Genomic DNA, 64336 nt, shown 5'->3' with positions numbered 1-64336 from the left:
TTCTGAAGTAGAGATAAATGTAGATGGTATTTTGGGATATCAGAACAATTTTAATATGACATGAAAATATCTTCATAGCTATTGGCGACAAAGTTAGAAATATACATTCAACATGGAAAAAACTGCTAAATGTCAGGTGATGGATAGTAATAGTAAGAACCATTTTCCTCATTCAACTTCCTGGTCCCCCGGAATTCTATCCATGAATCCCTCAGAGTTTCCTGGACCTTGGGCTATGAATCTCTTCACTAGAAGGTCTCAGCTGTTCTCATGGCTTCAGAACCATTTTCATTTTGAGGTTACTCGTATTTATATTTTCAACCCAGTCTCTCCTCTGAGTTCATTCAGACTGGTACATTCAACCTCCTATTGACATTTCTGCTTGAACATCTTATATGCATCCCAAGTTTAACAAGTCAAAAAGTTAAGAAACCAACAATCTAGGGGCATTACCACTGAACTACATCTCTGTTTTATTTATAAATCTATTTTATTTTTAAATACTATTTATATATTTCAGACACAGTGTCTCAGCAAGTTGTCCTGCCTGCCCTTAAATTTACAATCCTTCTGCCTCAGTCTCCTGAGTAGCTAGGATGACAAGTGACTCAAACCCTTTGTGACACATACTCAGGAAATAGACTACCGTGTTGCTCAAGGCAAAATCCTGAGTTCAACCATGATAGCCTCTTTTTCCCAGACTATAAGTAAATCCTCTGGACTCCACCTCCATTCACAAATCCATCTGCCTCTCCCATGCTGCTATGCTTCACTACTACAAACTATTAGCCTTCTGCTGAGTTGCTGAAAGAGTTTCCTAGCTGATTTTCCTGCCTTCTCTGAGCAACCCTCCACCATTTACCACAGAACAGCCAACACTCATATTTTGAAAATACAAGTTTAGGTCACACCCTCAATTTACTTTTCAATGGATTTCTCTTGCTCTCAAGATAAAATGCAAACGCCTTACCATGGCCAAAAGTCAGCAGGATCCAGTCCCAGCTTTTTTTTTTTTTTCCCTTAAGAATATTACTCTTTTTTGCATTCCTTCATTTGCATTAAAAATATTTATCAGTTTCTATAGAGTTTTGGGCAGAACACAAAGACATTATCTGTATTGAAAAGGAGAATAAGTGATATACTGTGTGCTGCTTCTTAGGAAGAGGCCACATGCAAACAGATTGGGGATCCAGGACTCAAGTCACCAGGGATCACAGAATTTCACAATATAATTCACTGTTACAATAGTCACAAAATGAGCCAGAGATGGAGACCCCAAACAGAAGTATCCAGAGAGCAAGATTTGGAGATAATCTGCCTTCCACCATGGGGACAGAGGAGAGAGCCATACCCAAGTGCCACTGTGGCAACAGACTGGTGGTGGCTTCTGACCACCTGTCCTCATTTTTAAACAGCAGTTAGATACAAACTTCAAGAATCAGCGAAAAGCCCTATTCAGGAATGGAGTCATAGTTCTGATGGACACACTTTCCTGGTGCAAAATAAGCCACTGAACAAAGATAAGGATTGGGATTATATAAGGTTTTTTTTTGAGGGGTTCTCTAGTGAGCATAACAGTTTTCTTGGCCACTCAGGAATTTCACCTTTTTTGGGCCAGGGATCTGTAGGCAGCTTCTGGAGAGGATTTACCTGGAAGGAGATTAACGCCTCCTAGGCATTAGGAGTGATAAAAAAATACCTCCTCCATGTCTGCAGCTAGCACCTGGAAACATTTGCGTTGCGAGATGCAGGCTTTCAGTGTTTGCATTGCAATGCTACAACAGCCTATCTAGAACATTGCTAAGGATTGGGGGTGCTCTGAAAGCAGGAATGGGATGTATACTGAAGAGAAATTGTTCACACTGGTAAAATGTTTGCTGTGAACCCATTGGGAGTATGAAAATGACAGAATTTGAAAAGTAAATACTTGGAAAGAAAAAGATGGGATGAACTTGTTCTAATATAGGCCAATGTCTCAAATGCATTGGAATCTTTTAAGCTTGTACATTATTATTGGATGCAAATGATGTTCTTTTTCACTTGTAGTTGGAATTACCTGGTGAAGTTGACCCTTCAGAAGAAGGCTACAGTAAAACCATAACATTTCATTGTTAAAATCTTATGAAAGATATGTATGGAAAAATGTACACCCTAAACATTCTGAAAAGAATCATTAAAATAAATTTACAAACCTCTCAGCACTAATTATTGTCCAAATCCAAATGGGTCCATTCCTTTGGATAGTATTAATGGGTTATTATTATCACCACTTTTCTCTTTTCCTTCACCTAATTCCTTAGAATTTATCCTTCCTTTATTTTAAATTATCTGTACTATCTATCATGCAAATAAACACTATTATTCAGAGACATGAGCCCTGTCCTTACCCTCTCCCTCAGCCCTTGAACACCCATACTGATCCATTCCCTCACCTGTAAAACTTTCAAAGGGAAGGAGAACACCTTGAGTCCTTTTGAGGTGACTTTCTTACCACTGAGGTGGAAGGAATTTAATTAGGTTATCACATATGGTGATGAGACATACTGAGCATGCCCCTTCCCCCACTGCTGCTTAAAATACCAGGACTTGTGGTCAGAGGCCACGACCAGACAGTCTGTTGCCACAGTGGCACTTGGGTGAGGCTCTGTCATCTGTCCCCACCGTGGAAGGCAGATCATCTCCAAATCTTGCTCTCTGGATACTTTTGTTTGGGGTCTTCCTTGCTGGCTCATTTTGTGACTTTTACAACAGTGGATTATATTGTGGAAATCTGTGATCCCTTGTGGCTTGTGTCCTGGATCTCCAGTCTGTTTGCCATCTGAACCTTTCCTGAGAAGCAGTGCACATTGTATTAACTTAGTCTCTTTTTCAATAAGGATAATGTCTTTGTGTTCTGCCCAAAATTGTACAGAAATTGATGAATACTATATTGTTTAATGCAAATGAAGGAATGCAATAAAGAGTAATATACTTAAAAACAGAAATGGAGATTAATCTTGGTTTGGAACATCACCTATAGTTTCTTTAAAGACTGGTCTCTCCTTCAGCAGTAAAAATGACAAGTTTCCATAACAAATTCTTATGCATGTTTGGAGAGACCTTTAATATGTGTGTTTGCTAAAAGTGATGATTAAATGTATACATGAGGAATTTTAGTCCTATTATGTTTAATTTTAGACCTATTATGTTTGTTTCCAGCCAGTTAGCTATAAGTTATATAAATTATTTCCTAATAATTAAAAACATTTTTGGTAAAAAGTTAAAATCTCCAAGGTTGAGAATTACAAAAAGAGTTAAATGACATAAGAAATTTTAGGGTTATTTGGTGCACTTTCGGTGAGGGATTTTTATCATGTTCTGTTTTGTTTACACATTTATTTTATGTATTCGCTTAAAGCACATGCTGTAACTTTTTGTATTTCTAATTTTTAAAAATAAAAAAGCTATGTTTTTTGTTATACATGATTATAGAATGTATTTTGTCATATTGTGTACATGGAGTACAACATCCCTTCCCTAAGGTTGTACATGGTTTGAAGTTAAACTGGTGATGTATTCATATAAAAACTGTGGGATATCAATGCAATATAATCATAGGCAATCTGAAAAAGGGATGAAGGACTCAACACTTTACAACACGGATAATCCTTGAAAACAGTCTTCTAATTCAAAGAAGTCAACTATAAAAGGTCACATATTGTATGATTCCTTTTATATGAACTGTCCCGAAAAGACAAAACCAAAGATTAATGGTTGCCTGGTGGCAGGACGAGGAAGGAATGGGAATGACCTCTCACACACAGAAGGTTTTTTTTTTTTTGGATCATGAAAATGTTATGATGGTGGCGATGGTTGCACAACCTCAAGAAATTACTAAATGCCACAGAATTGTACACTTTTCAATGATGAAGTTTATATGAATTTGTATCTAGAGAAATAATTTTAAAATGTACATTAGTAATCTTTGCATGGTGATGATTTAGTGCCTCCGTCATTTTCTGCCGCTACTCCATTCCTTTCCTATTCTCCCACACTGTCGGTCACCCTCTCCCAGAGCAGCTGTGCCGGAGGACTCTGGCCTCTGGAAGAGCCTACACAGCTTTGGGCTTCTGGGTCCTGCAGCTGTTGGCTGGCTATCCCCTGCCCATGGGTATAGTCTGCTCGCATAGGGTGGAGATGGACGCCAAGAACTGATGTTTCTCATGAGCATCGGTTGATGGCAGTGGTCTCTGAGGGTGGCACGTTCCGGAATCAGTGGAAGAGGACTGACAGGCCCCTCAGTTTAGTTATTTATCCTTGTTTTGAGGTGTGATCTCCGCTACCAGTAATGTCCAGATGCTATGCTCTGAAAGCCAGGCTGCCTGCCAGAGGGCACTTGGGATCACGAAGGACTTGAGGCCATAGGCCTCAGATTGAGGCCTTGTTTCTCTGCTTACAATTTGATCCTACAGCACTAGATCATTAGTAAAGTGGCTCAGTACACTGGCCTTATGTGTTTGAAGGCTAATTGAAGTAGTGCATCTCTGCTGCCCTGGTGCACGGGTGTTGAGTAAATGATGATTTATTCCTGGCTGTGTTCTGGGTGGGACTCATACTTCTGCAGTTCACTTGGCTAGGTCCCAGGTTATCAGCTGACCTCAGGATATTTGTGAACCCTTGCCACACCCCTGTTAGGTTCCCATGTGTTTTGTATTTCCCACCCCAGCCATGAATAAGCTGGACTTGTGCCCTGAATATAATTTACCGAAAAGCCTTTCTGGTAGGTCATATAACCTAGGTTATTCTCCATGAGGGTTTTTTGTTTGATTTTTGCATTTCTCCTGGTTAAACTGAACTGATTCTTCTGCTATTTTCCTTTGTTTCAGATTTTATGCTTTTAACCCTAACCTCAAACTTTGTGTCATACTTCAACCATTTTACCCATTCCTGATTCTTCTAATAAACCCTTTAGCTTTCCTAGTGCTAGATCATATCCCTTCCTCTTTCCTCAATTCCTGTCCTTTTACTCTGTTATCCCGTCCCACGTTCAGTTCCTTTCTTCTCATGCAGGCTTTGATCCCCACCTCTACCAAAGAAAACCACAGTTCACAGCAATTCAAAACTCAAAAGTTCTCTTTATTACTTATCTATTAATTAGTTGTTTATTCAATTTTATTAACTTAGAAAAGTATATCAGAATGATGAATTCTAACCCTAAGTTATATATATTTACCTCTTTGTGGAAAAGTATATGGTGCTCCAGTGGTACCAGAAGACCTCTTTATTGCTTAACTATTAAGCAATTCTATTATATTTCTTTATTAAATTTTATTAACCTTTAAAAATATATCAATTAATTTGTACCTATCAAAATATATAAATGTAGAAAACAATTTGGTATCAAATAGTACCAAAAATTCTCTTATTATTTATCTATGAATCATTTCCATTACATTACTTTATTTAATTTTATTAAATTTTGAAACTATATACAAATGAATGAATTTGCATCTATTTATCTGTGTTTTATTTATCTGTGTTTTATATGTGGAACACTAACTGTTACCCAAGCTCTACCAAAAGGCCTCTTCATTATCCATGAATTCTCAGTGGTACCAAAAGGTCTCTTTATTACTTCAGTATTAATCAACTTTATTACATTTCTTTATTGAGTTGTAATTATATTTGGAAACATATGAGAATAAATAAATTTGTATCTATCTATATACATGTGGAAACTAACTGGCAGCCACGTGGCACCATCAGTCTTAGCAGCTCTTATATCGTATAGCCATAGTAGTGAGCAATTTCCATCTCTCTTTCCCTCTCAATGAAAAACTGCACTCTCCCCAAAGAAGTGTATTTGGCAGCATTCTCACGCTCTTGTTGAGCCTTCTTTTTCATGGCTTCCCGCTCTGGCCTCTGCTCTTCCGTGATGGGAGTTGACATTACTGGCTCAGGAACATTGGGTTTCCTCCATGGAATTGGTTGTAAGGCAAAGTCTTGGAGCAGATATCGGTTTTGAGGCTTGGGCGGTTGGGACTGGAGCTTGTTCACAAGGGTGGAAACAGGGCCCCGCTGTACAGAAGTGCAAGATGATGTTGTGTAGGCTGCAGGCCTAGAGGCAGCAGACTGAGGGACACTAGGCTGGGTAGAAGTGGTGAAGCCTGAATGGATTGAGTGGGATACAGCTGGCTGAGCTGGCTTGGCAGGACGCATGAAAGATGTGTTGGCAGGAGCTGGTCGGCATTGGTTGACTGCCCTGGGTTGAGCTGAGCTGGTAGAAGCAGGCTGGGCAGGGTAAGCCACAGTGGGTCTACGTGAGGCCAGAGACTGTGGCCTGCGATATACAGGTCGAGGTTGAGGTTTCTCTGGGGACAGAAAAGGCAAAGGCACCAATTTAACCTTCCCAGGAGGTGGAAGCTCATGCTGGGATGGAGATGGACACTCTTTGTCAGCACTGATATCTGGTTTCTGGGCGCTGACTTGAGTTTTCTCAGGACCTTTATCATGGAACCAGGGTTCCCTATCTGGACAAGGACGGGGATCTTTGTTACTGCTTGAGTTTCCCAGGGCCCTGGAGGAAGAAAGCCCATTTTTCCTATCGTTCTTCTTCCCCAGTGCATGAAAAACCTGCACCGACTCCAGCATGTGCATGCCTAGATAACTTCGAGGCTTTTTAAAGGTCTCTTGGCTAAGCTCAGGTTGATTTCTCTTGCGCTTTGCCTTAGGAACCATTGGCTTCTCTTCTGTCTTGGCCTTGTTGCCTCCCTGCTTACAATCCTCAGCTTTCTTGGAGTTGTTTTCTCTGCTCCTTTTGGTCTTTTCCTGCCCATGATCCTTAGCTTTCCTGTTCCTGCTGGATGCGACTTTCTTAGCTTTGCTGTTAGAATGCTTGGCTGTGTTCCCAGGAGACCTAAGACTGTCTGCATCACTGCAAGCAACTTCTCCCTCTAATGGGCACTGTGGGTGCTTCGGCTGCATTTTGGCCTTAGGAGTCCCATCAGGAGGCTCCGAGGCTTTATGTTTGTTCTTCCTACCTTGATTAGCATGCCCCTTTATGTCACTTGAGTTTACCTGCTCCTGATTCACCATGATGTCTCTGGTATCATTGACTTTTATGATTTGAGGACTTCCAGGTTGATCTAGGTCTTTGAAGGAACTGAAAAGATCAGGAGGGTGAATATCCCCCACCAGTGCAGTGAGGTCTGCAAAACCACTGCTACATTCAATCCCATTTACAAGTGTGCCTTGGTCCTCAAGACTCAGGCAACTCTTTCCCAGATTGATATGTTCAGAATGAGGCATCTCCTCTTGGTCCAGAGGACCAATGGAGGCCAGGAGCTGGTGGATATCAGAGATTTCTAAAGGGAGTAGTGGAGGATCCTGGTTTTCTACTGCAAACATATAGGCATCCAGAGGGTTTGAAAGCATGGCTTTAATCTCATCCAAACTGTTACTGTGAGTTTCTTCCTGGCATTGAGTTGGAGGCAATGCCATGAAATTAGTAGAGCTCTGGCCTGGAGTTATTATTGAAATGTCCTCAAGTTCAGTTGGTGGGTTACTCTCCAGTATTTGGAGATTGTGGATACTTCTGCTACTGCAGGATTTAGGGAATTCTGGAGATTGTGGCAGACAAAATGTCTGACTTGGATGTCGCAATCCCACGGAAGCCTCCATCCCTAGGGAAGTTTCCATCACTACAAAGGAATCAAGGAGGATGGTAAGTAGGATGCTCCCCCTACATAGCAACACAATAATCAGGGAACCTGTCAACTGTTGAGAAGGCATTTCTAGTAGCTCTTCTGAGGACCATGGACAGGCCTCGGTTAGGAACTAGGTGCCAACCCTTAGTTACAGATGATCACTGGATGTCCTACATTTGGGTTGGCAACATCATGGCAGCATGACTCAGTGGCAGCACTTTTGCCTCTTATGTGTGAAAGCCTCAAAAAATGTTTAATGAAGCCTATCATTCTAATGTAGCATCCTGTGAATTTTCTCTACTCTCCCGAGAATATATATACACTGAACACCATGAACTAGGAGAGGTTGGAGCTTTCTCATAAAATATTTGTCAACAGACCAATTTTGAGATGCCCACTTCACACAGGATCTCTGAATAAAAAGTTTAAATCCTGGATTTAATGAAGGATAAAGTAAACTGTCACTACCTTGGTCAGTTTTGAAGTATCTTCCTTAGACAGCAAAGCAAAATCAGGGAAATAGATTCATAATGTGTTGGTGTAGGGGGACTGATCTACCAAGGCATTGAAAATTAATCGCCTCCAGTGTGCTCTTGGAGGTCTCTTAAATGCATGGTGAATGGCCATTAGAGTACCTGCATTTTCTTCTTGTAGAGCCTGAAAATGCAAACTGTTGAATAAGAATAGGGGTTAAATTCTATATATCTGTAGACCCACAGCTCCTTGCTGCCTATATGACCCTCCTTTTGAATGCTGATCTTATTCCTTCACTGTGTTCCTCTTTGTACTCACCTTGAAAACTTGTTTGTGTGATAGGTTGAGTGGACACAGAGTAGTAGATGCCAGGGGTAGAGACTGATGGTAGGACATTTGTGGGCTGAACCTCTTTCAGCACCATCACCATTTCTGGTTGAGGGACAGCGGCCCTACTTACTGCATATGACACAGAGCCATAGGATTGCAGGTAGGGGCCAAGTTCTCCAGAGAGCAGAGGCTCCAGAGTGTTTTGATCATTGTAGTTGACCTGGCTTCCTTCTTGGTAGGGAAGTGATAGGGTATGTGCCTGATTTGGAATCTGAGATGCTGTCACCTGGACAAGCCTGGCCGTCAGTGATGGATACTCAGGGATTATGACATTGGCATCTGAAGGTGTATCATATTGGGCTGTCATAGACATGGAAGGAGCTGCTGTGTCCTGATCAGTGACAGTCAGAGTAAAGTCCCCTAATGAAGATGACTTCTTTTCAGCACCTCCTGTGATATCCCACTCAAAAATACTTGGATAGGAGGCAGGTGCCATGGGGATCTGGTGTTGGCTAGTAACCCCAGACAACATGTCTGTGCTAGAATGTTGATAAAGGTAGGCACTGCCCATGAGTGGCTGGAAGGAGGTGCCTGAGTTTGAAGGCAGTAGCCATGCTGAACTGACAGCTGGAGCAGAGACTCTGGAGAAGTTACATGCACTTCCTGTTAGGGAAGCTGCATTGCTCACCACAGGAAGAGAGATAGGCAGAGAATTTGCAGTTCCAAATACAGAAGAATTCTGGAAATTTTCTGTAGAAATAAAGGGTAATGTAAATATTGATGAGACTCACATATTCTTAAGATACTTGAGAAATGGTATTATCTTAATGTTGTGGCAGTCAGGAAGCCTCTAATACCAATAATCCTTGAGATCCCCCAAATCAAACCATTTAGCATGGCTGCAAGTGTTGGAGCAGTTTGGTACTCTGCTGATGAACTGCTGTTTCTCTCCAATTGGTTACGGAAGACCCAAGTGGTCTGAACCACACATTGTTTTCTACTCACGTCCTTCTCTCTGACCTAGCTTTCCCTTGAGCCTTCACTAATTTTGGCCCATGAAAATGCCTTTCAACAGAAGCATTTAGAAGTTAGAGAATGTCTAACAGTATCAGTTTTTCAAGTGAGTAAACCAAGGGTCAGGTAAGTATTATGACTTGTTCAATATCAACACCTATTTATGGAAACTTACTCCCTTGCCAGTACTCTATACTGTAGACAAATACCAGAAATCAGGAGAAATACGGTTTTGTTTTTTTCTCTGTTCAAAGAAAACAGTACTGATATCACCACTGTTTTCTTCAGCATCTCATTTTGTTTGTGCAGGTCATATGCCGTTTTCTAGAGTTTGCTTGTACCATCCAGGTGGTAATTTACAGGGCTATGGTTTTTGATATTCAAACCTGATTTCTAATCCAACATCTACATGACTAACTCAGAGTAGGTTTCTCTAGAAATTCTTCATATAATAAAATGTAATTTAAACTTTTTGAGCTTCAGGTTAGTCATGTTTAAGTGTTTACAATAACACATACAGTCATAATTCATCCATGAATAAAAGTGGCATGTTACATAAGATTTATATAGACTAAGATGTAGTAAGTTCTGGAAAGATAGAAAGGAAAAATGAAAAAAGCACAGAACTACAAAGAATACCTAGATACTAATGAAAATTGGGATATGAGGAAGTGTACCAACATAGCAAATTTACTAAGAAATGAAATTCCGTTATCATGCATACAATATAATGGAAGTCAGTGTTTCTCCTTTATTGTAGTGAATAGTGTTAATCAAAACACTGCCCAAAAGAAAAGGTAGTTTTGAATGAATTTCTAACCAGTACCTATAGACAGAGAAACTGTATCAATAAAAATTGTGTAATAAGCAGCCAATTTAAGTAACTGTAAACATTTAGGTGTCCACAATGTATGTATATAAATATTTCAAGAAAAATGTTTTTAATCTGGTTGCAGTGGCACACACCTGCAATCTCAGATTCTCAGAACGCAGGGGCAGGATGATCACAAGTTAGAGGACAGCCTTGGAACTTCAGTGATACTCATCAAAATAAAATTGAAAAAGGGCTCAGGATGTAGGTTAAAGGTAATGTGTCCCTAGGTTCAATCCCTGGTACTGCAAAACAAATGAAACCTAAACCATCTATCTTCTTCTCTGCTATATGCACAAACTGAAGCAAAATACCACTATGAATCTAGTCATGGTGGGTTGGACCTGTGGTCCCAGCACTGGATGCTGAGGCATTGGGATTGCTGGAGGCCAAGAATTCAAAGACAGTGTGCAAAATTTAGCAAGATCCTGTCTCAGAGAGAAACAAGATGTGCTGGGGATATAGCTTGTGGACGTATGCTTGCTTAGCATGTATGAGACCCTGTGTTCAGTCTCCAGTACTGAGGAAGAAAAAGGAAGGAAGGAAGGAAAGAAGAAAAACAAAGGAAGGAAGGAAGGAAGGAAGGAAAGAAGTGGGGAAGGAAATTTTCTACAAAGTAGATAATAAAACAAGAAATGTAATTTCATCTCTGATTGTTCATCTTCTTCTAAATATTACCCATACCATGTAAAAGTTATTAATCCCACTATGTAGATATTTCAATTAATATAAAACATTTTATGATAAACATTTGTTTTAAAAAAGCGGAATAATAATATGAGTGATTATTAAAGTTATATTTATCATCAAAATCTAGTTTATAATTATCTTTAACAAGAAAATGTTGTCCCTAAATTCTGAAAAAATTATTTCCACCAGAATATACTCATACAATTAAAACAAATTTCTATGATGTTCTATTTCTAGAACAGAAAATTCAAACTTAGGGCTTCCCACATGCTAAGCATGTACTCTACCACTGATCTATACCCACACTCAAAAACAATTCTTTGGACGTGGCTGCCCCCATTTTGAGACAACAGCCAGGCCCTGTAGGACCCCTGCCCGGACTGACTGAGCCCATCTCCAGGATCCCTCAGCCAGACCAATCACTCCCTGCCTCTGGGGCCTTCACATCAACCGACTGCTCCCTGCCGCCAGGACCCCCAGACCAACTGACTGCACCCTATCACCGGGACCTCAGACTGACGGATTGCACCCGGCCTCCAGGATCCTGCAACCACACCAAACACACCCGAACTCCAGGACCCCTGCCTGACCAACCACATCCCGTCTCCAGGACCTCCAGCTGACCACGTCCACACCCTGAGCTGTCCCCACTAGCCAACACATTTCAAAGCCAGAGCGGCCAACTTGGATAATCCTGGAAGCCTTAGCTCTGATCTTTAGATGGGGCAAATCCCATCCTGAGACGCCTGCTGGAGGCTTGAAGATCATTGTCAGGAACCTCTCATGCATCAGGCTGCTGAAGACTGAGAGGTTTCATTACTATATGACTGTTATACTGTAGATTTTCTTTTTTCTCCTTATTGAAAAATTTTAAGTTTTTATTTCTTTATTTTTCTTGCTCTCTTTTCCTTTTGTTTACCTGTTCCCTCAGTCTCTTTCTCCCTTTTTTGCATGCTAACATCCAATTTCTTTTGATTACACTCTCACCCTTTTATTATCTAGAACTTCTGTATATTCTTTCTTATCCCATTGACAGCCACATTCTACATCCCTCTGCATCCTCTTTGTCCTCCATTAGAAACTGCAGACCTTATTACAAATCTGTTTGTTTTACTGAAGATAATATTTGAACTCATTCGGTTAATTATGACAATTTTGTTATTGTCCTCATAGGGGCTATTTGATCTAGGATTGCATAGTGTCTGAATTGGGCACTGCTAATATTGATCTCCCCGTAAAGAAAAGGTTTGGAAACCTATAGGTCCACTATAAGCTTTTAGGGGGAAATCTGCAATACCCCAGATCTGCACTGCTAGAGGGGAAGATACATGAACAACATGAAAAAACAAGGGATGTAAATGATCCAAACAAATCTAGATTCCATAGTAATAGAATCCAATGACAGTATGTTAGAAGAAATGTCAGAAAAGGACTTCAGATTATACATGATTAAGATGATTCACGAAGCAAAGGAAGAGATAAGAGAGCAAATGCAGGCAATGAATGATAATACCAATAAGCTGACAGAGCACCTGCAGGAAGCAAAAGATCATTTCAACAAAGAGATATTGATTCTAAAAAAAAAAAACAAAACAAAACAAAAAAACAGAAATCCTTGAAATGAAGGAAAAAATAAACCAAATAAAAAACTCAATGGAAAGCATCACCAAAAGACTAGAACACTAGGAAGACAGAACCTCAGACAATGAAGACAAAATATTTAATCTTGAAAATAAAGTTGCCCAAACAGAGAACATGGTAAGAAATCATGAACAGAATCTCCAAGAACTATGGGACATCATGAAAAGACCAAATTTAAGAATTATTGGGATTGAGGAAGGCACAGAGATACAAACCAAAGGAATGAAAAACCTATTCAATGAAATAATATCAGAAAATTTCCCAGACCTGAAGAATGAAATGAAAAATAAGATACAAGAGGCATACAGAACACCAAATGCAAAAAATCACAACAGGTCCACACAAAGGCATATTATAATGAAAATGCCTAACATTCAAAATAAAGAGAATGTGAAGGCCGTGAGAGAAAAGCATCAGATTACGTATAGGAGGAGACCAATACAGATAGCAGCCAACTTCTCAACCCAGACTCTAAAAGCTAGAAGGGCCTGGAACAACATATTTCAAGCTCTGAAAGAACATGGTTGCCAACCAAGAATCCTATACCAGCAAAACTAAACTTCAGATTTGAAGATGAAATAAAATCCTTCCATGATAAACAAAAGTTAAAAGAATTTACAAATAGAAAGCCTGCACTACAGAATGTTCTCAACAAAATATTCCATGAGGAGGAAATGAAAAACAACAATGTAGGTCAGCAAAGGGAGGAACTACCTTAGAGAAAAACACTCAAAGGAGAAACCAAGCCAACTTAAAAACCAAAAATAAGTCAGATGACTGGGAATACAAATCATATCCCAATAATAACCCTGAATGTTAATGGCCTAAACTCATCAATCAAAAGACATAGACTGACAGAATGGATTAAGAAGAAAGATCCAACAATAGGCTGCCTGCAAGAGACTCATCTCATAGAAAAAGACATCCACAGACTAAAGGTGAAAGGATGGGAAAAACCCTATCACGCACATGGACTAGGTAAAAAAGCGGGGGTTTCCATCCTTATATCAGATAAAGGACTTCAAGCCAAAGTTAGTCACAAGGGATAAAAAAGGACATTTCATACTGCTTGAGGGAACCATAAATCAGGAAGACATAACAATAGTAAATATTTATGCCCCAAACAATGGTGCATCCCTGTGCATCAAACAAATCCTTCTCAATTTCAGGAATCACATAGACCACAACACAATAATTCTGGGTGAACACACCGCTGTCACCACTAGATAGATCTTCCAAACAAAAACTAACCAAAGAAACCATAGAACTCAATAACACATTCAATAACCTAGACTTAATAGACATATATAGAATATTCCATCCATCAACAAGCGGATTCACTTTCTTCTCAGCAGCACATGGAACCTTCTCAAAAATAGACCATATGTTATGCCACAAAGCAGCCCTTAGGAAATGCAAAAAAATAGAGATACTGCCTTGTGTTCTATCAGATCACAATGGACTGAAAGTAGAAATCAATGACAAAATAAAAAACAAATTACTCCAACACCTGGAGACTAAATAATATGCTATTGAATGAAACATGGATAACAGAAAACATCAGGGAGGAGATTAAAAAATTCTTAGAGGTCAATGAGAATGATGATACAACATATCAAAATCTCTGGGACGCTGTGAAAGCAGTACTAAGAGGAAAATTCATTGCATGGAGTGCATTCCAGAAAAGAATGAAAAGTCAACAACTAAATGACCTAACATTACAGCTCAAAGCCCTAGAAAAAGAAGAACAGAATAACAGCAAAAGTAGTAGAAGACAGGAAATCATTAAAATCAGAGCTGAAATCAATGAAATTGAAACAAAAGAAACAATTCAAAAAATTGACAAAACAAAAAGTTGGTTCTTTGCAAAGGATGAATGATATCGCTAATAAGTGAATGATGACACATAATGGGAGGTGGGAGGGGTTAGTGTTAGGGTTAGAGTTAGGGTTAGGGAGGGGGGCAAGAATGGAGGAAGGACTGAATAGAGGGAAAAGAGGGGTGGGAGGGGTGGGGGGGAAGGGAAAAAATAACAGAATGAATCAAACAACATTACCCTATGTAAATTTATGATTACACAAATGGTATGCCTTTACACCATGTACAAACAGAGAAACAACATGTATCCCATTTGTTTACATAAAAAAAAGTTGGTTCTTTGAAAGAGTAAACAAAATAGACAAACCCTTAGCCACACTAACAAAGAGAAGGAGAGAGAAAACTCAAATTAATAAAATTCGTGATGAAAAAGGAAATATCATGACAGACACCACTGAGATACAGAACATAATGAGAAGCTACTTCGAAAATCTGTATTCCAACAAAATAGAAACTACCGAAGACATTGACAAATTTCTAGAGACATATGCTCCTCCCAAACTGAACCAGGAGGACATGCACAATTTAAACAGATCAATATCAAGCAATGAAATAGAAGAAGCCATTAAAAATTTACCATCCAAGAAAAGCCCAGGACCAGATGGAATCTCAGCCGAGTTCTGCAGGACCTTCCATGAAGAGCTCATTTCAATACTTCTCAAAGTATTCGGGGAAATAGAAAAGGAGGGTACCCTACCAAACTCATTCTATGAAACTAATATCACCCTCATACCCAAACCAGGAAAAGACACATCACGGAAAGAAAATTTTTGACCAATATCCTTGATGAATATAGATGCAAAGATCCTTAACAAAATATTGGCAAACCATATCCAAAAACATACTAAAAAAATCGTGCACCACGATCAAGTGGGGTTCATCCCTGGAATGCAAGGATGGTTCAACATCCATAAATCAATAAACATAATCCATCATGTCAGTAGACTTAAGGATAAGAATCATATGGTTATTTCAATTGATGCAGAAAAAGCGTTCAACAAAATATAACACCCCTTCATGCTCAAAACACTAGAAAAAATAGGGATAGTAGGAACATACCTGGAACATTGTAAAGGCTATTTATGCTAAGCCCATGGCCAACATCATTCTTAATAGAGAAAACCTGAAACCCTTCCCTTTAAAAAACGGGAACAAGACAGGGATGTCCTCTTTCACCACTTCTATTCAACATTGTCCTTGAATCTCTAGTCAGAGTAATTAGGCAGACTAAAGAAATTAAAGGGATACGAATAGGAAAAGAGGAACTTAAACTGTCACTATTTGCGGATGACATGATTCTATATTTAGAGCATCCAAAAACCTCCTCCCGAAAACTTCTAGACCTCATCAATGAATTCAGCAAAATAGCAGGCTATAAAATCAACACACATAAATCTAAAGCATTTTTATATACAAGCGATGACACAGCTGAAAAGGAAATGAGGAAAACAACTCCATTTGCAATAGCCTCAAAAAAAATAAAATACTTGGGAATCAATCTCACAAAAGAGATGAACGACCTCTACAATGAGAACTACAGAACACTAAAGAAAGAAATTAAAGAAAACCTTAGAAGATGGAAAGATCTCCATGTTCTTGGATAGGCAGAATTAATATTGTCAAAATGGCCATGCTACCAAAAGTGCTATACAGATTCAATGGAATTCCAATTAAAATCCCAATGATGTACCTTACAGAAATAGAGCAAGAAATCATGAAATTCATCTGGAAGAATAAGAAACCCAGAATAGCTAAAATAGTCCTTAGCAGGAAGAATGAAACGGGGTATCACAATACCAGAACTTCAACTATACTACAAGGCAATAGTAACAAAATGGCATGGTATTGGCACCAAAATAGACAGGAAGATGAATGGTACAGAATAGAGGACACAGACACAAACCCAAAAAAATACAATTTTCTCATACTAGACAAAGGGTCCAAAAATATGCAATGGAGAAAAGATAACCTCTTCAACAAATGGTGCTGGGAAAACTGGAAATCCATATGCAACAGAATGAAACTAAACCCCTATCTCTCACCCTGCACAAAACTCAACTCACAATGCATCAAGGACCTTGAAATCAGACCAGAGACCCTGCATCTTATAGAAGAAAAAGTAGGTCCAAATCTTCAACTTGTTGGCTTAGGATCAGACTTCCTTAACAGGACTCCCACAGCACAAGAAATAAAAGCAAGAATTAATAACTGGGACAGATTCAAACTAAATAGCTTTCTCTCAGCAAAGGAAACTATCAGCAATGTGAAGAAAGAGCCTACAGAGTGGGAAAAAATCTTTGCCATGCATACTTCAGATAGAGCACTAATTTCCAGAATCTATAAAGAACTCAAAAAACTCTACACCAAGAATACAAAAAACCCAGTCAACAAATGGGCTAAGGATATGAACAGATGCTTCACAGAAGAAGATCTACAAGCAATTAACAAACATATGAAAAAATGTTCACCATCTTTAGTAATAAGAGAAATGCAAATCAAAACTACACTAAGATTCCATCTCACCCCAATTAGAATGCTAATTGTCAAGAATAGAAGCAACAATATGTGTTGGAGAGAATGTGGGAAAAAAGGTACACTCATACATTGCTGGTGGGGCTGCAAATTAGTGCAGCCACTCTGGAAAGCAGTGTGGAGATTCCTTAGCAAACTAGGAATGGACCCACTATTTGACCCAGCTATCCCACTCCTTGGCATACCTAAATGACTTAAAATCAGCATATTACAGAGATACAGCCACATCAATTTCATAGCTGCTCAATTCACAATAGCCAGACTGTGGAACCAACCTAGATGTCCTTCAACTGATGAAAGGATAAAGAAGCTGTGGTATATATATACAATGGAATATTACTCAGCTATAAAGAATAATAAAATTATGGCATTTGCAGGCAAATGGATGAAGTTGGAGAATATCATGCTAAGTGAGATAAGCCAATCTCAAAAACCCAAAGGACGAATGATCTCACTGATAAGCAGATGATGACACATAATGGAAGGTGGGAGGGGGCAAGAATGGAGGAAGGAGGGACTGTATAGAGGGAAAAGAGAGGTGGGGGGGTGGGGGCAAGGGAAAAATAACAGAATGAATCAAACAACATTACCCTATGTAAATGTATAATTACACAAATGGTATGCTGTTACTCCATGTACAAACAGAAACATGTATCCTATTTGTTTACAATTAAAATAAATTAATATTAAAAAAATTCTTTGTATTGTAGATAAACCAAAAATTACTTTAGATAAATGTGAAGTTAGAGATATGGAGCTTGAATTTCATTCTTACATAGGTCTTTCTTTTGATTCTTAGGTTTAAAAAAAGTTTAATGAATATTTGTATATACTCTTTTTTTTGTATATACTCTCTTGAAGAAATAAAACTATTGTACAAATGTACAACAGCTTCCGCTTGAAAACTATCACCACAAGAATGCGTCCTTTTGATGCAGGGTAGGGCACATCATTTTAAAAAAATCATGTAGTTTAAAAAGCAGAGTAATATAGGACATGGAAAAGTGCTATTTCCTCAGGCATGTCTGTACCACTTTCATCAGCATGTTTAGAGGAAGACTCATTTATAAAACATACTTTAAAAATGTTCATGTTCAAACTGTCTAGGTCATCTGTGTTCAAAGAGGCCATAAAAAAACTCCAGAAAACCCAATGTGTGTTTTCTGAGACACTGCTTTCCACAGTGATGCCACAATTCTACCCTTAGTTTCCTTGCTAGTCCATTAATCTAGACATTCTCTCAACCAGCCTCAACTGTCTGGTGGTGGGAAGATTCCCCTATATACTATCTGCATCTGTTTAAAATCTTTGTTTCTCTTGCACATTCCATCCCAACAATCTTTTTTTTTTTTTTTGAGACCATATCCATGCTCTTCATCTCTTCTATTCTCACATTTTCTTCTCCCTTATTTTGATATTTTCTCCCCCCACCAAATTCCTGTTGCCCTGTGCTTCAACAGTCCCAAATTTCCTTGCCCTGGAATATCTGCCTCCTTACAGCCCTGTCCTCTCTCCCTTCTCCCTAGTTCTCTTTTCACCTAGTTTAAACAGAAAACTCCAAAACATATGGCTGTCCCTTTTTGAACAGCACTAAATTTGAAATACTGAGGTGGAAGTACTGGTGGAGGGATGCTGTTCCAGATGAAACCGCTTGGTACACAGTGTGAGTTTTCTTCACCACCTCAGATTTCTCTCTTTCTGTTGAAAAGAAGACACTCCCCAGATCAGATTTCATTCTCTATAAGCATGTCCCTTAAGACTCAATATTAGAGGGGTTGTGGCTCAGTGGTAGAGCACTTGCCTAGTATGTGTGAGGCACTGGTTTCAATTCTCAGCACCACCTATAAATAAATGAATAAAATAAAGCTCTATCAACATCTAAAAATATTTTAACAAAAGACTCAATATTAGAAAAGGAAGGGACCAGTGCACGAGCTGTCTGTTATCCTCATAGAGCAGATGAGGAAACAGATTTTGTGAGAGACTAAATGATCATCCATCCCACACCTAGTACATGTCAAAGTGAAAACTCAAAATAGGTCTCCAAATTTCTACTTCCATCCTTTTCCCTATTATTCTAAGCTAATTGGACTCCACTAGTACATTGAGGCAGCAAAAAGTCTAATGATCAACTTTTAAAAAGTTTCTTTCCATACCTGACATTGCCAGAGAATAGGTGACATCAATTGCAGATACAAAGGATGAGGATGTCTGGGTGACTGACTAGAGATTGCATGCTTCCCAGTGTAGAGATCACTGGTCACTGGACACTGGACACTGGACAGTGGTCATTGGTCACTGATGACTGGTTACTGGTCACTGGTCACTTGCGATGATCCAAATTTGTTTACAACTCCATGGAAACCCTAAGATACTACCAGGTGGCAGTAGGTTTGGTGGGAGAATGATGTCACAAAACAGGCAGTTTAAAGATATGAGGTAGCCAATAGGAAGGTCAGATTTCCAAGCAGTTGGTGGGATTGGGTGGAGAAAATGAAAAGAGAGTTGATTGGGTGGAGAAAGTGACAGAAGACATCCCTGAACCTAAATGGCCAAGCTCTGGGGAGGTGAAATCCCGCAAACGGGATAAGCGTGTCACCTCCCCCAGTTGCTCGTGTTAGGGAGATAATCTCAGTGTTCCTTCTTACTGTTCATAAAAAGTTATTTATATGTTTTATATTACATTTCACATTATAATAGGTAATAGTGTGCACATAATGATATATTAATGTATAGTTAATATCCCTATGAATACAAGAAAGAGACATCTGGTTTGAACAATTCTAGTTCTTCTGGAACCATAGAAGTTGATCTGATTACTGAACTTATTGCAGCTTCCAAGGATGAAAGAAAAGGATTAAAAACATTCTCTCTCCTTTTTTTCTTTTTGTACAGTCACGTGATACCTTGATTTTATTCATTTATTTTTATGTGGTGCTCAGGATCAAACCCAGTGCCTCACACATGCCAGGTGAGCACTCTACAACTGAGCCACAACCTCAGCCCTAAAGAGTTTTATAATAACTTAAGAGTAGGGTGAAATTCCTTGAGTGTACCCTGTAGGGAATGAGGCGGTCCCAGTTTTTCTTTCGGTTTTCTTGAATCCTACTTTCCTTGGGCTGGGGTGTGCTGAGCCAGGATGGACTTGTAACTTCCTTCTGCTCTTCTCCTCCCACCCCTCTTCATTGTAGACATTGTTTCATGGACAAGCCTTGATTTTGCATTCTTATACTCATGAATATTACTATCTTTTGACTTCCAGAAGCAGAGGTCTTTTTTTTCTGTGATTTGATTCTTTGAAAAATGCACTCTGAATATTAGAGTCAAACACTGTAGAGATGTAAGACCCAGCTCACTGTAAAATGTCCCTGTTCTGGACTTGCTTTGTACTTCTTTCACCCATCATTTGCCTCAGATGGCTCCTTGGATCACATAGACATCCTGCCTTTGGGCTCTTTCATATGTGAGAGGCACTGAGGATTCTTTCTCTCTTCTCATGTAAGTGAATCCAGTGTGCCACTTACTGAATCTTTCTCCACTCTGCAAACAGTCACTATAGAATCCTGGGCATCTCACACTCTTTGTCTGCCATGATTGGGTGGAAGGCCAGGAGAATAGTTAGAAGAGAATATTAGTAGAATATAGGGAAATTGAGGGTAAAGAAAAAGGAGGGTAACATGGGTTTTCAATTTCTTTTGTCAGAAACAAGTTAACACACTTTGATCTCATTTTGTTTTAATAAAACAGATAATTTCATTTTTTGAGGGGGGTCCTGGGAATTTAAACTGGGGGTAATTTACCACTGAGTCTCATCACTAGCACTTTTCTGTTTGTTTTCTCTTGAGACAGAGTCTCACCATGCTGGTTAGAGGCATACTAAGTTGCTGTGGCTGGTCTTGAACTTGCAATCCTCCTGCTTCAGTCTCCTGAGTTACTGGGATTATATGTGAGTGCCACTGCCCCTGTCTCAATACATATGTATTTTTAATGTAGCTAGGTAGAAAGTCCTGAATCTGCCATGAACTCTATTGAATGAAGATACCAATCTTAAATATAATTTACTTATTTTGTTTTATGTCATATCTCTATTCTGTCATTCAGTGTATTTGTGGACTGTGAATGACCCCCTAAGGTTCTGGATTTTCAACTTACTTTTTTTGTCATATTTTAAGGAATCCAACCTTTTAAGACATATCCCATGTTTTTCTATTGATGATTATTTATTTTGAATCATCATGAATTAACTTGACCTGATGAATTTGTGGAGAAAATTAAAGAAAGGTATGTTGAAATAGCATTGTGGTAAATTATACTGTCCACCCAAATTACAAGTGTATCTGTGTGCAGGCCACCTTAATCTAGATTGCTTTTGTTTTGATCCCCTGGAGAGTGCTTGTTTCACTAACTTCTCTTGTAACTGTGATAAAGTAAGTCTGACTGAGATGTAATGATATATGAATGAGGCCTGAACAGATTGGGGGAGTATATGTATAGATGTAATCATTTTCCTTCATGGTAAGTTTGTCTTTTTTAAACATGTTTTTATTTGTCAATGGACCTTTATTTAATTTCTTTATTTATATTGAATCTGAGAATTGATGTCAGTGCCTCACCCATACTAGGTGAGCACTATACCACTGAGCTATAACCCGAGCCCAGTAGTAAGCTTTTAAGGATGACTGGATTGATCTATCTGGAGACTTCTCAAGAGCTATTGAGTAGATAGTGTGTGATTCAATATGTCAAGAGTTCACAGGAAGAGAACCTCATATATAGGATAAATAGCTCATATATAAATATTGTCTTGAGGACTGGAGTTGTGGCTCAGTAGTAGAAGTGCTTGCCTGACTGTGAGGGGCACTGGGTTCAATCCTCAACACCACATAAAAATGAATAAATAAAATAAAGGTATTATGTCCATATACAACCAAAAATATTGCTTTGATAGGCCTATTTTTCCCATCTCCTTCAGTTCTTATGAAATATGATTTGGCGCTTTTATATGGGATAACATTTACCTGAGGAAAAAGATTGTGGATAGTTTGGCAGCATAAGGTATGACTTGGATGATGTGAAATTTTCAAGTTTTTTAAAATTTTCTTTTTAGCTCAATGTCATACCTCAGAAAGCTTACTTCTGTAATCTGGTATGTAATATGGGATTAACAGCATATATCAAGTATGTGCAAGCCAGATCATTCCCTATATTCTCATCGAAATCAAGGGAATCCACAGCTCCTACAGGTTAAGGTTGTAAGCACAAAATGATGGAGACTAACGCCGACCTCGTGATTTCAGCAAAGCCTCTTCAGTGGTGGAGTCAGGCATTGGATGGGCACACTTTCTGCTTAGAAAATGGCCATCGATTACAGGAGTCTGGGTTTATATAGGTTACCACCTAGGAGGTGACGTAGTCATTGAAGTCGTCAATAAAATGTGGGCGTTCAGGAAAAAGTTTGCAAATACTAGAAATTTGTTTTTCCTGGGCTGTGTTTTTACAGGGCAAGAGAGGAGGGTGTATTGTACTGTCCCTGAGAAAGGATATACTGGGAAGTGATCGATGCTTGCCCATTTCCAGGGATTCTTCTCAGTAGGTGATGTTTGCTTCCTTCCCCAAAATTGGTTTGCATTGGGAAAGGATGCATTGGGAAAGGATCCATGTTGTCAGTGTTTTTCTTTTTTCTTCTCTCCCTCTACTCAGGCAACTGTTGTATTGGATGTCATTTCCATACCCTTCATTCCAGACTCTGAAAGGGATAAAGGATTGGGGTGATGATATCAGATCTGAATATTTCCTGATGAGAAGGGGTGAAGTAGAGGGACCCCTCCCCTCAGAGTTCTGGAAGAGAACATAGGACCCTTGTGGTTGGGGATTAAGAGTGGTATATATGGGAAGAGACTTTGGGTTCAGGCAATATCCCCCTTTCATAGTTTCAGAAAGTCAGACTGTGTTCTGCAGGTGGCTTGTGCTGGGCAGGTCCTCTCATTAAGAAATTATTGTGTACAAAATTAAGAATAGGGAAAAGAAAGTTTATTATAAGAAAGGTGAGGGTTAACTGATTTGCTAGTACTAGGAAAACTATTTTAGCAGGTAACATAATTGGGGACCCTATTCTCCTTAATCAAAGTCATCATGTCCCATTCCAATTCAGGGTGCAACTTCCATGATCTCATGTGTTCAGGTCCTTTGGAGCATTGTAAGCACAATTAACTTAGGAACTATATTTCCTTGATGGTTCAATCATTTCCACACAGCTTGACAGTCTGTGCAGAACAAAATTAACAGTATAGTTACAGCTAGTAGCCTGGTTACAAGTGTAGAAAAGTATTTAAAAGGGTTAGAGCAAGAAATCCCTTCAGCTAAACTGACCCAAGTTTCTTCATTATGAAAAGTAGGAGTTTTGGGATTAGCCATGGCTAGAACCTGAGACTGTATTTTTAACACATCCAAAGAATTATTATGAAAAGGATCAAGTCCCATCAGGTGATTATGTACATTTTGCCATTGAATCTCAGTGTCATTATATGGAACTCTAGTAATACAAAATTGGGTAATGTCGTAGTGACACTGAAGTCTTTGAGCAACTTGTAAATCTTGTACTTGTTCTCCTAGGCATATAATTTCTCAGTCACAGTGTCCACGGGGAAGGAATAAGTAACTCATGGAGGTGTGGCCAGCTGGAAATAAAAATCTGAAAAGTAGTATTAAGAAATCGTACAAAAGACATGAAAAATGTTTTTTAAAGCAAGGGCTTTACAGGTGGAAAAGGACTGATTGATCTGAACCTACCAAAAGGATAAGGCCTCAAATGCTTTATTTATAGTTAAACCTCCAAAGGAAATTGATGTGAGGAAGGATTGTTCAAGGTAAACAAGAAGCAAGAGGCTGTGGAGAAGTTGGCCTGACTTGAATTCATCACTTGTGCAGTAAATCTCCCTTCTCCAAGTAGTTGGTGCCTCAAGATTATTTAGCTGCCCTGGTTATCTCTTTCATCCCAGGGCATCTGAATTCAAAGCTATTGAACCCATAAATTCCACACCAGGGATGAACTCTGCCCCATTAACAGTGGTCACCTGCACCTGGATATGTCTTTCAGCACTGCTGTATTGAGAGGAACCCAAAAGGGCAGTCTAGCTGTCCAAGGCTATGGAGTTCAAAGCAGGGATTCATTTGTTGCTCCTGACATGATTGAATATTTTAGTTGTTGAATTTCCTGATCAATATATACCTGACCTTGCCACTTCTCGGAAAAATTTTTATGGATTTTTGGAAGGTAATGAGTTTTGGACTTGCTGTTGCAATGCCACCACTGCAGTGGAGGCAGAGGTGATGATGGCAGCCACAACAGCAGTACCCACTACCAGCCACCAGATAATTCATTTAACACATTGTTTCTGGTGCCACAGTAGTTCCTGCGTGTTGCTACTGAAGGGGTCTCTGTCATGGTTCTGATACTGCCGTTTACCTTGGTGAGTCCTGCTTCCTCAGGTGTTGAAGTTTAAAGCCAGGGTAACACTCAGAGCTAATTGTAGAGTAGAAACTAAGAAGCTTTATTAAGGACAAGTGAAAACAGACTTTTCCTTGGTGGACGAAGGGGACCCAAAGGCGGAATCCATGTGATGAGCAAATCCTGTCCTTTTTATAGGTTTTATTCTCCTGTTCCTTCCCCCCTTATCTCTTTCCTTCCTGCCTACACAACTAGGCCCAGTTTTACATGTGAGATGCAAAGAGTGAGAAGCAGATGGGCAGAGGGAGGACCAAAGTGATCCAGGGGGCATTAATTAGCAACTCTCTGCCTGTAGTCCTCCATAAGGGCAGGTAAATTTGGTAATCAGTGGGCTCCAGAGATTTTTGACATTCCATTCTTCCAGGGGCAGTCTCCAAATTCCAGATGCAGAAGGCTTTCATGGCTTCCTTTTCCTTGATTTGACCTGATCCCTATTCTACACTAACCGCCTGTCCTCCGTTCTGGCTTCAGTTCTTCTAATTTTACAGGAAGAAGGTGGTTATTGGCCTTTTGAGAATCCTAACAGTTTGTCCTGAACTTTGCCATTAGTTTGCCTGACACAAGGTTGTAGCATACAGTTCTCACATTTAACATAATATGTGTTCTGTGAGGCATTTGAATGGGTTCACATAAAAGAGGGATGTAATACACACTGTAAGGTAGAATTCCTTATGAAGGGAAATGTTAAGATAGGTCATATTTTTCAATTATTATACTGATCATCACTGTTCAAGATCTGAAGAGGCTCCTTGAAGGCACCCAGAAAACCACTCCAGGCACAGAACTCACACAAGAGATTTTTTTAAATGAAAGAGCAGAATGTCCGCCCCCAAATTTGAGGGGGGGTCGGGGAGCTGTTCTTAAGTAGCAGAAGTTCCTGGGATAATAACGATTAAACGATTGACTGACAAGGACATTTGCAGGATAATGATCTAGGTTGTAAAATGGTGGGTTGGGGGTAGAAAAATGGCAGCACCAAAATGGCAGGGGAGTGGTAAACAGCTGCAGCCTTGGTAACTCATTATCCCTTCACTCCTGAGTCAGACCTATTTTCCATATAGTGTCCTGAATTGGCCCCAAATCCATTCTCATGGCAGGAGGTCATAATTCTCCCTTAGACTAGTACATAGAGGAGTTGCAGTACAAAAGAGTTCTAAAAAACCAATCTAAACTGTCCCTGTTTGACAATTTCCATCCCAAAGGTCTAGATTCAGTGTTAATCAGTTCTCCCATAAGAACCCCAATCTATACCTCTTTTCCTACAATAGAAAGATTTTGAGGATGGGGTGTAACACATTGAGACCATGGTAACAATTTATGTGAAGCATCCCAGTGTCCATGGTAAGAGCATAGGTGTCTGCTGAATGAGTTATTAACATGAACTTCCTGCCATGCAGGTGAGCCTCTGCCAGTGAGGAAAATAAGCCTGTCCTCTTCATCCTGTGTTTTAGGGACATATGGAAGCCATGTTTGTGGCCCAGTGTGGTAACAACATGAGTACTTGAGAGACATGCAAAGTGGGAGTTGAAAGTGTTGTGGGAATCAGGCAAGAAGTTGCAAAGGGCACTGGAAGAGTGGGAGACACCAAACTTTATACTACGCTGTGGGCCCAGAGGAGGTGAGCACTCCGATTCTGAGTGCCCCTACCAGTTTTCCACACATTTCTAGGCTATCTAGTGTCATGAATTTTCTAGTCTGAAACAATATACAGTTGTACACAAGGTTTCCAAAAATGATACATGATTGTGTGTAACAGTTTTCAAGTAAGAAGCATGTTTACAGAAGCAGAGTGCTATAAGGGGACTCCTCTCAGAAGGCCTGTGGTAAATCTCCACCCTTGGGCCCTGGAGCCTTGCAAGGGCCTGGGGGAGGGTATTACACTTCAAAGGAAAGTAGTTAGGTCCTAGGGAAAGTCCTTTACAATCCAAAAGGTAGGAGTGAATTCAGATAATAAGGTTCCCTGAAAACCAGGTGGAGGGGAAAGATGGGGAGAACTCTCTCCCTTTCCCAGGAACTAATTTTCACATGTCCTTAGTTTATTTTTTATCTGGGTCGGTGTTTGTTACCTACTACAGGATGTCAATCCCAAATAATTGAACAAAATTTATTGGGAAGAACCAGTAGTCAACAAGGGACTAGGTAAGAAGACGGTGGAATTAAGTTAGATTGAAGGGGGAAGATTAAACAATGTTTCTGGGTGAGCAATGGCAGACTGTTGAATGTGGGCCCAAGAAGTCTCTGTGGCACTAGTCATGCTCAAAGTTGTGCATATTATGAAGACCAGAACGAGGAACCAGTTAACAGGTTAGGAGCAATGAATTTACCCATTATTATCAATTGGCACTCAGATATTTTTGTTGTTTTCTTAACCTGCCCCATTACATGGGGAGTGCCTGCTCATTCATACTGCTCATTCCTGGGCAGCATCAAAGGTCTCATACAACATGAAATCCCTCATGTGATATGTGGCATTAGCATGTTATAAAAGTGTGCCAGAGATGATTCTGAGGGAGCCAAAACCAAGGAAGATCTAGGCAGATGTCTCTTGCCTACTTTTTATTCTTGTGATATGTGCCATGCCCAGAGGGGCACTCTCACTAACACAGAAGGTCATACTCCTTACCAATACACTGCTTTCTTAGAAGAGCAACTAATGATCCTTTGAAAAACAAAAATCAGATTCCATAACACATGAACTTCAAAACCTGTAATGACCTCCCATGATGCAAGGGCTTAAAAATTCGAACTCCGTACCCTGGATTGCAGAGTGATTCAGCCACTGTTCCCTCTCTGACCTCACCTCCCACTCTCCTTCTTGCTTTCCATTCTCCAGCCACATCATCTAAACATCTGCAGTTCTATTCAATACCTTTGCACAGCTGATCACAATTCACGAGGTGCTTTTCTAATAAATTTACTTGGCTGATTCCATTTGTTCATTCATGTCACCTCCTCAAGGAGATCCTCACTATCCATCCACTTTAAGCAGCTACCCATTCACCCTCTATCAGTTGGTCTTGTTTATACCTTCTCAATAGTCTTTTACCAGTGTTTTATATGGTTCACAATGTTTATAGTCTTTCAGTCCCCAGTGGAATGAGATGTCCAGAAAGACAGGAGATTTTCTAATTTGCTTACAGTTCTCTTCTCAGTGCCTACATTGATATGTGAGCACAAGTTGATATTCAATACATATTCCTGGTTGGTCACATATTGCTGAGATAAAGGTCTCACTATTCCCAAAATCAATTTCGTGGATGGGCTAGCCAATTATGGTGATATCCTAGGTATACAATGAGAAAACATCCATTATGATTAGGGACCAAGTCTTCTCCAGAAGGCAGTCCAAGCTAGAAGCATAATTCTTTTTTTTATATTGTAAACAAATGGGATACATGTTGTTTCTGTGTTTGCACATGGAGTCAAGGCATACCATTTGTGTAATCATAAATTTACATAGGGTAATGTTGTTTGATTCATTCTGTTTTTTTTTCCTTCCCCCCACCCCTCCCACCTCTCATTTCCCTCTATACAGTCCTTCCATCCTCCATTCTTGCCCTCCTCCTTAACCCTAATCCTAAACCTAACCTTAACCCTAATGCTAACCCCTCCCACTCCCCATTATATGTTCTCATCCGCTTATCAGTGAGATCATTCGTCCTTTAGATTTTTGAGATTGGCTTATCTCACTTAGCATGATATTCTCCAATTTCATCCATTTGCCTGCAAATTCCATAATTTTATCATTCTTTATGGTGGAGTAATATTCCATTGTATATATATGCACAGTTTCTTTATCCATTCATCAATTGAAGGACATCTAGGTTGGTTCCACAATTTGGCTATGGTGAATTGAGCAGCAATGAACATCGATGTGGCTGTATCTCTGTAGTATGCTGATTTTAAGTCCTTTGGGTATAGGCAAGGAGTAGGATAGCTGGGTCAAATGGTGGTTCCATTCCAAGCTTTCTGAGGAATCTCCTTACTGCTTTCCAGAGTGGCTGCACTAATTTGCATCCCCACCAGCAATATATGAGTGTATCTTTTCCCCCACATCCTCTCCAACACCTGTTGTTGCTTGTGTTCTTGATAATCGCCATTCTAATTGGGGTGAGATGGAATCTTAGTGTAGTTTTGATTTGCATTTCTCTTATTACTAAAGATGGTGAACATTTTTTCATATATCTGTTGACTACTTGTAGATCTTCTTCTGTGAAGTGTCTGTTCATTTCTTAGTCCATTTGTTGATTGGATTATTTGTATTCTACGTGTAGAGTTTTTTGAGTTCTTTATAGATTCTGGAAATTAGCACTCTATCTGAAGTATGAGTGGCAAAGATATTCTCCCACTCTGTAGGCTCTCTCTTCACCTCACTGATAGTTTCCTTCCTGAGAGAAAGCTTTTTAGTTTGAATATATCCCAGTTGTTGATTCTTGTTTTTATTTCTTGTACTCTGGGAGTCCTGTTAAGGAAGTCTGATCCTAAGCTGACGTGTTGAAGATTTGCACCTACTTTTTCTTCTATAAAATGCAGGGTCTCTGGTCTGATTTCAAGGTCCTTGATGCATTGTGAGTTTATTTTTGTGCAGGGTGTGAGATAGGGGTTTAGTTTCATTCTGATGCATATGGATTTCCAGTTTTCCCAGCACCTTTTGTTGAAGAGGTTATCTTTTCTCCATTGCATATTTTTGGCACCTTTGTCTAGTATGAGAAGATTGTATTTATTTGGGTTTGTCTCCATGTCCTCTATTCTGTTCCATTGATCTACCTGTCTATTTTGGTGCCAATACCATGCTGTTTTTGTTACTATTGCTTTGTAGTATATTTGAAGGTCTGGTATTGCGATACCCCCTGTTTCATTCTTCCTGCTAAGGAATGCTTTAGCTACTCTGGGTTTCTTATTCTTCCAGATGAATTTCATGATTGCTTGCTCTATTTCTGTAAGGTACATCATTGGCATTTTAATTGGAATTGCATTGAATCTGTATAGCACTTTTGGTAGTACGGCCATTTTGACAATATTAATTCTGCCCATCCAAGAACATGGGAGATCTTTCCATCTTCTAAGGTTTTCTTTAATTTCTTTCTTTAGTGTTCTGTAGTTCTCGTTGTAGAGGTCTTTCATCTCTTTTGTTAGATTGATTCCCAAGTATTTTATTTTTTTGAAAGCTATTGTGAATGGGGTAGTTTTCCTAACTTCTCTTTCTGAAGATTCATCACTTATGTATAAAAATGCATTGTATTTATGAACATTAATCTTTTATCCTGCTACTTTACTGAATTCACTTATGAGTCCTAAAAGTTTTCTGGTGGAATTTCCAGGTTCCTCTAAATATATAATCATGTCATCAGCGAACAGGGATATTTGAGTTCTTCTTTTCCAATTCGTATCCCTTTAATTTCTTTGGTTTGTCTAATTGCTCTGGCTAGAATTTCAAGGATGATGTTGAATAGAAGTGGTGAAAGAGGGCATCCCTGCCTTGTTTCAGTTTTTAGGGGGAATGCTTTCAGTTTTTCACCATTTAGAATGATAATGGCCATGGGCTTAGCATAGATGGCCTTTACAATGTTAAGGAATGTTCACACTATCCCAATTTTTTCTAGTGTTTTGAGCATGAAGGGATGCTGTATTTTATCAAATGCTTTTTCTGCATCTATTGAAATAATCATGTGATTCTTAACTTTAAGTCTGTTGATATGGCGAATTACATTTATTGATTTCTGGATGTTGAACCGACTTTGCATCCCTGAGATAAAACCCACTTGATCGTAGTGCACTATCTTTTTAATATTTTTTTTGTATGTGTTTTGCTAAAATTTTGTTGAGAATTTTTGGGTCGATGTTCATTAAGGATATTGGTCTGAAATTTTCTTTCCTCGATGTGTCTCTGTCTGGTTTAGGTATCAGGGTGATATTGGCTTCATAGAATGAGTTTGGGAGGGTTCCCACCTCTTCTATTTCATGGAATAGTTTGAGGAGTATTGGAATGAACTCTTCTTTAAAGGTTTTGTAGAACTCGGTAAGAACCCATCTGGTCCTGGTCTTTCCTTGTTGGTAGGCTTTTGATGACCTCTTCTATTTCATTGCTTGAAACTGATTTATTTAAGTTGTGCATATTCTCCTCGTTCAGTTTAGGTAATTCATATATCTCTAGAAACTTGTTGATGTCTTTGAGGTTTTCCGTTTTGTTGGAATATAGATTTTCAAAATAGCTTCTAATTATGTTTTGTATTTCACTCATGTCTGTTGTGATAATTCCTTGTTCATTCCGAATTTTAATAATTTGAGTTTTCTCCCTCTTTCTCTTTGTTAGTGTGGCTAAGGGTTTATCAATTTTGTTTATTTTTTCAAAGAACCAACGATTTATTTTTTTAATTTTTCCGATTGTTTCTTTTGTTTCAATTTCATTGATTTTGGCTCTGATTTTAACTATTTCCTGTCTTCTACTACTTTTGGTGTTGGTCTGCTCTTCTTTATCTAGGGCTTTGAACTGTAGTGTTAAGTCGTTTATTTGTTGATTTCTACTTCTTTTGTTGAATGTGCCCCATGAAATAAATCTTCCTCTAAGTACTGCTTTCATAGCGTCCCAGAGATTTTGATATGATGTGTCTTTGTTCTCGTTTACTTCTAAGAATATTTTTATTTCCCTCCTGATGTCTTCTGTTATCCATTCATCATAAAATAGTGTATTATTTAATCTCCAGGTATTGGAGAAGTTTCTGTTTTTTATTCTGTCATTTATTTCTAATTTTAATCCATTATGATCTGATAGAATACAAGGTAGTATCTCTATCTTCTTGTATTTGCTAACAGTAGCTTTGTGGCATAAAATATGGTCTATTTTAGAGAAGGATCCTTGTGCTGCTGAGAAGAAAGTGTATTCGTTCTTTGTTGGATGGTATATTCTATATATGTTCGTTAAGTCTAAATTGTTGATTGTGTTATTGAGATCTATGGTTTCTTTATTCAATTTTTGTTTGGAAGATCTATCCAGTGGTGAGAGAGGTGTGTTAAAATCACCTAGTATTATTGTGTTGTGGTGTATTCAATTTCTGGAATTGAGAAGGATTTGTTTGACATACATGGATGAACCAATGTTCGGGGCATAGATATTTATGATTGTTATGTCTTGCTGATTTATGCTTCCCTTAAGCAGTATGTAATTTCCTTCTTTATCCCTTCTGACTAGTTTTGACTTGAAGTCCACATTTTCTGAAATGAGGATGGATACCCCAGCTTTTTTGCTGTGTCCGTGTGCATGGTATGTTTTTTCCCATCCTTTCACCTTTAGTCTATGGGTATCTCTTTCTATGAGATGAGTCTCTTGCAGGCAGCATATTGTTGGATTTGTTTTTTAATTCAATCTGCCAGTCTATGTCTTTTGATTGATGAGTTCAGGCCATTAACATTCAGGGTTATTATTGTGATATGATTTGTATTCCCAGTCATTTGACTCATTTTTGTTTTTTGACATGATTTGGTTTCTCCTTTATTTGGTATTCCTTTAGGCTAGTTCCTCCTGTTGCTGATTTGCATCGTTGTTTTTCATCTCTTCCTCATGGAATATTTTGCTGAGAATGTTCTGTAAAGCCGGATTTCTTTTTGTAAATTCCTTTAGCTTTTGTTTATCATGGAAGCATCTTATTTCATTGTCAAATCTGAAACTAAGTTTTGCTGGGTATAGATTCTTGGTTGGCATCCGTTTTCTTTCAGGGCTTGGTAAATGTTGTTCCAGGCCCTTCTAGCTTTTAGGGTCTGGATTGAAAAATCTGCTGATATTCGTATTGGTTTCCCCCTGAATGTAATTTGATTCTTTTCTCTTGCAGCCTTTAAAATTCTGTCTTCTTTGTATGTTAGGTATTTTCATAATAATGTGCGTTGGTGTGGCTGTGTTGTAATTTTGTATATTTGGAGTCCTATAAGCCTCTTGTACTTGGTTTTCCATTTCATTCTTCAGATTTGGGAAATTTTCTGATATTGTTTCATTGAATAGATTGTTCATTCCTTTGGTTTGTTTTTGTAAGCCTTCTCAACCCCAATACATCTTAAATTTGGTCTTTTCGGAGATTCCTCAGAAAGCTTGGAATGGAAATACCATTTGACCCAACTATCCCACTCCTTGGCCTATATCCAAAGGACTTAAAATCAGCATACTACAGAGATACAGCCACATCAATGTTCATTGCTGCTCAATTCACCATAGCCAGATTGTGGAACCAACCTAGATGCCCTTCAGTTGATGAATGGATAACTGTGGCATATATATACAATGGAATATTACTCCGCAATGAAGAATGATAAAATTATGGCATTTGCAGGCAAATCGATGAAATTGGAGAATATCATGCTAAGTGAGATAAGCCAATCTCAAAAATCTAAAGGACGAATGATCTTGCTGATAAGCGGATGAGGACATATAATGGGGGGGTGGGAGGGGTTAGCCTTAGGTTTAGGGTTAGGTTTAGGGTTAGGGATAAGGAGTGTGGTAAGAATGAAGGAAAGAAGGACTGTATAGAGGGAAAAGAGGGGTGGAGGGGTGGGAAGGGTGGGGGGGAAGGGAAAAAATATTGAATCAAACATCATAGCCCTATGTAAACGTATGATTACACAAATGGTATGCCTTGACTCCATGTACAAATAGAGAAACAACATGTATCCCATTTGTATTCAATAATAATAAAAACAAAAAAATAAAAAAATAAAGTGCTGCAGAGCTCAAAAAAAAATTTAGCCTTTTCAAGATATCCCATTATTCTTGTAGATTCTGTTCATGATTTCTTACCATCTTCTCTGTTTGGTCAACTTTGTTTTCAAGGTTAAATATTTTGTCTTCAATGTCTGAGGTTCTGTCTTCCAGGTGTTCTATCCTATTGGTTATGCTTTCAATGGAGTTTTTAACCTGGTTTATTGTTTCCTTCATATCTAGGATTTCTGTTGTTTTTTTTTTCAGTATCTCTAACTCTTTATTGAAATGATCTCTTGCTTCCTGTATTTGCTCTTTTAACTGTTGATTGGTGTGATCATTTAATGCCTGCATTTGCTCTTTCATCTCCTCGTTTGCTTCCCTGATTGTTTTAATTATGTACATTCTGAACTCCCTTTCTGACATTTCTTCTGCTGTGCTGTCATTGGGTTTTATTGATATAGTATCTAGGTTTGTTTGGGACATTTTCTTCCCTTGTTTTCTGATATTGGTCAGATATCAGTGGGACTCTGAGATATTGCAGATTTCCTCTATTGGCTTATAGTGTCCCTGTACATTTCCAGTATATCACCTCCCAGCCTTCAGTAGCCTGAAGTCTTGGTGAAACTTGATAATGCAGTGCTTCCAAAGAAAGCTGCCCATAGCCTGCTACTGGTTCCAGGGCTTGGAGCTGGCTCTGTGTAGAAAGGCTCTCACTGGGCTGTGTGCTTCAGAAGCTGGCTGTGGAAGAAGCCTGCCACCGGAGGAAGCAGGGCTGCTTGGAGAAGTCTCTGACTGCCCTGTCCTGGTCCCTGAAGCTGCCTGCGGGGGAGCTCACCGCTGGCTACGGGACTTGGAGCTGGCTCTGTGCAGAATGGCTCTCACTGGGCGTCCTAGTCCGCCATCTTGGATCTCTAGAAGCATAATTCTTAAAGGCTAGATGCCTTCATTTGCTACCTTGCCCATGAGTCTATGTTAGACAGTGCACCTACAATAAAAAGAAATATTTTTGTTACTTTAAGGCTTTCATAGATGACGGTTTGGAGCCATCAGGACAAACAACTTTAAAAGGTGAACAAGAGTCTCAGGAGGATGCTAGGTGAAGTACATAAATTGCAACACTACAACAGCCTATCTAGAACATTGCTCAGGATTCTGAAAGCAGAAATGGAATGTATATTAAAGAGAAATTGTTCACACTGGTAAAATGATTGCTGAGAATCCAAGCTGCATTGCTCACCACAGTAAGAGAGAGAGGAAGAGAATTTGCAGTCCCAAGTATAGAAGAATTCTTGGAATTTTTGTAGGAATAAGAGGGTAAAGTAAAAATTGATGAGACTCACAGATTGTTATGATACTTGAGAAACAGTATTATCTTAATGTTGTGGCAGTCAGGAAGCCTCTTATACCTGTAATCTTTGAGATACCCCAAATCAATTGCTTGCATGGCTGCAAGTGCTGGGGCAGTTTGGTACTCTTCTGATGAACTGCCTTCTCTCACCATTAGGGTACAGAAGACCCAAGTGGTCTGCTTCACATATTGTTCCCTACAAGCAACCTTCTCCCTGGCCTATCTTTCCTCTGAGCCTGTACTAGTATTTGCCCATGAATGAACCCTTCATCTGAAATGTTTTAGAAGGTAGAGGACATCTAACATTATCAGTTTGCAAGTGAGTAAACCCAGAGTCCAAGAAGTAGGATTGACATGTTCAGTATCAGCACCAAGTTATGGAAACTTCCTCCCTTGGCCAGGATTCTGTACTGTATCAAAGAGCAGAAGTCAGTTTAAACAGAATTCTATTTTTGCCTGTTCATAGGAAACAGTACTGCTATTACCAGTGTTATCTTCCACATCCCATTTTGCTTGTGCAGGTCCCATGCCATTTCCCAGAGTTCAATTGGACCATCCAAATGGTCATTGTTTACAAGCCTGTCTTTTCATCATACACCAACATGAATACCTGAGGGTAAGTTTTATAAGAGATAATGCTTCTTGGAAAAAAAGTTATTTAAACTTTCTGTGCTTCAGGTTCCTCATCTATAAGGTATTTACAATAATACTGAGAGTCTTAATTCATTCACGAATAAAAGGGATATGTAAGATTTACCTGGAGGAAGGTATAATAAGTTCTGGAATGATAGAAAGGCAAAACTGAAAAGGCACAGAGCTACAAAGAATACATAGACCCTAATAAAAATTTGTATATGTAGCAAGCGTCAAAGCATAGCAAATTTACTAATGAATGAAGTTCCGTTATCATACATACAATATAATGAAAGTGAATGATTGTGGTTTATTTTAGTGACTACTCGTAACTAAAACACTGCCCACAATTGAAGGTGATTTTGAATGAATTTCTAACCAGTACTTCTAGACAGAGAAACTGTATCAATGAAAAGTGTGTAATAAGCAGCAAATTTAAATAAAAAATATTATGAATCCACATGCTGTCCAACACACCGGCAACCTCAGCTAATCAGGAGGCTGACGCAGGAGATCACAAGTTAAAGGATGGCCTTGGCAATTTGGCAAGACTATCAAAATAAACTTTTTAAAGGGTTCAGGATGTATCTTAGTGGTAAAGTGTCCCTGGGTTCAATCCCTGGTGCTGCAAAAAAACAAAACCCCACCAACCCTCCTCTTCCCCACCACAGGAAAAAGCAAAAGCCAAAGCAAAATCCCACCATGAATCTGGGCATGGTCGGGTGAACCTGTGGTGCTAGCACTCGGGAGGCTGAAGCATTGGAATTGCTGGGACCCAGGAATTCAAAGCCAGCCTGGGCAATTTAACAAGATCCTTTCTCAGAAACAAAACAAAAGTGGGGAAAATGCTGGGGACATAGCTTGTGGTAGCATGCTTGCTTAGCACATATAAAACCCTGAATTCAATCCCCAGCACTGGAATCAAAAAAGAAAGAAAGGAAGGAAGGGAAGAAGGAAGAAAGAACAGGAGGAAGGTTTGTACAAGTAGAGCACAAAATAAGAAGTGTAAAGAAATTTCTTGAGTGTGCTTTTTCATCTCCTCTAAATATTATACACACCAAGTAAAAGATATTAATCCCACGAGGTAGATATTTCAATTAAAATCATTCTGATAAACATTTCAGTTACAATGAAAGCAGAAAAAAGCTTCAAAATAATCATAAAACTTATATTTATCCTGAAAATCTAGTTTATAATCATTTTTAACAGGAAAATGTTGGCCCTAAAGTCTGATGAAACCATCCAGCACTAGAATATAATCATACAATTGAAAAAATGTTTATGATGTTTCCTGGTGCAGGGTATTGAACCGAGGGCTTCCCACTTGCTAAGCATGCACTCTGAGACTGATTATATCCTCCATCAAAACAATTCTTTGAAATGTAGAAAACCCAAAATAATTTACAATAGTATTTTTGATATATGTGGAATTAGAGATGTGGAGCTTGAATTTTATTCTTCTGTATGTCTTTCTTTTGCTTCTTAGGTTTAAAAATTGTTAATGACACTTTGTTAAAAAAAAAGGAAAACTATTGTAAAGATTAAAAGCAGGACTGGGGTTGTGACTCAGTGGTAGAGTTCTTGCCTAGCATGTGTGAGGCACTGGGTTTAATTCTCAGCCCCACATATAAATCAATCAGTCAATTAATAAATAAAATGAAGGTCCATCAACAACTAAAAAATATTTAAAAGCAAGATTAAAAACAGCTTCTGCCTAAAACCTATGACACAAGTGAACGCATCCTTCTGATGCAGGTGAGGGAATATCATATTTTTACAAATCCACATAGTTTTAAAAGCAGAGTAAAATAGGACATGGAAAATGCTGTTTCCCCAGCCCTGTCTGTAACCTCTTTCATTATCGTGTGTAGAGGAATAATTCATCTGTGTTCAAAGAGGCCATAGAAAAACTCCAAACAACCAAAGGTGACTTTTCTGAGGCACTGCTTTCCCCAATGATACCCTAATTCTACCCTTAGTTTCCTCACTAGTCCATTAATCTAGACATTCTCTCAACCAGCCTCAGTTGTCCGGTGCTATATACACTCTACGTTGATTTAAAATCTTTGTTTCTTTTGCACATTCCATCCCAAACATCCTCTTTTTTCTTGAGAACATCTCCATGTCTTCATCTCTTTTATTCTCACATTTTCTCCCTTATTTTGATATTTTCTCCCCCCCCCACCAAGTTCCTATTGCCTTATGCTTCAACAGTCCCAAACTTACTTCCCCAGGAATATCTGCCTCATTGCAGCCCTATCCGCTCCTTCCCCTCTCCCTAGTTCTCTTTTCACCTATTTTACAGAAAACTCCAAAGTATGTGAATGTCCTTTTTGAATAGCACTAAATTCGAAATACTGAAGTGGAAATGTTAGTGGAGGGACACTGTTCCAGTTGAAACCTCTAGGTACACAGTGTAAGTTTTCTTCTCTGTGTTGGACTTTTCTCTTTTGGTTGAAACAAAAGCACTCCCCAAATCCAATTTCATTCTCTGTAAACATCACCTTAAGGCTTAATATTAGAAAACAAAGGGACCAGTGCAGAGGCAGTCTATTATCCTCCTAGGTCAGATGAGGAAACAGATTTTGTGAGAGAGTAAATGATCATCCATCCCATACCTAGTATATATCACAGTGAAAACTCAAATTAGGTCTCCAGATTTCTACTTCCATCCTTTCCCCTATTATTCTAAGCTAATTGGACTCCAGTAGTACACTGAGGCAGCAAAAGGTCTAATGATCAACTTTAAAATGTTTCTTTCCTTACCTGACATGGTCAGAGATTAGGTGACATCAATTGCAGATACAAAGGATGAGGAGACCACCCCAGAGGATGTCTGGGTGACTGAGGCTAGAGAATGCATGTTTCCCAGTATGGAGTTCACTGGTCACTGACCACTGGCCACTTTCTACTGGTCACTGATGTCTGGTCACCTGTCACTGTTCACTTGTGATGATCCAAATTTTTTTACAACTCCATGGAATCCCTAAGATTCTCCCAGGTGGCAGTAGGTTTGATGGGAGAATGATGTCACCAAAAAGGCAGTTTAAAGGTATGAGGTAGCCAATAGGGAGGTCAGATTCCCAACCAGAAGGTGGGATTGGGTGGAGAAACTGATAAGAGAATTGATTGGGTGGAGAAAGTGACAGGAGACTTATAATTGAACCTAAATGGCTGAGCTCTGGGGAGGTGAAATCCTACAAGAGGGACAAGGTAGGGCCAACTTCCCTGGTGCTTGTGTTAGAGAGATCGTCTCAGTGTTCCTTATAAATGTTCATTAAAAATTATTATATGTTAAATATTATAATTCACATTATAATAGGTAATAGTGGGCACATAATTATATATTAATGTACATTTAATATCCCTGGGGATGGAAGAAAGAAAGCAATTCTAGTTATTCTGGAACCACAGATATTGATCTAATTAGTAAACTTACTGCAGCTTCCAAGGATGAAAGAAAAGGATTTAAAAGGTTTATTCTGTAGTCCAGTTGTAGGTGGGTGCAAAACTTTTATTCATTTATTTTTAAGTGGTGTGAGGACAAACCCAGTGCCTCACATGTGCCAGGTGAGCACTCTACCAGTGAGCCACAACCTCAGCCCTAAAGAGGTTTTTCATAACCTAAGAGTAGGATGAAGTTCTTTGAGTGCACCCTGTAGGGAATTAGGAGGTCCCAGTTTTTCTTTAGGTTTTCTTGAATCCTACTTTCCTTGGGTTGGGCTGGGCTGTACCAGGTTGGACTTGTAACTTCCTTCTGCTCTCCTCCTCCCACCCCTCTTCATTGTAGACATTGTTTCATGGACAAGCCTTGATTTTGCATTCTTATACTCCTAGACAGTACTTTCTTTTGACTTTCAGAGCAGGGGTCTTATATTTTGTGACCTGATTCTTTGAAAATGCACTCTGAACATGAGAATCAAACAGTGGAGAGGTGGAAGACCCAGCTCACTGTCTAATGTCCTTCTAATGGACTTTGGTTTTACATGATATGCCATGGATGGCTCCTTGGGTAATGTAGACATCCTGATTTGGACTCCTTCATATGTGAGTGGCACTGAGGATTCTTTCTTTCTCTTCTTATGTAAGTAAATCCAGTGTGGCGGTTACTGAATCTTCCACCCCCTTGCAAACAGCCACTATAGAATCCTGGGCCTCTCACATTCTTTGTCTGCCATGCTTGGGTGAAAGGCCAGGAGAATAGTTAGAAGAGAACATAGTAGAATATAGGGAAAGTGACAGCAGACAAAAGAAAATCACGTGGATTTTTTTGTTTTGTTTTGTTTTGTTTGTTTGTTTTTCTTTTTGGTCAGAAACAAGTCAACACACTTTGATTTTATTTTGTATTAATAAAACAGACAATTCAATTTTTTGGTGCTAGCATACTGGGATGTTAAACCAGAGACTCATTACCATTAAGTCACTTCCCAGCCCTTTTATATTTTATATTGAGACAGTTTGCTAATTTCATAGGGTCTTTCTATGTTGTTGAGGCTGTGCTAGGACTTCTGATCCTCCTACCTCAGCTTCCTGAGGTGCTGAGTTTTCAGGCATGTGCCACTGCACCTGGTTCAATACATACACATATATAGGTAGATATATAATGTAGCTAGCTAGAAAGTCCAGAAACTGCCTTCAGTTCTGTACAATGAAGATAAACTCTTACATATAATTCGCTTATCTTGTTTTTTTGTCATGTTATCTCATTTTTGTTCTTTATTAGTGTGTTTGCAGACTGTGAAGAGTTCTTAAAGGCTCTGGATTTTTAAGTCACTTTTTCTTTTTCATATTTTAAAGGAATCCAACATTGTAAGACACATTGCATGTTTTTCTATTGATGACCGTTTGTGTTGAAGCCTCATGAATTAACTTGAGCTAATGGATTTGTGGAGAAAATTAAAGGCATGTGGAAGAAGCATTGTATGGTAAGTTATACTGCACAACCAAGGATCAGGTCTGTTGGTGTTCAGCCCACCTTTATCTTGATTGCTTTTGGTTTGATCCCATGGAGAGTATCTGTTTCAGTAACTTCTCTTATAACTGTGATAAAGCAAATCAGGATTTATTTGCTAATTATATTTATATATATATATACATATGAAAGATAGAGACACCGGCTTCCCCAAATTGCCCACAGCCCTGCTCTTCCGCACCTGTTTAAACACAAGCTTTCCCAAACTGCCCACAGCCCCGGTTGTAAAAATGGTAAAGAATGTATAAACACAGACCTCTCTCGTCTTATCTGTGAAGGCCAGGGGAGCTGACCTGAGAACAAACTTTGCTAACGATAACCCTCCTCCCGGAGGTCAGAGCAACTCAGAACTTAAGATAACTTGCTTTACAATTGTATATGTTAGCTATTTAGGAAGAACACTGTATAACTGCTTGCCTTTTATTATATAAACCCTGCTAACGAAGGCTGCGGGGCCTCTCTTAGCGTCACTGGTTAAGGACGCAGAGGACCAAGCTCGAGCTTGCTAATAAATGACTCTTTGCTGCTTGCATTGATCGTGGTCTCTGGTGGTCTTTGCGGGGTCTCGAGCCTTCGGGCACAACATATGGGGGCTCGCCCGGGATACCCCAAACCCACCTAGACACCTGATCATAGAGTCATTCAGCCGGTGAGTAAGGCATTGCCGTGTGTTTTCTGGTCTGGATTGCCTGCAGGTTCTGGTTCTGGGCTGGCACAGTCCTGGCGGACGCGCTATAGGACCCCAGCAGGGTCTCGGGAGACGTCCCCTCGACCCGTCGGGCGACTTTGTCGCATTTTGGTGACTCTGGCATCTGGGCAGCTGCATTTGGGCGACTTTGTCGCATTTGAGTAACTCTTTGTCCCATTTGGGTGTTGTATTGTGCCTGGGCAACTCTTTGAGATCGGAAATTGTTTTTGTTGGCTAGCCAATTTTTGATTTAGCGCGCTACGTGTCTGTCTGTTTGTGTTTTGTACTGTGTGGTCTTTACTCTTGCCTTCTATCAAGTTCTTCATTGTGTTAGTCTGTTACAATTCACCACCGTTCCTCACTCCCAGCTCCTCTTCCAGCGCTCCTGTGGCGGCGGCGGCAGCAGCGGTGGTGGCTCGGGGCGGGCGCCAGCCACATCCCCTGGCCACATCCCCCGGCAGCGGCGGCGGCTGCGCACCGTTCCTCACTCTCAAACTTCTCATCTCCAATCTGGAGGAAGACGGGTCTATAGGTCTCCTGATAGAAAGGAGCAATACTAATCAATGGTCAAATTCATTTCATCCTTTTGGAATTATACAGGAAACAGGTTTTCAACCGGATAGACGACCAGCGGCAGCTCTCTGCTGTGACGACATTTCCAATCCACATCGGCGTCGTCTGGCTCGGTTTCTTTTTTACCTAACCCTTACATCTCTTCTCCTCTCAATAGTTGGATATCTAATTGTTATAGAGATGGGCCAAACTCAAAGTACCCCTTTGACTATCATGGTCAGCCATTTTGAGGAGGTTCAAGCCAGAGCACGTAATTTGTCAGTTGAAATCAGTAAAAGAAAACTTGTAACTTTTTGCAAGTCAGATTGGCCCACCTTCCAAGTGGGATGGCCCCCAGAGGGAACCTTCCACCTCCCAACTATCCAAAAGGTCAAAGATAAAATCTTCCAATCAGGAAAAATTGGCCACCCAGATCAAATTCCCTACATTTTAACCTGGGAAAACTTGGTAGATAATAACCCTCCAACCTGGCTTTCTCCCTTCCTACCACCGCCGCCCTCCCCCGCAACTAAGATGCTTGCCCTAAAGAAGTTAGATTCGTCAGAAAAGCCCACAGCTCCCCACCCTATTCTCCCGGAGGATGATCCAGACCCCCTTCTTGTTAATCCTCCCCCTTATATGCAAGCCCCTATTCCTCCTCAGGACCCAGGACCGGAGGCTACAGAAGAGAGAGAAGCGGCTACGTCTGAAAACGAGGAAGAAAGAACTGGCTCGGGAGGGCTGGCAAGGCGAACGCGGAGCCGAGCTCAGCGGGCAGCCGGCCCCTCCCGACCAGAAGCTCCAGATTCCACGGTCGCTCTGCCGCTCCGAGAAACTGGGCCGCCAGACAATGCTGGCAACCCCCGGCTTCAATATTGGCCCTTCTCTACAAGCGATTTATATAATTGGAAAAATCAAAATGCTAAATTTTCCGACAATCCTAAAGACTTGATTTCCCTTTTAGATAGTGTCATGTTTACACATCAGCCTACTTGGGATGACTGTCAGCAGCTACTCCGGATTTTGTTCACAACCGAGGAACGTGAAAGAATCCAGATGGAAGCCAGAAAGTTGGTCCCAGGAGACGATGGACAACCCACTGTAAACCCTGATTTAATTAATGCTTCTTTCCCCTTGTCCAGGCCTCCGCAAGATGAATGGAACTACAATACGGCTGAAGGTAAGGAGAGACTCCGGGTTTATCGCCAGACTCTAATGGGGGGTCTCCGAGCAGCAGCTCGCAAACCCACTAATTTGGCCAAGGTGTATTCAGTCATGCAAGAGAAACAGGAATCACCTTCAGCTTATTTAGAAAGATTGATGGAAGCATTTAGACAGTATACTCCTATGAATCCAGAGTCCCCAGAGAATCAGGCAGCAGTAGTAATGAGCTTTGTTAACCAGGCAGCACCGGACATAAGGCGTAAGCTACAAAGAATAGAGGATTTGGAAGGGAAAAGTATTCAAGACTTAATGAGAATAGCCCAGCGGGTATTCAATAACAGAGATGCACCAGAGGAAAAGCAGCTTAGGGCTACTAGGGAGATGACCAAAGCATTAGCAGTAGCAGTGCAGGGAGGGAGAGCAGAAAAAGAAGGAAATAGACTCCCGAGTAATCGACCACCACTTGGGAACTCCAGAGTGCATGATCTGGGTCAGAATCAGTGCGCCTACTGTAAGGAGGAAGGCCATTGGGCTAGAGATTGCCCTAAAAAGAGGAACCATAGAACCCGAGATGGTAAATGGACAACTAGGAGACCATCAGTCCTGGTCACCCGAGATGAAATGCATGATTAGGGGCGACGGGGTTCGGAACCCCTCCCCGAACCTAGGGTAACTCTGAAAGTGGAGGGGACTCCAGTGCAGTTTTTGGTGGATACAGGAGCTCAATATTCAGCCTTGACTGACCCTCAAGGAAAGATATCAACAAGCACCTCATGGGTGCAAGGGGCTACAGGGATTAAAAAGTGCCCTTGGACAACCAAAAGAACAGTAGACTTGGGAACGGGAAAAGTGTCTCACTCGTTCTTAGTCATACCTGACAGCCCCTATCCCTTGTTGGGAAGAGATTTATTAACCAAAATCGGGGCTCAAATTAATTTTCACCCTGAAGGTGCCCAGGTAACCGATGGGCAAGGAAAATTGCTACCTATGCTAACTCTTACTTTGGAGGAGGAATATCGGTTACACCAGCAGCCGCGGTCCCCTGATAAAAACATTGAAGACTGGGTAAGGCGGTTTCCAGATGCCTGGGCAGAGACTGGGGGAATTGGGTTGGCTAAACATCGGCCCGCCCTCTATATAGAAATAAAACCAGGAGCTAACCCCGTTAGGGTTAAACAATACTCCATGCCCAGGGAAGCTCAAATAGGAATAACCCCCCATATCCGGCGACTGCTGAACCAAGGAGTACTACGTCCTTGCCGATCGGCATGGAACACCCCCCTGCTTCCAATACGGAAGCCTAACTCAAACGAGTACCGCCCAGTTCAGGACTTAAGAGAAGTAAACAAAAGGGTGGCAGACATACACCCTACTGTGCCTAATCCGTACACACTTCTGAGTGCGCTTCCCCCTTACAGACAATGGTATACGGTGCTGGATTTAAAAGATGCCTTTTTCAGCCTGCCTCTAGCTCCAAAGAGCCAAGAGCTATTTGCCTTTGAATGGACAGACATTGATGAGGGTATAAATGGACAACTTACCTGGACGAGATTGCCGCAAGGATTCAAAAATTCTCCCACCTTGTTTGACGAAGCTCTACATGAGGACTTGGGTGAGTTCAGGCAAAATCATCCCAACCTAACTTTGTTACAATATGTAGATGATCTCCTTATAGCTGCTGAAAACTGGGATGAATGCATCCAAGGGACAGAAGATTTACTCCAGACACTGGGCACCTTGGGATATCGGGCGTCAGCAAAGAAAGCTCAAATCTGCAGACCTGAGGTAACATACTTGGGCTATCTCCTAAGGGAAGGCAAACGATGGTTGACACAAGCCCGCAAAGAGACTGTTCTAAGAATCCCAAAGCCCCAGTCCCCACGTCAAGTAAGGGAATTCCTCGGATCGGCTGGCTTCTGTCGACTCTGGATCCCAGGGTTTGCGGAATTAGCCAAACCACTGTATGAGGCCACAAAAGACAAGCAGCCTTTTAATTGGACAATAGAAGCAGATACAGCATTCCAACAAATCAAGGATGCCCTCTTGTCAGCCCCAGCTCTGGGGCTTCCCGATGTCGTCAAACCATTCTTCCTCTATATAGATGAAAGTAAAGGGATCGCAAAAGGAGTTTTGACTCAATACCTAGGCCCCTGGAGGAGACCAATAGCATACTTGTCAAAAAAACTGGATCCAGTGGCTGCGGGCTGGCCCCCATGCCTACGTATGATTGCAGCCACAGCCCTAATGGTAAAAGATGCTGATAAATTGACAATGGGACAAGAATTACATGTGGTCACTCCACATGCTATTGAGGGAATCCTGAAACAACCTCCAGATCGATGGCTCAGTAATGCTCGGCTCACACATTATCAGGGCTTATTACTTAACCCTCTCAGGATTATTTTTCAGGCACCCTCAGCACTCAACCCTGCTACACTGCTTCCTGACCCTGACCTGGACACACCCATACATGACTGCTCGGAAATCCTAGCCCAGGTTCATGGGCTCAGAGAAGACCTGCAAGATTATCCGCTGCTTGATGCAGATGCAGTATGGTTCACGGATGGGAGCAGCTTTCTACATCAGGGTCAAAGGTATGCGGGTGCAGCAGTAGTGACTGAGACAGAGGTGATTTGGGCTGAGCCCCTACCAATAGGCACCTCTGCCCAGAAGGCAGAACTGATAGCCATGACTAAGGCCCTAATGATGGGAAAAGACAAAAAATTGACTGTATACACGGACAGTCGTTATGCCTTTGCAACTGCCCATATTCATGGGGCTATTTACAGAGAAAGGGGAATGCTAACTGCAGAGGGGAAATCTATTAAAAACAAGGAAGAAATTGTGTCCCTGATAGACGCCCTCTGGTTACCCAAGAAATTGGCTATCGTACATTGCCCTGGGCATCAAAAACCATCTGATCCAGTATCCAGGGGCAACTGCTTAGCAGACAAGGTGGCACGTGAAATAGCCCTCCAGAGAGACTTGATCACGGTTGCTCAACTCCCAGACTCTGGCCCACGAACCCTCCCAAAAGACCCAACCTACACGGAAGAGGACTTATCATGGATTCGCCAGCAACCACTAGCCCAATGCTCAGATGGATGGTGGAAAGACTCTGAAAACCGGATAATACTTCCAGAGCTGATGGGGCAGAAAGTGTTGTGCAGGCTCCACCAGACCACCCACATGGGGACAAGAAAATTACAGGACTTGATGCTGCAAGCAGGAATTAAAATTAAAGGTGTACAAAATAAGATAGAACAGATCGTCAAAAGTTGCAGGGTTTGTAAGTTAACAAATGCAGGATATAGCAAAGGGGAATCCGGAAATAGATTAAGGGGGGATAGGCCAGGGGCATATTGGGAAGTTGATTTCACTGAAGTAAAACCTGGAAGGTATGGGTATAAATATCTATTAGTTTTTGTAGATACTTTTTCAGGATGGGTTGAAGCATTCCCCACCAAGCGGGAAATGGCGCAGATAGTGGCTAAAAAGATTTTAGAGGACCTCCTGCCAAGGTATGGATTTCCCGTGATGATAGGGTCTGACAACGGGCCAGCGTTTACTTCACAGGTAAGTCAGGGGCTGGCTTCAGTACTTGGGGCAAATTGGAAACTGCATTGTGCTTATCGACCCCAAAGCTCAGGACAGGTAGAGAGAATGAACAGAACTTTAAAAGAGACCTTAACCAAATTAACCCTGGAGACTGGCGGTAACTGGGTGGCTCTCCTTCCCTATGCCCTATATCGGGTGCGTAATTCTCCCTATAAGATGGGACTCACCCCTTATGAAATCATGTTTGGGACCCCGCCTCCAATACTCCCTGATCTGACTAAGCGGCTTTTAACAGAAGAAACTGTGGATGATTTTGAACTTTTATCTTCCCTCCAGGCCCTGCAGAGGGCCCACAGAGAAGTCTGGCCTAAGCTCAAAAGTCTGTACGAGTCAGGCCCGCCTCCTGTTCCTCACAACTTCCACCCGGGTGATTGGGTCCTAGTGAAGCGACACCGACAGAGTAACTTGGAGCCGCGGTGGAAGGGCCCCTACATGGTCATTTTGACTACACCCACCGCCCTCAAAGTCGACGGCATCGCCTCCTGGATTCATCACACCCATGCCAAGTTGACTGAACCCCTTTCTGACATCGTGCTTCCTGCCCTAGACGACTCTGCCTGGAGAGTGGACAGGTCTAAGGACAACCCACTGAAGATCAAGCTTTGCTGCCGCAGACTGTGACTATGTTCTTGCTTTTACTTTGTTCTTTCATTCTTGCCACAACCATAGCTGTGGCTCCAGTTTTTGGAGCCACCAACTTGAGCCCATATCAGCCTTATGAAATCACCTGGGAAGTAACTAACCCAGCGGCAAAGGTTCCCAGCTTGACTGTGACTGAATACCACCCTTTATGGACGTGGTGGCCTGAACTGCAAGTAGACCTTTGTACCTTAGCAAATGGGGCTTTTTCAGTGCGAACAGGTACTATTAGTGTTAATGAAGAATTACATCTAAGTAAGCGGGCCCTTACAGATACAGTTAGTGGGAGAACAAGAAAATTTAACTGTGCTTATACCCGCGGGAGGGAGGAACTTCAGCGTCTCCCCTTCTATGTGTGTCCTGGTTATTCTCACCAGAAAGAATGTGGAGGGGAAGAATCTTATTTCTGTGCTAAGTGGGGATGTGAAACTACAGGGCAGGCTTATTGGATAAAAGCCTCTCGTGACTTAATTGAAGTCAAGCGAGGGAAAAAACCAGATTCATGTAACAATAGGTGTAACCCCCTCTCCATCACCTTCACCGATAAGGGAAAGCGGGACAAACAATGGATAAAAACCCGATCATGGGGGTTACGCCTCTATGCTGAGGGACCTGATTTAGGGGTAGTGTTCACTGTTCGAATGATTATAAAGGTTTTCACCCAGCCATTAGGGCCTAACCCCATTTTACACCTTCCAGTCCAAAGAGTCCCGGTTATCCCCCCCACCCAAGGTCCAAAAATTAGTAAATTAGTTACTAGCCTCCCAAATACCCCACAACCGACCACCCACTCCTTAAGTGCCCCCTACGTAAGAACTAAACAACCCCATGAACAGTCGATTGTGGATCCAATTCAAACGGAAGCTCATCCCCTTCTGAGCCTTTTGTCTTGGTCCTTCCTGGTGCTCAATGCCACCTATCCTAATTTGACCAGGTCCTGCTGGCTCTGCTACAACACTGTCCCCCCATATTATGAGGGAGTAGCAGTGCAAGCGCATGTTACTATCTCCACCAAGCTCCAGGATTGCCGCTGGCGATCTACACAGTCCCTAACCCTAGAACAAGTGTCAGGGCAAGGGCTCTGTTTAGGAGCAGTGCCCCATGCCAGCCGGTCCCTCTGTCGTTTGACATGGAAAATCCAACCGGAGGAAGAAAACTCTTTTATAATCCCCCACAACGATACATGGTGGGCTTGCTCCTCTGGACTCACCCCCTGCGTCCACTGGAATGTGTTAAAACAGTCAAAGGATTATTGTGTTCTAGTCAGATTGGTTCCGCGGCTAATTTACCATGAGCACCAAAGTTTTATGACTATGATTGAACAAGGATGGGGCCTGAAACAAAACGCTATTCGACACAAACGGGAACCTATTACCACGTTAACTCTTAGTCTGCTGCTCGGGGCTAGCTTGGGAGGGCTAGGAACTGGAGTAGCATCCTTGGTTACTCAGAACAGACATTACTCCAATCTAAGAGCAGCAATAGATGCAGATATGGAGCGTTTGGAAGATTCAATCTCTCATTTAGAACAATCTTTAACTTCCCTAGCTGAAGTGGTCTTGCAAAACAGAAGAGGTTTGGACTTAGTATTCTTACAACAAGGAGGCCTATGTGTGGCTCTAGGGGAAGAATGTTGCTTTTATATAGATCACTCTGGAATAATTAAGGATAACATGGCAAAAGTCAGAGAAGGACTAGCAAACAGAAAGAAAGAACGGGAAGCTAGTCAGAACTGGTTTGAATCCTGGTTCAATTTTTCCCCTTGGTTAACTACTCTGGTGTCTGCTGTGGTAGGACCCCTATTATTGTTGCTACTAGCTTTAACTATAGGACCTTGTATGGTCAATAAGTTAATTGCTTTTATTAAGGAAAGAATAAATACAGTACAGCTAATGGTGCTAAGGGCCCAATATCAGCCCGTGAAGCCGCAGCAAGGGTTAAAGTAATAGAGACCCAAGATTGGCTCTCTAAATGCTCTTGGAGAGGGGGGAATGAAAGATAGAGACACCGGCTTCCCCAAATTGCCCACAGCCCTGCTCTTCCGCACCTGTTTAAACACAAGCTTTCCCAAACTGCCCACAGCCCCGGTTGTAAAAATGGTAAAGAATGTATAAACACAGACCTCTCTCGTCTTATCTGTGAAGGCCAGGGGAGCTGACCTGAGAACAAACTTTGCTAACGATAACCCTCCTCCCGGAGGTCAGAGCAACTCAGAACTTAAGATAACTTGCTTTACAATTGTATATGTTAGCTATTTAGGAAGAACACTGTATAACTGCTTGCCTTTTATTATATAAACCCTGCTAACGAAGGCTGCGGGGCCTCTCTTAGCGTCACTGGTTAAGGACGCAGAGGACCAAGCTCGAGCTTGCTAATAAATGACTCTTTGCTGCTTGCATTGATCGTGGTCTCTGGTGGTCTTTGCGGGGTCTCGAGCCTTCGGGCACAACACATACACACACACATATATACATGTACATATGTTTATATGTGGACTGAGCTGGTTTGGGGGAGTAAATATGTGGATTTAGTCATTTTCCTTGGGGGTAAGCTTTTAAGATGCCTGGATTGATTTGTCTAGGAACTTCCTAGAGGCGTGAATACATAGTGTGTGATTCAAGATGTCAAGATGTCAAGATGTCAAGACAAGCTCATATGTAGGATAAATAACTCATATGTAAAGTTCACAAATGAAGTTGAATATTTGATTTATAGGCCTATCTGTTCCAGTATTCCAGTGCTTATTATGATATATGGTATTTTTAGTAGTTGTGTGTGGGATCATTTTTATATGAGAAGAAATCATGGAAGGTTTTTGTTTGCTTTTTATCTTCATTTCATATCTCAGATAACTTACTTCTGTAATGTTGGTATGTAATGTAAGCCTAATAACTAAGTATCATTAAGTCATATCATTCCTTATATATTCATAGTGATGAAGTAAATCCATAGCTACTGCAGGTTAGGTGTAAAGTTGTGTGGAATGTGGTGTATTAGTTGGGTTTCCTTTACTGTAACTAACCCTTGAGATAATCACCTGATAAAGAGAAAAATTTATTTTGGTTTACAACTGTGGAGATTTCAAGTCATAGACAGTTGGCCCTGCTGCTTTTGGGCTGTGGCAAGGTAGAACATCATTGCCAGGAGAACATTGTGGAACAAGCTGCCTACCTCATGACCTGGATGAGAAAGACAGAGAGAGGACAGAGGGGAAGAGGAGGTTTTGGACTTCATTGTCCCCTCCAAGCCCATGCCCTCAATGATAAGAAGATCTCCTATTAGACCCTCCCCACCCTTTTTTTAAGAGTACTGCTTAGTGAACCCAACATCACTCTGTGAGTTATCACCAGCCCCTCCTCTAAAATCTTATTTTGTGACTGGGTCTCACTGAGGCGCTCAGGTTGGTGTGAAACTTGAGATCATACTGCTTCAGCCTTCCAAATAGCTGGGAGTGTAGAAATAGCAACATTGTGCCCCTTTTAGGCCCCACCTCCTAAAGATTCCACCATTTCCCAATAGTACCAAACTGGAGGGGAAGGTTTGCCACATGGGCCTTTAGAGACATTCCAAATCAAAATTCGTAGCATGTGTTAAGATCATTTTTGATAGCAGTGTAATTTTTACATACTGAAATATTCAGGTTCAATATTCAGTTATAATTAGACAAATGCTGTTTACCTCTCCTGGTCTCCAGGCATGATAAGTATTTGCCCTTTGTAATTCTATCCACTCAACTCTAGTTTGCAGTAAACCTCACCTTAGCCTCTAAACCAAGTCTTAAATGTGGAAGAATGTACCTGAAGAGATATGGTCCAACACTGTGCAATGTAGCATTAAGTCCTTCCCTGACCTAAACCCACAGTTTTTATATTGAGGGTATTGTCCCAGAGACAACCTAATCCCAGCAATTAGTACTGATCAGGATGACTGGGACTCATCTTGCTGTAACCTACCCATATCATCTATCCCTGACATCCTTCCATGTTCTCTCCATATTCTTATTTGGGTTTTATTAAGAATGGAAACCCTCAAGTCTCTATATGATACCTAGGTACTACCAGGTACTGTCACACTTTATTAGTGTCAACTACTTAACTGTTCCTCCTAATATCCCTTTCTCCTGTCTCTATCCTCCATTCCTGTGCACTACGGATTTGTGAAGACATTCTTTTACCTCTTATTGGAACCACTCCTCTCCAAAGGCCTACTCTTTGCGACTTCCCATACTTTCTGGAAACTTCCCATACTATTCTGTCTAAGTCTGAATTTTCTCCTGGCAACTATAACTGAGTTTGTTCTTGCCCTACTTATGTCTTTTTGAAACCTTAAAGTGCAAGACCAACATAGTTATTCTAGTTTTGGATAAATTTATGTCACATTTTGTATTTTGTCATGTTTATAAACAGATGAATCATTTATGCCATCTAGCCATCATATAACTCTCAGATATGTTTTCCTATGTTCCAAAAGAGTATTTTATAATTTACTGTCAAGTTTGAATGTGCCAAATTGTAGTATGCAAATAAAAATTGTTGTGAAGATTAATAACAGTGCATATAAGGACCTTTTAAAATTAGAAACAGAGAAGTAGAAATTATTTTGAAGAACTGTTGCAATCATAATTATTTACAGTTTAATCTGGAAGTTGGTACTCCTGTCTTCAGACACACTGTTCTTTGCTCTTCTACTTGTAGCTAAATTGAGATTTTTCCTAATGGGTACAGTCCCAATGAGTGATAAGTATGTGAAGATATTACAAGTGAACTCCATTCTCCTGTCTCTCACTTTTGTTTTGGTTTTGGTATTTGCTAAAACATATCCAGTGTTTTCTACTTTTAGCATACCTGTCATGTGATAGGAACCTTAAACGTCTGGCCAGGAATGTGAGTAGAGGTTGATAAAATTTTTAGAGTACAATTAGGCAGTATCTTTCAAAACTTTGTGTGTATCCTTCATTTCAGAAATTCTATTTCTAGAAATTTAGATATAGTTTTGTATATGTGTAGGGATAGTTCATTGCATGGTAAGAGAAGACCAAAACACAAACCAAAAACGTGAAAACAACTAGAAGTCCATCAACATGGGACTGGTTTTAGTTATGTTACTTACAATGCATTCAATGCGCTATGGTCATTAAAAACTTGGGTGGATACACGTATAAACTGAGAAAAATCAGTATTCTAGAGACAGTGTAGAAATCGTGTGTTGTGCTGCTGCTGTGTAGGAAGAAGCTATACATATATGTGAAAGTAAATATCCATAAAAGATATACAAAATGTAAATGTAAACACTTGGAAATATGTAGAAGAAAACATAAGGAACTGGGTGCAGTGGGACCTAACTATTCCAGGGCCAGCAGATTTGAATTCAGGAGTGCGCACTGGAACTCACAGACCTGTGCTACAGGCCTCCGGCTAAAGAGGGCTGAGTGGGCGCCAGAGCCCCGTATGTAAGTCGAGCAACACCGCAAGCGGGTGTGTCCCATCACGACAGGAAGTGGCGCAGGCGCAGTGGCACCGGCCCGCACTCCATGGGTACCTGCCTGCTGTGTTCTGTCCCAGCATCTTGTTCCTGCACCGAGGACGCCACAGTGACGGCCTAGACCCTCTTGGCATTGGGTGGGCGGCATCTCGGGCCCACTGAGCCAATGGCATCCTGTCCGCAGGGACTGAGGCCGGGGACGCGACTTTTCTGGACGTCACTCAGTAAAGAGGAAGGGCGGAAACCGCATCCCGGAAAGGTGATATGCCCTGCTGCTGGGTTGGCCCTTCTGGCTCGTACCTTCTGGGGTGGGCTCCAGGTCTTGTGGTCTCAGCCTCGCCCTGTCGCCGCGGCGAGCTTGGCCCGTCTGCCCGGGATTAGAGCCTTTGACCCTCGCCGCGCCTCCAGCAGAAGCTGAAAGGAATGGCGTGCGGCGTTCTGTGATGCGCCCCACCCTTTTAGAAGTGAGGCTGTGTCCCTTTCTCCTCGGGTCAGGTATGCCTTTGAGGCGGGTCATGGTGTTGGGGACGCTCCTTAATCGTCCAGATGGAACGTGCCCTTGAATTCCTCAGGTCCTGTTATTGTTTGGCACAGAAAACATGAGTAACAAGATTTAAATTCGAATGAATCCTTCAGTACCTGCCTGAGACCTTTCATGAAAAGTAGGTTTGCGTCCTTGCTAGGAATCACCGAAGGCTCACAGGTGGTTCCTAACGGGTGGCCCCTGAGACCTTCTTGTACATGCCCAGATGGTCAGTTTTGAGGCTGTGTGCCTATGTGCAGTGCAACCGTTTACTCCTCGAAATCTTCCTCTCCTCCCTTTCAAACTTCATTGAGTCCTTTTGATTTTATCTCCTGAATATCTTTTGAATCTGCCAACTCATCTCCTTCAGCATCCTAATGCAAGTCTTGCCTGACCTGTTGCAGTTGAGTGCAGTAGTGTCCCTACATCTATTCTTTACTTCTTTCCAGTCTGTTCTTTGCACAAATCTTTTAAGTAGGTCATTATGAACAATTGAGAGCCCGGCATAGTGTTGCATGGGTCTAATCCCAGGTACTTGTGAAAGAATGAATGGAGATTTGCTGCCAGGAGAGGGGGATTTTTTATTAGAAAAGTTTGTTGCCTTATATACAGTCTCAGAAGGGAGCTAACTATGCTATCTGCATATTGCCAAGGAGGCATTTGCCTATAGGTTGGATAGGGCCCAGGGTGGGGGTGTTGATACCTAATTGGGTGGCTAAAGGCGCCTGCGAAAAGCAGACTTTCAGGAAGAGAAGCCTGTTGGATGCCATTTTAAGAAAAGGGGTAGGGGCAGGGGAAAAATAGAAAGGGAAATAATGAGGTAAATGGAGTCAATATTCCTCCCTTTTTGTTTTTTTATGAGGGGGTCGCCGGTCTCTCTGGCTGCTTCCTGCTGAGTGGGGGCGATGTGGGGGTTAGGGAGGAAGAGTTGACTGCATATGTCCCAGAAAAGGACTGTGAAGCATGCGAGGGCGTCAGGCGTCAGATTAGGGAACATCCCTTGCAGGAGTAGCATTTGTATTGCCTCGGACCAGTCTTAGTGGGAGCATACAGGAGGTATGAGCCAGTCGTCCCCATGGAGTTCTGTCAGGAAGTACTTCCACTGATTATAGATGGAGAGGGTTGAAGTTGGAGCTGGAGACATCTTTGGAAGGGAAGGGGTGATATTCCTTTAAGAGAAGCTGGTTGAAAGTTTGATTAGTGATTTTTTGGAGCTGGCCTTGAAGGAACCTTATGATACAGAGCAGGAAGGAGCAGAAGAGGAGAAGTCTGAGGAAGGGCCCTAAAAATGGGAGGACATAGGTGAGGAAGGGTGATGAGAAGAAGTCTGTTAATGGACTAGCAGTGGGTGACTTCGCTAGTTGAGCAGAGAGATCCTGTAGTTTAACAACATTCTACTCGATAAGGCCAGATTCATTAATGTAGTAGCAACATTCTTCCTTCAGGAAGAGGCAGGTTCCTCCCTTTTCTGCGGTGAGGAGGTCGATAGCCCGTCTGTTTTGTTACCTGAGCAATGGAGGTTACTTGCCACTGGAGTGAACTTAAGGACTCCGCAGTTTCTCTTGTAGGTCTCTGGATGCCCAAAGGGAGTGACCTGATGCTCCTCCCAAGAGACCCATTCCCACTACTGAAGTTGTGAGGGTGAGGCCAATAAGAACCAGCAGGGAATCTAGGCTTCACTCTCCTCCTGAGGAGCCCCAGGTTGCTCTGCTGTGCTGGGTTTGAAGAACCCTAGGGAGAAGGACTGGCTCTGAACACCTGGAAATGGAACTGTTGACATTCAGGGATGTGGCCATTGATTTCACTGAAGAGGAGTGGAAATGCCTTCAACCACTGAAGAGGAGTGGAAATACCTTCAACCAGCTCAAAAAAACTTATATAGAAATGTGATGTTAGAGAATTACAGAAACTTGGTCTTCCTGGGTCTGGAACTGGGACTGGATAAACAGACGTGTGATTCTGCTGTGTGAAGGGAATACTTGAAACCATGTTAGTGGACGACACCTTCTAGGAGGAGATTCTAGAGAGAAGAGATGCAAGCTCCAATAATCTACATTCATAAAAGAACAGAGATAAGATGTTCATGATGCACATGAGTGCAACTGGGGAGAAGGTATCAGGGGAGCCTGGTGGCATGCAGCCACCAGGAAGCAGACCTTTCAGCCATTAACAGCTTTGTTGAGGAGTCCTGCATCAATAGGAAGTGAATTCAGTATAAAAGAAATGAATAAGTCATCAAAGCAGAATCAGAGTTTGGGAGGCATGAGGAAGAAAAGTGATAAGAAGAGAGAAGGGACTGGGGAACCTGTCTTTATAGCATTCATTATCTTTGGGTAAAACCTGAACATAACAGACTCAGTGCCACAGCCTGGTTGAGAAAACGTCCAGCTCCACCCTTAGCAAAGTTATAAATTGAAAAGCCCCCTGGGGAAAAATCTGCTGTGGACTGATTAGAACCTTAAAAATAGACAATCTTTGAGGCACTAGTTTATGCTTCACCCAGAATGAATTTTTATGTTTTAATGCTTGGTTTTATTGCTTGCTGATGGTATTGTACTGTTTTACCTGGGAGGGTTATAAGTGAGGGAGTATCCTTAGAATTTTCTTAGCTTTTGAGAGCATGGGTCTTTCTTTTTTTAGTGCAGACTTGCCCATTATTAGAAGATAAAAATTTTTATATCTGAGAGATAATTTATGTCCTCTGGTGTTATGCACAATGTGTATATTTTATAGTTGGGGTCTATAACTTAATGCATAAACCAATTTTGAGAATGGCCTGTGCTGAGTTATTTTGGTGTTTAGAAAATCACCTTTATGAAGGCTGTTCTCATGATCTTTTTAACACCTATCTTTCAATCTATGAAATCATTGAGAAGTCATTATTGCCAAATTTAGTGATCTAAGTTATCATTTACCTGTGCTTTGTAGAATTTGGTATTCTCTCTGCACATCTATCATGCCAAGTACATTGAACAACTAAGTCACTCTTGATACTTCTAATAACTTTTTCTTAATTTAATCTAATTTAATTTTCTATTTCAATAGCTTTTCTTTTTTTAATTGTATTGTAAACAAATGGGATACATCTTGTTTCTCTGTACATGAAGTAGAGGCATTCCATTTGTATAATCATACATTTACTTAGGGTAATGGTGTTTGATTCATTCTGTTATTTTTCCTTCCACCCAACCTTCCTACCCCTCTTTTCCCTCTATATAGTCTCTCCTTCCTCCATTCTTGCCTCCCTCCCACCCTCCATTAAGAGAAATCATAATCTTGTTTGAAGTCCTAAATATGGGTTAAACTTACTGAGTTAAATTTCAGTTAAATTTAAAAATTGTATCTGTATAAATTAACATGAAACAATACTCGTGTGAATTAAATTTGAAGAGAAAGGAGGCATTGGTAACCTGCCTTTGGCTTATCTTTGATCCTTTATTATGATTTGACTGTCTAGTTATTTAGTGCTTGACCTTTATCTAGTACACTCTTTATGAACTTGAACAAATTGTAAATGCCCTGAATACAATTTAGTCATTTTTTGGCCTTGTAAAAAATAAATAATTGTGACAGTCATGGGAAAAAAAAAAAAAAAAAAAAGAACCAGCAGGAAAATAGCCCGACGGACTCGAGGGTGAGGAAGGAGCTGTTGAAGTTCAGAGGAGGAGTATAAGGAGAGCTGAGGGATTACTGTGACTAGGAAGCAACTACCAGTAACATTGGCAGTGGAGGAGAACAGAGAACCTTTGCACCAGAGGAAGTGCCCTGGTTGAACAAATTTGGGTGTTGTTGGTATAGGGTAGGCAGTGGCACAGAGGGAGGGGGAAGAGGTGCCAGACGGGGACAGGCAGATGAAGGGGAAGGAGGTGTCGTTTGAGAGGAAAGTCTCTTGGAGAGGGAGATGAGGGATGAACACAGGTTGACCAGAGGAGGGAAAGTTGTAAGTGGAGGGAGTGGAGTTGTCCGCCATGAGAGGCACCACTGCAAGGAGGGGACGAGCTAGGGATGCACAAAGAAAGAATTACAAAGTGGGGATGGAGATGGTAGTTGAGTTCAAAAGTTTTAGGAGGTGTAAGGTCTGATTTAGCAGGGTGAGCCAGGTAAGCGGGGCAGCAGCTTTATTCGTACCAGCTTCATCAATGAGTTTGATAAGTTGCGTCTCCGATTTCTGGACATACTCAATAACCTTGGTTTTGGCTTTGGGGGCGGGTCACCAGGGAGCGAGTGAGGGACATAAATCCTGTGGGTTTGGAAGCATAATCTTGTGCATAGACCACAATATCGATGAGATCTTTCCAAAAGGAGTCTCTGGGATTGTTAATGTGAATGGTATAAACATAGCTCTCTGCGGGGTATCCACCCCACATATTTGCGGAAGCTGCAGGCGTGCCGGGCCAGACACGTCTACGAAACTGAAGTCTAAAAGTGGGGAACTTATTTTGTCCCTGTTTCCCATTTGAGTAGTAAATGTTACAAGTCCAGTAGGGGCATCCCCCATAAATATCTTCCCAGCGATGGCAGTAGTCAGCCTTTTGGTCTTTGGGAAGGCAGATGAAAGGGTTCGCAGCATTGGCAGGATTAAGAAGTTTGCATTGGGGACAGGAGGTATCAAGGGAGATGGTGGAGCAGTTGTGGATAAAGCAGGAGCTCTCAGTAACCATGTGAATGCTTGAGACCCCAAAGACTGTGATATGCTTTTCCTGAACAGTGAATTTGTACATGGTAGCCGGAGAAGGGTTGGGGTTATAAGCTACAAGGCACAGGGGAAATAGTGACAGAATGATAGGTGGAAGGGGTTTGAGAGGTGGAAAGGGTTTATGGTGTGGAGGAATCATGTTCAGTAGTAGGAGAGAGTAATGGTGTACGCAAGATGCGAAGACATAGGGGTTAGAGGGCGAAGGGAAGCAGGTATATGAAGGGGTAGAGGACTCTGGGGTGGAGGCAGAGGCGGTGTTGGCAAGTTCTGCTGGTTTCAACCTGGAAATATGAATCCAAGGGGTAAGGCGGTTATCAGACATTGAGAGTTTTGCAGCAGTTGGGGTACACAAAATTACAGGATATGGTCCTTCCCATTTTGAAGTCAGAGAAGCCCTGGGTTCAGGAGGATTATAGAAAACCAATTGGCCTGGGTGCAGCGATAGATTGTTCTGTAAGGCAGATGGGTCTGGAAGTAGCCAGTCCTGGTATCTCCATAATTCAACACAGAGGTGAGAGAGTAAAGGTAAAGCTATAGTAGGTGGTATAGGTCCCTGGGTAGCCGTAATACCAGGAGGTAGGAGGGGCCTACCGAACATGATTTCCAATGGGGAAAGGTTGGTGGATTTCTTTGGGAGGGCCCTGACCCTAAGCAGAGCAAGGGGCAGGAGACGAGTCCAATCAAGGTATAATTCCAGAGATAGTTTAGTTAAAATGTCCTTTAACTAAAATGTCTCTCCACCTTTCCTGATGCCTGTGGCCGATAGGGACAATGTAGGTGCCAGTGGAGGGAGAGTGATTGAGATACTGTCTGTATTATTTGAGCAGTGAATTCTGGACCATTATCTGACTGGATGGATATGGGCATCCCAAACCTCGGGATGATCTGGGAAAGGAGGGTGGAGGCCACAGTGGAGGCCTTTTTGTTAGATGTTGGGAACTCCTCCACCCAACCCGAGAAAGTATCAACAAAGACCAGGAGATACTTAAAACGCTGAACAGGAGGCATGTTAGTGAAGTCAATTTGCCAATCAGCCGCAGGGGTAATTCCCCTAGCCTGATGAGGGTTTGGGTTTGAGGGGGGTGTTGGGATTGGTGCTCTGGCAAAGGGTGCAATTAAGGGAAAGGTTTTGTAATAGGGCTTTGTCTGATGGGGTTAGTGGAAAGAAGGTTTGCAAGAAGTGGGAGAGTGGGGGTTTGAGTGGAACAAGTCATGAAGGAGGTGAAAAAGGGGGCGTTTATCATCGGGAGGAGGGGAGTGAGGACCTGCTTGTGGGGTGTTTTGGGAGGTCTCCAATTCGGGTGTTAGGACGGGAAGAAGAGAGTCACAGGTGGGCCCAGGGTTCAGGGGGCCCATTGCAACAGCTGCTGCTTGTTCGGCAAGATCTGCCTTGCGGTTACCCTGGGTTATTGGGGAATTATCTTTCTGATGAGCTTTGCAATGGGTGACCCCTAACCGTTGAGGCAACTGAGAAGCCTCGAGCAGTTTGGTAATTAATGCTGAATTTGTTACATTATTTCCTTTTGTATTGAGTAACCCTGTTCTTTCCATATGGCTGCATGGGACAGGAGGATATGGAAAACATATTTAGAGTCTGTGTATAGGTTAAGAATTTTCCCTTCGGTGAGAGTACAGGCCTGGGTAGTGGCTATGAGTTCAGCCTGCTGGTTGGTGGTTCCCTCCGGTAATGGTTGGGCTTCTATGATTGATTTATGGGAGACCACCGCATAACCTGCATAGTGCATTCGGTCCTCCTGGAAAGAGGATCCGTCCGTAAACCAGGTGAGGTCGGCATGTGGAAGGGGGCCTTCAGAAATGGAAGAGTGACAAGGTATGAAGTTTTGGAGGGCTTCCAGGCAGTTGTGAAGTGGTGTGTTGGGGGAATACGGTATTGGGAGTAGAGTGGCAGGTTTTAAGGGTGGACAAGGGAGAAAGGAGATAGTAGAATTTTCTAGGAAAGAAGATAGAAGAGCTAAGATTCTAGATGGTGGCAGGGATTGAAGGGCTTTATAGGTGAGTAAGTCCTTAAGGTGATGGGGTGAAAGGATGGTGAATGGTGCCCCAAACGTTAGTTTATAGGCTTCCTTCTACAATAAGTGCCCAGCTGATAGGGCTCTCAAGCAGGGGGCCCATCCCTGTACAGTGGGATCTAGCTGTTTGGATAAGTATGCCACAGGGGCGAAGGAGGGGTCGTAGGTTTGTCCTAAGACCCCTAAAGCTTGTCCACCGTTTTCATGGACATAGAGAAAAGGGTCTGGTGAGGTCAGGGAGGTGAAGTGCTGGAGCTTCGACTAGGGTCTGTCGGAGCCTGAGGAAGGGGCGACGGGGTGAGGAAGATAGAGGCTCTCTGAGTTCCCTCCTCGCCAATTCATAGAGGGGTCGAGCTAGCAAATAAAAGTTTGGAATCCAGGCTCTAAAATATCCATCCAGTCCCAGGAAGGACAAGATTTCTGCCTTGGTGTTTGGGACAGGAAGGGAAAGTAGGAGGTGTTTTCTGTCTAAGGTTATTGCCTTCCTCTGTGGAGATAATTGAAAGCCTAAATATGTCATGGTTGTGAGGGAGATTTGAGCTTTGGAAGGGGATATGCGATACCCCCTATCAGCCAGGAAATTGAGGAGTGAGGTGGTGTCTGTTTGGGATTGTTCCCAGGAGGGGCTGCAGAGTAAGAGGTCATCTACATATTGCAGGAGAATAGATTCGGGGTGCGATGTATGGAAGGCCTTAAGGTCCTGGGCTAGGGTTTGTCCAAAAATGTGGGGGCTATCACGGAACCCCTGGGGGAGGACAGTCCAAGTAAGCTGCTCAGAGTGTCACGTGTGGGAGTCAGTCCAAGTGAAAGCAAAAATGTCCTGGGAAGAAGGGTCAAGAGGGATGGAAAAAAAAGGCATCCTTCAGATCTAAGACCGAAAAGTGCGTAGAGGAAGCTGGGACCTGGGATAACAAAGTATAAGGGTTAGGGACTAAGGGATGATTGGGAACAACAGCAGTATTGATCATGCGGAGGTCTTGAACTAGGCGATACGTTCCATTTGCCTTTTTGACTGCTAGGATGGAGGTGTTGAAGGGTGAGTGCGTATGGCGGAGATATCCTTTTTGATAAAGGTCCTCAATGATAGGTTGAAGCCCAAGGAGGGTGGTGGTACTTAGGGGGTATTGGGCCGGATGTACGAATTTAGAGGGATCCTTCAGCCTTATGGATATTGGTGGGCAATGGGCAGCGGAAGGGCTGGTGATGTCCCATACCATGTCATTAACAGGGTGTGTTAAAATGGGAAAGGGGATCTCCAGTATAGAATTGTGACCCCTAGAATTGTGATCCTCTGAAATAAGAGCCAGAAGGAAGGAGGTCGTGGGTGAGAGGGAGGGGGGCATGATAATAGAAACATTCAGTAGGGAGAGGATATCCCTCCCTAATAATGGAATAGGACATTGGGGCATGACTAAAAAGGAGTGGGAGAAAGGGAGGTGGGCATCTTGATATAACAAGTTAAGTGGGGGGTCCTTTGGGGAAAGATTTGTTTTCCTCCTACCCCAACTATAGGAGAGGTGCTGGGTTTGGTGGGGCCCCGAAACTCCCTCAAGACCGAAAAAGTGGCTCCAGTGTCCAGGAGGAAGGAAATGGGGCGACCGTCCACAGTTATGGTTACCCTGGGTTCCTGTTTAGTTATAGGCATGGTCAGGAAGGACCCAGGGCCCCGTCAGTCCTCTTCAGTCAGTCCTACCACAGATGGTTGCCACGTTTTGGGTGGCTGAGGGGGGTTTGACCATTCACCCCTTCGGGTGAGTGGGCAATCAGAGCCCCAATGTCCTCTCTTTTGGCATTTCGGGCATGGCGTGGTGGGTTGCCTAGGAGAGGGGCAAGACTTTGACCAGTGTCCTTCCTTGCCACATTTGAAGCAGGCCCCCTGTGGAGGCTTGGGGTTAGATGAAATAGGAGAACGCCCAGGGGAGGGTTTCATGATCTGAGCCAACATTTGAAAGTTGGCTTGATCAGCCCTCTGTTTCTGGTGTTCCTTTTCCTCCTCCCGGTTATGGAAGACTTTGAAAGCCACTGATAAAATCTCAGTTTGCAGGGTGGCGGGGTCTTGCTCCAGCTTTTTTAATTTGGCTTTAATGTTGGGGTAGGATTGGGTCAAAAAGTACGTCATAAGGACATGCTGGCCATCATCTGAGGTGGGGTCTAAATTGGTATACTGCAGGAGGGCTTGGGTCAGCCTATTCAAAAACTTGGATGGAGTCTCCTCCTTCCTCTGAATTATTTCCTGAATCTTTTGAAAATTAACAGTTTTGCGGGCAGCCTTTTTAAGGCCGACTACCAGACAAGAGGCAAAGCGGTCTTGGGCCTGGATTCCTTGAGCTGTATTGTAATCCCAATTTGGGTCTTGTTCAGGGACTGCATGTGGGCCGGGTGGGTGGTTGGGATCTATATGGTGGGTATCATTGGCATGAGTCTGGGCAGCGTTCCTCGGGAGAAGAGTGTTGGCTAGGATCATGAAGATATCATGGTGTGTTAGGCTATATGCTTGGAGCACCCATTGGAATTCCTTGATGTAGGTAGTAGGATTGGTGGTGAAGGAGCCTAGTCTTTTTTCTAATTGGGTTAGATCAGCCAAGGAAAAGGGCACATGAACCCTAACCACACCTTCAGCTCCGGCCACTTCGCAGAGGGGGGCCACTGTAAGGCGGGTAGGAGGAGGTCACCTAGATTGAGTAACTGGGGAACTGAAAGAGTCAGAAGGAGGGGGAGTCCCTGAGGGGTGGGGCTGTGGCTGCGGGGCGGAAGGGGGAAGAGGGGAAGTGGGATCCAAAGGGGGAAGTCTGTAGGGCGGGGGTTCATGTCAGCCGGATCAAAAGAGGCGGAAGAGTCAGAGGGGCAGGGAGTGGGGAGAGGGGTGGTGGCAGGGGGTGCTTTGCAGGCAAGGAGAACCTGAGCAGGGGGGCAGGAGAAGCAGAGTCTGGGGTGTTGTCTAAGCAGGTTAAAAGCGTCAACATAGGGAATCTCCCTCCACTTTTTCAGTCGCTGGCAATAGTTGAAAAGGTCCCGAATTAAATTTGGGTCCAAGGAGCCCTCTGGGGGCCAATGGCTTCCATTATCTAAGGGATAGGTAGGCCAATCTTGAGTGGAAAATTTGATCAAATTTTAATGTCCGGTGTGAGGGAGAGTGAAGCGAGGTTCTGGAGGAGGCATTTGAGGGGTAAGGTGTTCGGAAGAGATGAAGAAGCTCCCATATTGAGAGGAGGGAGAGGGGAGAGTGAGGAGGAGGACAGAGGAAGAGGGGGAAAATCCCGGGCCGGAAACGATCGGGGGAAATCTAAGGAGCGTCCTCCAAAGATCCCCGCGACCGTGTGACTCCTAGTAGGGAGTCAGGAAAAGGAAGTGGGTAGGGGTCGTCACCCGTACACCAGATCCTTTTGGCTGAGAGCCGGAGGCGAAGTGCCGGGGCCACAGGGAACCTAGTACTAGGATTTTCTGGTTAGGACGAGAAGGGAAGGGCAGAGTGAAAGGAAAGAACGGGAGAAAATGAAAGTCTTCACCTATCATAGATTCCTCACACCCCAAAGCAGATGAGAATAGCAAGCCCTCGGAGGGTCCACCGAGACCATAAAGATCGTAGTGGGGTGCGGCCCCCCCCCACCAGAGGAGTGTCAGGACTTTGCCGGATGATCACGGTCAAGAGTCCTACTATAGCTTGAATGGGGTTGACGCTTGCATGGGGGCTTACCTAGGTGATGGCCGGTGGTGAGTGCGGGAGCCAGCATCTGAAAGGGCGGACATGGGCAGGAGGTCTCTGAATGGCGAAAGGGAACTGGGGCCTTCTATGTAGAAGGGGACCCTGTCCCGGGTTTCAGCACCAATGAAAGAACTAACGGAGACTTGCTGCCAGGAGAGGGGGATTTTTTATTAGAAAAGTTTGTTGTCTTATATACAGTCTCAGAAGGGAACTAACTATGCTATCTGCATATTGCCAGCGAGGCATGTGCCTGAAGGTAGGATAGGGCCCAGGGTGGGGGTGTTGATAAACGCACCAGCAGGAAGCAGACTTTCAGGAAGAGAAGCCTGTTGGACGCCATTTTAAGAAAAGGGGTAGGGGCAGGGGAAAAATAGAAAGGGAAATAATGAGGTAAATGGAGTTGTTGAGAGCAGGGTGGTATCTGTGCTGCTAACTGTCTCAAGGACAAACAGGACTGCTGGGCCCCTGTGCTTACCAAGGTTGTTAAGAGATATTTGTCCGAGGAATGTGCAGTTGCCTGGAGACCTTATCTGTCAAGGACGAGAGCAGGGCCTAGCCCCGACTCAGCTCCTGAATAGTTCACCTGTTCCCTCCCCCCTTCTTCCTCTAGGACCGTCCAGTTCTGGCCGGACCCAATGAAAATCAAATAGATTGACCGAACCCAACCAGGGGAGGTTTAGCTGTTCGAATGTTAGCCAATTAGAAGAACACTGTAAAACTGCTTGCTTTTCCTTATAAAAACCCTGCTGACGAGGGCTCGGGGCCTCTCTCCTAGCGTCGTTGATTAAGGATGCAGAGGACCGGGTTCGAACTCGCTAATAAATGACTCTTTGCTGCTTGCATTGATCGTGGTCTCTGGTGGTCCTTGTGGGGTCTCAAGCCTTTGGGCACAACATATGGGGGCTCGTCCGGGATCCCCAAGCCCACCCAGACACCTGATCATAGAGTCATAAGTGACATCTTCCACCGGTGAGTAAGGCA

General features: G+C 41.9%; 1 protein-coding gene across 1 annotated transcript; it reads right to left on the bottom strand.

Moving 5' to 3' along the window:
- Window positions 1-5757: 5757 nt before the first annotated feature.
- On the bottom strand, window positions 5758-38062 carry LOC124962836 (uncharacterized protein C2orf78-like). The gene is made up of 3 exons (XM_047522129.1): window positions 38056-38062; window positions 8478-9239; window positions 5758-7679 (listed from the first exon to the last, which is right to left on the bottom strand). Exons 1-3 carry the CDS (start codon window positions 38060-38062, stop codon window positions 5758-5760), a joined length of 2691 nt encoding a protein of 896 aa, XP_047378085.1.
- Between the last annotated feature and the right edge of the window lie 26274 nt (window positions 38063-64336).

Source organism: Sciurus carolinensis, chromosome 13, assembly GCF_902686445.1.
Source record: "Sciurus carolinensis chromosome 13, mSciCar1.2, whole genome shotgun sequence".
In the NCBI taxonomy this organism is placed as follows: Eukaryota; Metazoa; Chordata; class Mammalia; order Rodentia; family Sciuridae; genus Sciurus; species Sciurus carolinensis.
The sequence above is the reverse complement of the archived record's forward strand: the minus strand, read 5'-3'. Positions and strand labels throughout refer to the sequence as shown.

Coding starts and splice junctions, on each gene's coding strand:
- LOC124962836 (XM_047522129.1), bottom strand. Junction 7,680..8,477: donor CACACAAACAAGTTTTCAAG/GTGAGTACAAAG, acceptor ATTCCTTTGTAG/TGATGGAAACTTCCCTAGGG.